Source organism: Pipistrellus kuhlii, unplaced genomic scaffold, assembly GCF_014108245.1.
Source record: "Pipistrellus kuhlii isolate mPipKuh1 unplaced genomic scaffold, mPipKuh1.p scaffold_m20_p_3, whole genome shotgun sequence".
Taxonomy (NCBI): Eukaryota; Metazoa; Chordata; class Mammalia; order Chiroptera; family Vespertilionidae; genus Pipistrellus; species Pipistrellus kuhlii.
Window position 1 is genome coordinate 96493620 of NW_023425529.1, and position 71050 is coordinate 96564669.

General features: G+C 42.1%; 3 protein-coding genes and 1 long non-coding RNA gene across 4 annotated transcripts in view; 3 read left to right on the top strand and 1 right to left on the bottom strand.

Annotated features, from left to right (window-relative positions):
- The first annotated feature begins 20053 nt into the window (after positions 1 to 20053).
- LOC123653242 lies at positions 20054 to 20923 on the top strand. Its single transcript, XR_006742916.1, has 2 exons — positions 20054 to 20332; positions 20886 to 20923. It is a non-coding gene; the product is annotated as an uncharacterized LOC123653242 (long non-coding RNA).
- Positions 20924 to 21090: 167 nt separating this feature from the next.
- On the bottom strand, positions 21091 to 24888 carry CCDC115 (coiled-coil domain containing 115). Its single transcript, XM_036456716.2, has 5 exons — positions 24729 to 24888; positions 24497 to 24600; positions 24327 to 24409; positions 22574 to 22705; positions 21091 to 21632 (listed from the first exon to the last, which is right to left on the bottom strand). Exons 1-5 carry the CDS (start codon positions 24837 to 24839, stop codon positions 21520 to 21522), a joined length of 543 nt encoding a protein of 180 aa, XP_036312609.1. The 5' UTR covers positions 24840 to 24888; the 3' UTR covers positions 21091 to 21519.
- Positions 24889 to 25499: 611 nt separating this feature from the next.
- IMP4 (IMP U3 small nucleolar ribonucleoprotein 4) lies at positions 25500 to 29433 on the top strand. Its single transcript, XM_036456714.2, has 9 exons — positions 25500 to 25634; positions 25768 to 25876; positions 27459 to 27542; positions 28234 to 28343; positions 28421 to 28553; positions 28640 to 28794; positions 28877 to 28971; positions 29092 to 29165; positions 29247 to 29433. Exons 1-9 carry the CDS (start codon positions 25632 to 25634, stop codon positions 29357 to 29359), a joined length of 876 nt encoding a protein of 291 aa, XP_036312607.1. The 5' UTR covers positions 25500 to 25631; the 3' UTR covers positions 29360 to 29433.
- A 28440-nt stretch (positions 29434 to 57873) lies between these two features.
- The window catches only part of PTPN18 (protein tyrosine phosphatase non-receptor type 18), an 18372-nt gene continuing 5195 nt past the window's right edge, over positions 57874 to 71050 (top strand). The window contains 6 exon segments of the mRNA XM_036456718.2: positions 57874 to 57934; positions 58368 to 58486; positions 58647 to 58705; positions 59074 to 59157; positions 59229 to 59307; positions 59372 to 59668. Coding sequence (XP_036312611.2) covers positions 57874 to 57934; positions 58368 to 58486; positions 58647 to 58705; positions 59074 to 59157; positions 59229 to 59307; positions 59372 to 59668 — 699 coding nt within the window.

Here is a 71050-nt window from a genome sequence, read left to right on the forward strand (position 1 = left end):
TGGTACTTTTCCCTACTTTGTCTTCTAGCTCACTGATGTGGTCCTCTGCTGCTTCTACTCTACTGTTGATGCTTTCTATTGAGTTCTTTATAATAGCAAAGCCATTTTTCATTTCTTCTTGTTTCTTCTTCATTTCCTCTTGGTTCTTACACATATTATTGAATTTGTCTTCCATTCTTTAGCCATCTTATGACCATTTCTCTGAATTCTTTCTCTGACAAGTTGCTTGCCTCCATTTTGTTTTACTTACTTTTATGGTGATGCCTGCTTCTCTTTTATATGCAGGCCATTTCTTTTATCTTCATGTTCTCTCTTTTCCATGTAATTCTCTCCCCCCTTTTGCTAGGCAAAATCTGTCCTTTCCATAGGAGGGTGCAGAGCTCCTATGAATACATGTGATTGCACTGCTTGGGACCAGTTTTCCTGGGTTCACAGCTGTCTGCTGGGTATTGTTGTTATACATCTTTATGAAAGTGTTTAAAACACTCAGAACTCAAATGATAGATCTTGCAAAATTTTTTGACTGTGTTTCAAATAGGGACACTTGTTCATAGAGCTTTAATCACTGGGAAATCATGCTCAAAGAGCTGTGAACTGGAAAAACAAGATGAACAACTAATATGCCATCTTGCACAACAATTTCAAAACTACAAGACAAAACGTCTATCACCGAAAACCACGGGAAAATTGGCTGAAAGAGAAAGGAGCTCAAGCACTGAAAAGCTGAAAGGCCTAGGTACAGAGGCACATGAAACGGGCTGGTGGCGGGCAACTGGGTGTGAGGCTTTTTTCAACCAGAAGGGAAACAGGCTCCCAAGCACTTTGAAATCCAGTTTCTGAGGTCATGCATGGGACCCAGATGCCTATGAGACAAAGCTGGTCTATCGGCCATTGGGTCTGAACATGAGGGTGACTTTTTGCAGAGGTGTGAGCAGCAATCATTGTTTATTGCATTGGAATGTGGGAACGTGGAAACTTGGAAAGGCAGAGATGGCTCACAGCAGCCATCACTGTTTGCCATGCCCCAGCCTAGTGACATTCTGAGACCCCGCCCCACCCTGAAGCCCCACCCCGCACATTCTACAAACCCACCCAGGCCCCACACAGCTGTTTTGCATAAGCAGTGAAAATATTGAGAGAAGGAAGAAGACATCAAACAAAAGAAATGGAGGAGAACAAAAGACTGGATATAGAGTTCAAAACCATGGTTATAAGGTTTTTCAAGAATTTCCTAGAAAAGGCTAATAAATTTAATGAGACCCTCGAGGATATGAAAAAGAAATTAAACCAACTACAATTTAAACATACACTGACTGAAATTTAAAAAAAATATTATCCAGGGACCCAACAGCAGACTAGAAGAATGCAAGAATCAAGTCAAAGATTTGGAATACAAAGAGGCAAAGGACACTCTTCCGGAGAACCAAGAAGATAAGAGAATCTAGAAAGTTGAAGATAGTGTAAGAAGCCTTTGGGACAACTTCAAGTGTACCAACATCAGAATTATGAGAGTGCCAGAAAAAGAGAGAGAGCAAGACACTGAAAATCTATTTGAAGAAATAATTACCGAAAACGTCCCCCACCTGTTGAAAGAAATAGACTTACAAGTCCAGGAAGTGCACAGAATCCCAAACAAAAGGAATCCAAAGAGGACCACACCAAGACACATCATAATTAAAATGCCAAGAGCAAAAGACAAACAGAGAATCTTACAAGCAAGAAGAGAAAAACAGTTACCTACAAGGTAGCACCCATATGATTATCAGCTGATTTCTTAACAGAAACTATGCAGGCCAAATGGGGAGTGGCAAGAAATATTCAAAGTGATGAATAGCAAGAACCTACAACCAAGATTACTCTACCCAGCAAAGCTATCATTCAGAATTGAAGGGCAGATAAAGAGCTTCACAGATAAGAAAAAGCTAAAGAACTTCATCACCACCAAACCAGTATTATATGAAATGCTAAAAGATGTTCTTTAAAAAGAGGGAAAAGAAGAAAAAAGTAAAGATAAAAATTATGAACAACAAATACATATCTATCAACAAGTGAATCTAAAAGTCAAGTGAATTAAAAATCTGAGGAACAGAATAAACTGGTGAATATAATAGAATCAGAGGCATAGAATGGAAGGGGATTGATAATTCTCAGGGGGAAGGGGTGTCTGTGTAGGGGGTATGGGAAGAGACTGGACAAAAATCAAATACCTATGGATGAGGACAGCGGGGGGTGGGAGGAAAGTAAGGGCAGAGGGTGGAGTGGGGACCAGGTGGAGTGGAGCTATGGGGCGGGGGGAGAGAAACAACTGTAATAATCTGAACAATAAAGATTTTTTTGTTTTTGTTTTTTATTAAGGTATTATATGTGTACATATCTTTCCATTGCCGCACCCCCACTCAGAGTTTTTTGTTCATTGGTTTTGCTTATATGCATGCATATAAGTCCTTCGGTTAATCTCTTATCTCCCCCATATCTCCCTATCCTCCCTGCTGTAATTTGACAATCTGTTGCTTTACTGTCCCTGTATCTATCATTTTGTTCATCAGTTTATAACATTCTTTATTATCCATAAATGTGTGAGGTCATGTGGTGTTTCTCTTTCATTGACTGTCTTATTTCACTCAGCATGATATTCTCCAGTTCTATCCAGGTTGCTGCAAATGATGAGAATTCCTAATTTTTTATGGTAGCATAGTATTCCATTGTATAGATGTACCATACTTTTTTTTTTTTAAGATATATTTTATTGATTTTTACAGAGAGGGACAGAGAGTTAGAAACATCGCTGAGAGAGAATCATACATCAGCTGCCTCTTGCACACCTCTACTGGTGATGTGCCCGCAACCTGGGTACATGCCCTTGACTGGAATCGAACCTGGGACCCCTCAATCCACAAACCGATGCTCTATCCACTGAGCCAAACCGGTTTCGGCTATACTTTTTCTTGATCTAATCATTTGCTGGTGGACATTTAGACTGTTTCCAAATCCTAGCTATTATAACTTGTGATGCTATGAATGGAGGAGTGCATATTCCTTTCTGATTGGTGTTTCTGGATTCTTAGGATATATTCCTAGGAGTGGGATTATTAGGTCAAATGGCAGTTCCATTGTCAGTTTTTTTGAGGAAACTTCATACTGTTCTCCACAGTGGTTGCACCAGGCTGCATTCCCACCAGCACTGCACGAGGGTTCCTTTTTCTCCACAACCTCGCCAACACTTGTTGTTTGTTAATTTGTTGATGTTAGCCATTCTGACAGGTGTGAGATGGTACCACATTGTTGTTTTGATTTGCATCTCTCAGATAATTAGTGACTTTGAGCATGTTTTCATGTGCCTCTTGGCCTTCCTTCTGTTTTCTTTTAAGAAGATTCTATTTAGGTCCATCGACCACTTTTTAATTGGGTCATTTATCTTCCTTTTATTTAGTTGTATAAGCTGTCTGTAGATGTTGGAGACTAAACCTTTAGCAGTGATAACATTTGCAAATATGTTCTCCCACACAGTGGGCTTTCTTGTTGTTTTGTTGATGGTTTCTTTTGCTGTAAAAAAAACTTTTTATTTTGATGTAGTCCCATTTGTTTATTTTCCCTTTAGCTTCCATTGTTCTAGGGGCAGTATCAGTGAAGGAGTTCTTTTGGCATATGTCAGAGATTTTGTTGCCTTTGGATGCTTCTAGTATTTTTATGGTTTCCCATCTTATGTTTAAGACCTGTATCCATTTTGAGTTTATTTTTGTGTATGGTGTGAGTTGGTGATCTACAATAGTTTCAATTTTTTTTGCAAGTGTCTGTCCAATTATCACAACACCATTTATTGAAGAGACTGTCTTGACTCCATTGTATGTTCATGCCTCCTTTCTGAAATATTAATTGAGTATAGAGCTTTGGGTCAATATCCGGATTCTCTATTCTATTCCATTGATCTATCTGTCTGTTCTTGTGCCAGTACCAGGCTGTTTTGAGAACTGTGGCTTTGTAATACAGCTTGAAGTCTAGTATTGAGATCCCTCCTACTTTATTCTTCTTTCTCAGGATTACTGTAGCTATTTGGGGTCTTTTTTATTCCAGATGAATTTTTGAAGAGTTCTTTCTAGGTCTGTGAAGTATGCCATTGGTATTTTAATGGGGAGTGCATTGAATTTATAAATTTCTTTGGGAAGTTTGGACATTTTGATGATGTTGATTCTACCAATCCATGAACATGGTATGTTCTTCCATCTGTGTATATCTTCCTCTATCTCTTTTTTCAGTGTCCTGTAGTTTTCCGCATATAGGTATTTTACCTCCTTGGTTAAGTTTATTCCCAAGTATTTTAGTTTTTTTGGTGTGATGGTAAATGGGGTTGCTTTTTCAGTCTCTATTTTTGTAACTTCACTTTCGGTGTATAGAAATGCCATAGATTTCTTGGAATTAATTTTCTATCCTGCTAAATTGCCAAATTCGATTATTAAGTCTATTAGTTTTTTAATGCATTCTTTTGTGTTTTTTATGTACAATATCATGTCATCTGAAAATAAGGACAACTTTACTTCTTCTTTTCCAATTTGGATGTTTTTTTATTTCTTCTTGTCTAATTGCAATGGCTAGTACTTCCAGTTCTATGTCAAACAGGAGTGGTGAGAGTGGGCATCCCTGTCTTGCTCCTGTTCTTAGAGGGAATGGTTTTAGTTTTTGCCCATTGAGTATGATGTTAGCTGGGGGTTTATCATATATAGCTTTTATTATGTTGAGGTATGATCCTTCTATTCCCACCTTGTTGAGAGTTTTTACCAGGAAAGGGTGTTGGATTTTATCAAATGCTTTTTTTGTATCAATTGATATGACTTTATGATTTTCATCTCTCAATTTGTTTATGTGGTGTATCACATTTATTGATTTGCAGATATTGTACCATCCTTTCATTCCCGGAATAAATCCTACTTGGTCATGGTGTATGATCTTTCTGTTGTACTCCTGGAGCCGATTTGCTAGAATTTTGTTGAGGATATTGGCATCTATGTTCATGAGGGATATTGGCCAGTAATTCTCTTTCATCGTGTTGTCTTTATCTGGCTTCATAGAAGGAGTTTGGAAGTGTTCCTTCCTCTTGGATTTTTTGGAATAGTCTGAGGAGGATAGGTTTTAGTTCTTCCTTGAATGTTTGGTAAAAGTTTCCTGTGAAGCCATCTGGCCCCAGGCTTTTGTTTGCTAGAAGCTTTATGATGACTGTTTCAATTTCTTTCCAAGTCACTGGTCTACTGAGATTTTTAGATTCTTCCTGATTGAGTTTTGGAAGGTTATATTTTTTTAGGAATATGTCCATTTCCTCCATGTTGCCCAGTTTTTTGGAATAGTGTTGTTTGTAGTATTTTGTAACAATCCTTTGTATTTGGGTGGGGTCTGTTGTTATTTCACCTCTTTCATTTCTGATTTTGTTTATTTGGGTCCTCTCTCTTTGTTTCTTGGTTAGCATGACTAGTGGCTCATCAATCTTGTTTATCCTTTGAAAGAACCAGCTCTTGGTTTTGTTGATCTTTTGTATTGTTTCTTTGGTCTCTATGTCATTTATCTATGCTCTAATTTTTGTTATTTCCTTCCTTCTGCTTACACTGGGATTTTCTTGTTGCTCTTTTTCTAACTCTTTGAGTTGTAGAGTTAGATAATTTGTTACCATTTTTTCTTGTATTTTGCAATAGGCTTGTAGAGATATGAACTTCCCTCTCAAAACTGCTTTTGCTGTGTCCCATAGATGTTGGATTGTTGACTTTTCATTGTCATTTGTTGCCATGATGTTTTTAATTTCTTTCTTAATTTCTCTGGTAACCCAGACCTTGTTCAATAGCATTCTGTTTAGTCACCATGTGTTTGCTTTCTTTGGATTATTTTTATTGTAGTTGATTTTTAGTTTTATGCCACTATGATCTGAGAAGATGCTTGATATGATTTCTATCTTCTTTAATTTGAAGAGACTTTGCCTATGTCCCAAGATGTGGTCTATGTTTGAAAATGACCCATGTGAACTTGAAAAGAATGTATATACTATGGCTTCGGGGTGAAATGTTTGAAGATGTCGATTAATTCCATCTAGTCTAGTGAATCATTTAGGATTGATATTTCTTTGCTGATTTTTTGTTTAGATAATTTGTCCAAAGGTGACTGTGGGGTATTAAAATCTCCTACTATGATTGTATTGCTATTAATCTCTCCCTTAATGTCCTCCAACAGGTTTTTTTAATGTATATTTGTGCTCCTGTATTGGGTGCATGTTTACCAGGGTTATTTCTCCTTGTTGGATTGCTCCCTTTAGTATTATGAAATGGCCTTCATTTTCTCTTATGTCCTTCACTTAAGGTTTAATTTGTCAAATATAAGTATTGCTACCCCACCTTTTTTTTTTTCATTTCTATTCACATGGAAAAATTTTTTTCCATCCCTTCATCCTCAGTCTGTGTGCATCTTTTTTTTTTGAAATAGATTTCTTGTAGACAGCAGATATATGAGTCTTGTTTTCTTATCCAATCTGTTACCCTATATCTTTTGATTTGTGCATTTCATCCATTTACATTTAAAGTTATTATTGATAGGTACCCATTTGATGCCATTTTTATTCTATACCCATGTGTTCCTTCTTTACTTCCTATTTCTTTATTTTTACAGTAGGCCTTTAGCATTTCTTGCATTGCTGGTTTGGTGGAGATAAATTTCCTTAGTCTTTTTTTGTTCGTGAAGCTCCTGATTTCATCTTCAATTCTGATTGATAGCCTTGTTGGGTACATTATTCTTGGATTCAGACCCTTCTTTTCCATGACTTTGTATATTTCATCCCATTCGCTTCTGGCCTGATGAGTTTCTGTGGAGAAATCAGTTGCTAGTCTGATGAGGGTCCCTTATATATAACTTTCTGTCTCTCTGGCTGCTTTTAAGATCTTACTTTGTCATTGTTATTTGCCAATTTAATTATAATGTGCCTTGGCATCGGTCTTTTGGGATTCGTTTTGCTTGGGACTCTGTGAGCTTCTTGAATTTGTGTGGGTTTTTTCCTCTCTACCTCAGGAATGTTTTCTGTCATTATTTCTTGAAATAGGTTTTCCATGTCTTCCTCTGTTTCCTTTCCTTCTGGAACCTCTATATATATATATATATATTGTTTTGTTTTGTATTCTCCCAAAGCTCCCATAGGCTCTCCTCCTCTTTTTAATTTTTTATTTTCTAGAAGCTGCTCTAATTGGGTATATTATTCCATCTTGTCTTCTAGCTCACTGATGCAGTCCTCTGCTTCTTCTAGCCTACTCTTGATGCTTTCTATTGAGTTCTTCATTGTAGCGATATCATTTTTCATTTCTTCTTGGTTCATCTTCATTTCCTCTTGGTTCTTTTTCAGTTCTTCTTAGTTCTTACTCATTTTGTCAAATTTGTCTTCCATTCTTTTTAGCCATCTTATGATCATTACTCTGAATTCTTGCTCTGGTAGGTTGCTTGTCTCTAATTCGTTTACTTACTTTTTGGTGATGCCTGCTTTTCTTTTATGTGTGGGCTATTTCTTTGTCTCCCCATGGTCTCTCTTTTCAGGTGTCTGGTTATGCAGTTTTCTTTCTCCTGTGTTGATTTAAAGGCACAAAATACAATACTACCGGGTACAACAGAAAAGGCACTGAACAGGAATGTATTTGCGATATTAATAACCTCTAATAGCCAGGACCAGTTTGGCTCAATGGATAGAGCATCGGCTTGGGGACTGAAGGGTCCCGGGTTCGATTCCGGTCAAGGGCATGGACCTTGGTTGCGGGCATATCCCCAGTAGGGGGTGTGCAAGAGGCAGCTGATCGATGACTCTCTCTCATTGATGTTTCTAACTCTCTATCTCTCTCCCTTCCTCTCTGTATAAAATCAATGAAATACATTTTTTTAAATAACCTCTAATAAAGGTGACCACTAGAGAAAGGCAAATTGTGGGATAGGAGAGAAAGAAGAAAAGTAAAAAAAAAAAAAAAAGAGGGATAAAGAGATAGAAAAAAGAAAGAAAAGTAGTGTTGAAATGAAATTGCTAAACAGGAGAGAGAGAGAGAGAGAGAGAGAGAGAGAGAGAGAGAGAGAGAGAGAGAGAGAGAAAGAAGAAGAAGAAGAAGAAGAAGAAGAAGAAGAAGAAGAAGACGACGACTCAGAGTGAAAAGGGGAACAAACTATATATATGTGGAGAAAACTCCAATAGAATAACCACTAATCCCAGCAAATGCCAGCAACAATACTTGGAGTTTAATACAAGCTACAATACTCACTAATATCAAGCAAGGCTAGGATAAACAGAAGTAAAAAACAAACAAAAACAAAGCAATTTAAAAATACTAAGCATCAATGACAAAAGCATAAGCATATCAATCTTACTAAAAACCATAAAAATTCAATATATTCAACATTCAAGCAAACAATAACAAAAGGACAGAGAGGAAAACAGTGTTTTTTTGTTGTTTTTTAATAGTTAATATAGTGAAGAGAGTGGTATTTATGCACTAGGTGCAGGGAGTTGGTATATAAATAGGGTGGGAATTTTAGCGGGGTTATACAGAAAGAATAGGGAAAAACTAAAGCAGGAATGGGTTAAGATAAACAGGAGATGAAAAAGGGAAAGGTTAATAAGAGAGTGATGGCGTAAAGGTTGAATTGAGATAGAGTTGAATGATGCTATAGTAGATATGAAAATAGAAAACTAATCCCAATGTAAAATAAAGAGAAAATAAAATGGTACTTTAAAAAAAGAAAGAAAACAGGAAAAGGAAACAAAAAATGCAAAATAGTAGTAGTAATAATGATGACTGAAACTAAAAAATGTAATAATTGTAAAGGTAAAATCAAGTGAGAAAAAAGAAAACAATTTGTTTCTCAATTAAAAGATGTAAAAAATGAAAATAAAATTTAAAAAATAGAAAAATTAGCATAAAAAATATGCAGTAGTGGTCATTCACTTCCTCTGATATTCTATTTGGTACGATTGTTTCTTGGTCTAGACAGTATTTCAGTTCCCTGCGTTCCAGTGCACCTCAGTTTTATAAGCTAGTCCTTAATTTTAAGTGGGTTATTTCTTAGTTATTTGTGTCCATTTATTTTTGATTAAATAAAAGTAATAATAAAAAAAAAGAAAAAGGAAAAAAAAAGTCAGTTTGTAATTCAGCCCCTAGGTGGCAGTGTTTCCGGATTGACTTCCCCATCTTTTTTGCTGCTCTAGCCTTCTTTCTCTATGACACTCTCTATGGTTTGTCCAGGTAGGCTGCCTTGGTGCTGGCTCCCAGATGGTCTTTGTCCACTCTGATCCCGTTTCCAGGAAGGCAATTTCCCTCTGCAATCTCCCAGGATATGCCAAACTGGGCAGTCCTTCCCTAGTACTCAGAAGTAAGGGGGTCTGCGCCAAGGTGTCCAGATGTTCAGCCTTTGGTGGGAGAGTCCTGATTCTTAACAATTTGTCCCGCGTCCCTTGGAATTTTAAAAAAGTCCCAATTTTTGGGAAGATCACGCCAAACCTAGCACTGGACCTTGCAGCGCACAATTCTCTCTGCAGCCACTGCTTCTTTCATAGCCGTTATGGCTGCGCAGCCTCTGCAGCCGCCACAACAGGGACCCAGATCCCTCACGTTATCCCCAGCAAATTCTGACCTTTCCGTGGGTGATTGAAGGAACTGCCTTGAATCTATGTGTTTGCGCCAATTGGGACATCACAGCTGTTCGGTGGTCTCCACTGTTATGGGTTTTGCAGGCCTCAGCTAAGATCCTCTTTTCTTTGCAAGATATAGTAGTTTTCCCTCTGAGCCCGTAGCTCCGGGAGAGGTCTCTACAGCAGTGCGGGCTGCTTGGTCAGGAAAACCTGTTCAGCAGACCTTTACCTTCTCTTAGAGTTCTGCTACACCTTAGTTTGCCAAATAACAATCACCAAGCAACTCTCAGGTGCTCTTTATCTGCTCTGGGACTAGGCTCAGAACAGGTCCATCTGTTCAGCTGCCATTTTGTCTCTCGGTTTTTGTTTTTTTTTAAGTGCTGTGAACTGAGTTGGATACTGGTTACATTTATAATTTTGTTTCAATGAGTTGGAGTTTTTATAAGAAAGCTGGTTAAACCCTACATATTTCATATTCATTGAGCTCAGATAACTGTATGAAAGTGTTTAAAACTCAGAATTCACAATGATAGACCAGGGAAATGTTTAGGAATGTGCTTGAAACACAAGAAATACATGTTCATAGAGCCTTAGTATCTGTAGGGCAATCTTTAATCAATGAGAAATCATGTTCAAAGAGCTGGAAACTGAGTTGGATTCTGGTTACATTTATAATTCAGGCTCAATGAGTTGGCATTTTTGGGGTGGGGGGGGAGTTAAAAATTCATTTTCATAGGCGTCAGATACCTGTATGAAAATGTATAAAACTCTCAGATCTCAAAACGATAGACCAGGGAAATGTTTATGAATGTGTTGGAACCACTAGGAATGCATGTTTGTAAAATCTTAGTATCCTTAGGGCAGGGTTGAAACAATGGGTAATCATATTCAAGGAGCTAAGAACTGAGTGGGATACTGGTTAAATTTATAATTCTGTCTCAATGAGTTGGCGATTTTGGAATAAAATTGGTTAAAGACTTAAAAATTTATTTTCATAGGAGTAATACCTGTGTGAAAATGTTTAAAACTCTCAGATCTCAAGATGACAGACCAGGGAAATGTTTAGGAATGTGCTTGAAACACAAGGAATACATGTTTGTAGAAAATATCTTAATGGCAGTTTTAAACAATGGGAAATCATATTCAAAGAGCTGAGAACTGAGTTGGATACTGGTTAAATTTATAACTGGCTCAATGAGTTGGTGTTTTTGGAAGAAAGTTGGTCCAACCCTTCAGGATTCATGTTTATAGAGCTCAGATAATTATAAGAAAGCATTTAAAACTTGAACTCACAATAATAGACCATGGAAATGTTTATGAATGTGATTAAAACACTAGTAATACATGTTCATAGAGCCTTAATATCTCTAGGGTAGTCTTTAATCACTGGAAAATTGTGTTCAAAGAGCTGAGAACTGAGTTGGATACTGGTCACATTTATAATTCAGTCTCAATGAGTTGGTGTTTTGGGAAGAAAGTTGGTTAAACACTTAAAAATTCATTTTCATATGTGTCAGGTACCAGTATGAAAATGTTAAAAATCTCAGATCTCAAAAATGACAGACCAAAAAAATGTATAGGAATGTGTCAAAAACACTTGAAATACTTTTGCAAAACATTAATATCTCTAGTGCAGTGTTGAAATACTGAGAATTTGTATTCAAAGAGCTGTGAAAGGTAGGATAGTGTTCAAAAGTTGTAATAATTCACAAAGAACTGTTATGTATGTATAAACGCTGTTTAAACACTTGCAATTCACAATGAATGTGCTTGCATCAGTGGAAAAAAAGTGAATGAAACACTGAGAATTCACAATGATAGACTAGGGAAATAATTAAGAATGCACTTGAAACATTAGGTCTATTTGTTCATAGAGCCTTAGTATCTATAGGGCAGTTTTTAATCACCGGGAAATCGTGTTCAAAGAGCAGAGAACTGAATTGGATACTGTTTACATTGATATTTCAGACTGAATTAGCATTTTTGGAAGAAAGTGGGTTAAACACTTGAAAATTCATAGGGCTCTACATAGGGCTCAGAAACCTTTAATAAAAATGTTAAAACACTCCAACTAGGAAAAGGTTTGTAATGTGATTGGAACACTAGGAAAACATATCCATAGAGCCCTAATATTTGTAGGGCAGTGTTGAATCACTGGGAAATCATGTCCAAAGGGGTGTGTACTGAGTAGTATAGTTTTTTCATTTCACCTCAATGAGTTGGTGTTTTTACAAGATAGTTGTTTAAATATTTAAGATTCATATTCATAGAGGTGAGATACCTGTCTGAAAATGTTTAAAACTCTCAGATCTCATAATGAAAGACCAGGGAAATGTTTAGAAATGTGTTTGGAATACAAAGAATACATGTTCATAGAGTCTTAATATTTGTATGGCAGTGTAGAAATACAGGGTATTCGTATTCAAAGAGCTGTGAACTGAGTTGGATACTGGTTATATTTATAATTCAGTCTCAATGAGTTGGCATTTTTGGAAGAAAGTTGGTTAAATCCTGCAGAATTCATGTTCATAGAGCTCAGTTAACTGTATGAAAGTGTTTAAAACTCTAGAACTCACATTGATAGACCATAGAAAATGTTTGGGATTCTTCTTAAAACCTCAGAAATACATGTTAATAGTCTTAATATCTATAGGGCAGTGTATAGTCACTGAGAAATATGTTCAAAGAGTTGAGAACTGAGTTGGATACTGGTTACATTTATAATTCAGTCTCAATGAGTTGCCGTTCTGGGAAGAAAGTTGGTTAAACACTTAAAAATTCATTTCATAGGGCTCAGATACCTGCATGAAAATGTTAAAACTCTCAGATTTCAAAATGACAGACCAGGAAAATGTTTAGGAATGTGTCTAAAACACTTGAAATACTTTTGTAGAACTTTAATATCTCTAGTGCAGTATTGAAATACTGAGAATTTGTATTCAAAGAGCTGTGAAAGGTAGCATAGTGTTCAAAAATAGTAATAATTTAGGTTGAAAGAGCTAGTATGTATGTAAAAAAATACTGTTTAAACACTTGCAATTCACAATGAAGGTGCTTGAAAGACTGGACAAAAGTGAATCAAACACCAAGAATTCACAATGATAGACTAGGGAAATAATTAGGAATGCGCTTGAAACACTAAATCTACATGTTCATAGAGCCTTAATATCTGTAGGGCAGTGTTTCATCACTGGGAAATCGTGTTCAAATAGCTGAGAACTGAGTTGGATACTGGTTACATTGATAATTTAGTCTCTATGAGTTGGTGTTTTGGGGAGAAAATGTTAAAACACTTATATGTTAAAATTCTCAGATTTCAAAATGACAGAGCAGGGAAATGTTTAGGAATGTGCTTGAAACACAAAGAATACATGTTTGCAGACACTTTAATATCTAAAGGGCAGTATTGAAACAATGGGAAATCATATTCTAAGAGCTCAGAACTGAGTTGGATACTAGTTAAATTTAAAATTCTTTCTCAAGGGGTTGGCTTTTTGGTTAAACCCTGCAGAATTCATGTTCACAGAGCTCAGATAACAGTCAGAAAGGGTTTAAAACTTTAAAGCTCACAATAATGGACTATGGAAATGTTTAGGAATGTGCTTAAAACACTAGGAATACACCGAGACTGGTTTGGCTCAGTGGATAGAGCGTCGGTCTGCAGACTGAAAGGTCCCAGGTTTGATTCCGGTCAAGGGCATGTATTAAATACATTGGTTGCAGGCACATCCCCGGCAGGGGGCGTGCAGGAGGCAGCTGGTGGATGTTTCTCTCTCATTGATGTTTCTAGCTCTCTATCTCTCTTCCCTTCCTCTCTGTAAAAAAAAATCAATAAAATATATTAAAAAAAAAAAAACAAACAAGAAACACTTGGAATACATGTTCACAGATACCTAATATCTCTAGGGCAGTGTTTAATCACTGAGAAATCGTATTCAAAGAGCTGAGAACTGACTGTCACTGGTTATATTTATAATTCAATCTCAAGTTGGCGTTTTGGGAAGATAGTTGGTTAAACAGTTAAAAATCCATTTTTAAAAAATATATTTTATTGGTTTATTACAGAGAGGAAGGGAGAGTTAGAAACATCGATGAGAGTCATCAATCAGCTGCCTCCTGCACACCCCCACCAGGGATGTGCCTGCAACCAAGGTACATGCCCTTGACCGGAATCGAACCCGGGACCCTTCAGTCAGCAGACCGACGCTCTATCCACTGAGCCAAACCAGTTTCGGCAAAAATCCATTTTTAGAGGGCTGAGTTACCAGTATGAAAATGTTAAAACTCTCAGATCTCAAAATGACAGACCACAGAAATGTTTAGGAATGTGTCTGAAACATATGGAATATGTTTTTTAGAACCTTAATATCTCTAGTGTAGTATTGAAATACTGAGAATTTGTATTCAAAGAGCTATGAAAGGTAGGCTAGTGTTTAAAATAGTAGTAATTCACATTTAAAGAGCTGCTATATATGTAAAAAAGCTGTTTTAAACACTTGGAATTCCAAAGAAGTTGCTTGAAACACTGGACAAAAGTGAATCAAACACTGAGAATTCACAATGATAGACTAGGAAATACTTATGAATGTGCTTGAAACACTGGGTCTACATATTCATAAAGCCTTAATATTTGTAGGGCAGTGTTTAATAATTGGGAATTGGTGTTCGAAGAGCTGAGATTGATTTGGATACTAGTTACATGGATAATTCAGTCTCTATGAGTTGGTGTTTTGGAAGAAATTAGGTTAATCACTTCAAAGTTCATTTTCATAGGGGTCAGATATCTATATGAATATCTTTAAAACACTCAAACTTCAAAATGACAGACCAGGGAAATATTTAGGAATATGCTTCAAATAGCTGAGAACTGTATTGGATAGTGTTTAAATTTATAATTCTGTCTCAAATAAGTTGGCGTTTTTGAAATTTGGTTAAACACTGCAAATGTACTTTCATAAGGCTCAGATACCTGTATGAAAATACTTAAAACTCTCAGATTTCAAAATGACAGACCTGGGAAATGTTTAGGAATGTGCTTGAAACACAAAGAATACATGTTTGTAGAAACTTAATACCTTAAGTTTGTTGAAACAATGGGAAATCATATTCAAAGAATTGAGAACTGAGTTGGATACTGGTTAAATTTATAATGCTGTCTGAATGAGTTGGCATTTTTGGAAAAAAGTTGGTTAAACCTTGCAGAATTCATGTTCATAGAGCTCAGATAACTGTAGAAAATTGTTTAAAACTCTAAAACTCACAATGGAAATGTTTACAAATGTGATTAAAACACTAGTAATACATGTTCACCAAAACTTTAGGGCAGTGTTTAATCACTGGGAAATCGTGGTCAAAGAGCTGAGAACTATTATAAGTTGGATACTGATTACATTTATAATTCAGTCTCAATGAGTTGGCGTTTTAGAGAGAAAGTTGGTTAAACATTTAAAAATTAATTTTTATAGCGGTCAGATACCTGTGTGAAAATGTTTAAAACCCTCTGATCTCAAAATGGCAGACCACGGAAAAGTTTAGGAATGTGTCTGAAACACTTGAAATACTTTTGAAACTCTCAGCTCTCAAAATGAGACCAGAGAAATGTTTAGGAATGTGATTGAAACACTAAGAATCCATATTAAGAGAGCATTAATACCTGTAGGGCAGTGTTTAATCACAGAGAATGTGTTCAAAGTGCTGTGTACTGAGTAGTATAGTGTTTACATTTTATGTCAATGAGTTGGTGTTTTAGCAAGAAAGTTGTTTAAATACTTAAGAATTCATGTTCATAGATGTCAGATACCTGTATGAAAATGCTTAAAACTTTCAGGTCTCAAAATGAAAAGACCAGAGAAATGTTTAGAACTGTGGTAATACTAGAACACATGGTTGTAGAACCTTAATATTTATCTGACAGTGTGTAATCATTGGGGAATCATGTTCAAAGAGCTGAGAACTGACTTGGATACTGGTTATATTTATAATTCTGTGTCAATGAGTTGGCATTTTAGAAAGAAAGTTGGTTAAACATTCAAAAACTCATTTTCATAAGGGTCTGATACCTGTGTGAAAATGTTTAAAACACTCAGATCTCAAAATGACAGACCAAGGAAATGGTTAAAAATGTGCTTGAAACACTAGGAATACATATTCATAGAAACTTAATTTCTTTAGGGAAGTATTTAATCCCTGGAAAATCATGTTCAAAGAGCTGAGAAAAGAGTTGGATACTGGTTACATTTTTTTTTAATATATTTTATTGATTTTTTACAGAGAGGAAGGGAGAGAGACAGAGAGCTAGAAATGTCGATGAGAAACATCGACCAGCTGCCTCCTGCACACCCCCCACCAGGGATGTGCCTGCAACCAATGTACATGCCCTTGACTGGAATCAAACCCAGGACCTTTCAGTCAGCAGGCCGACACTCTATCCACTGAGCCAAACCGGCTTCGGCGGATACTGGTTACATTTATAATTCAGTCTCAATTAATTGGCATTTTGGGAGGAAAGTTGGTTAAAATCGCAGAATTCATGTTAATGGAGCTCATTTAATTGTATGAAAAAAATTTTTTTAATATATTTTATTGCTTTTTTACGGAGAGGAAGAGAGAAGGATAGAGTTAGAAACATCGATGAGAGAGAAACATCGATCAGCTGCCTCTTGCACACCCCCCACTGGGGATGTGCCTGCAACCAAGGTACATGCATTTGACCGGAATTGAACCCGGGACCTTTCGGTTCACAGGCCAACGCTCTATCCACTGAGCCCAACCGGCTTCGGCTAATTGTTTGAAAATTTGAGAAACCAAGATGGTGGCATAGGTAAACACCTAAACTGCTATCTCACACAACAATTTCAAAGTTACAACTAAAAGACAAAATGGACATCATCCAGAACCACAGGAAGGCTGGCAGAGTGGAAATCCTACAACTAGAAGGAAAGAAAAAAGCACACTGCAACTCACAGAAGCTGAGTTGTAGGAAGGCAGAGGTATGGAGGCACAGGCACGAGCGAGGGACCTGGCAACTGAGTACACAACTGGCTTTCTCAACTGGGAGGGAGACCAAAGCTCCTGACTGCTCTTAACTCCAGTTCCAGGTGAGACTCTGGGGACCCAGACTCATATGGGGAGAAATTGAATTGTCTGGCAGTGGCGAAACTTGAGGACGGCTTTCTCTAAGAGGTGCTTGCAGTGATTACCTTGGGACACTTAGAACCAGGAGCCTCTTAGAGCAGGGCTGACAGGAAGCCATCACTGTTTGCTGCCTTGAGATCCCGCCCCAGGAAGCCATTGCTGATTGCTCCACCCTTGAGACTCAGCCCCATCCAAGCTGAATGCAGAGGCTTTTGCATATGAATGACCTGGTCCTTTGTATTTTAAACTTACCTAACAAACTGCAATTGAGTCAGTGAAACCCAGAATATCCAAAAGAAGGCCCAAGGCTCTACAAATGCTTGCATTGCTTCACAGATGAGCTTCATCTGGGTATCTCCAAAACCCAAACAAAGAAGAGGATTCTCCAGATCTCTCTGAAGCTCCTGCTGGGTGGGCTCAGGCAGAGGCTAAATTAGAACCTCTTTGGAGATCCAAGAGCCAGTATACCCAGGGGTCAGAGTAGGACCATCCAGATTACAACTCCTCAGATCCATAAGGGACATACTCAGGGGCAGACTCAGTGAGCACCAAAGCCCCACTGAAGCAAGTCTTGTCTCATAAGGGTTTTTCCAGCACAGAAGTTCCCCATCGTAGACACAGCTGATCCTCACAGTCACTTGCCCTGGAAGTCAATTCTCCCCAGTGATACCAACAACAATCAAGCACACAACCCACAAAGGGATGCACCAACAGTGTCCACCTCAGGTAACTGGGGAGACTAAGCCACTGGCCCTATAGGACACCTAGCACACAAAGCCACTATATCAACTCAGGGAAGCAGCCAAAATGTGAAGACAAAGAAACAGGTCACAAATGAAAGGAATGGAGAAAAGCAAATGACTGGATATAGAGTTCAAAACCACGATTATAAGGTTTTTCAAGAATTTTCTAGAAAAGGCTGATAAATTTAGTGAGACCCTTGAGGATATGAAAAAGGACCAACTAGAAATTAAACATACAGTGACTAAAATAAAAAATAATTTACAGAGATCCAAGAGCAGACTAGATGATCGTAAGAATCAAGTCAAAGATTTGAAATACAAAGAAGCAAGAAAACACCCAACCAAAGAAGCAAAAAGAAAAAAGAATTCAAAAACATGAAGATAGTGTAAGGAGCCTCTGGGACAACTTCAAGCATACCAACATCAGAATTATGGAGGGTGCCAGAAGAAGAGAGAGAGCAAGACACTGAAAACCTATTTGAAGAAATAATGACTGAAAACTTCCCCCACCTGGTGAAAGAAATAGACTTACAAGTCCAGGAAGCGCACACAACCCCAAACAAAAGCACCATACCAAGACACATCATAATTAAATGCCAAGAGCAAAAGACAAAGAGAGAATATTAAAAGCAGCAAAAGAGCCAAAACCAGTTTGGCTCAGTTGTAGAGCGTCGGTCTGCAGACTGAGGGGTCCCAGATTTGATTCCGGTCAAGGGCATGTACGTTGGTTGCGGGCACATCCCCAGTGGGGGGTGTGCAAGAGGCAGCTGGTCGACGTTTCTCTCTCATCGACATTTCTGGCTCTCTATCTCTCTCTCTTCCTCTCTGTAAAAAAATCAATAAAATATATTAAAAGCAGCAAAAGCTTTTAATATAATATAATATAATAAAAAGAAAAACAGTTAGTTACCTACAAGGGAGCACCCATACAAATGTCAACTGAATTCTCAACAGAAACTATGCAGGCCAGATGGGAGTGACAAGAAATATTCAAAGTGATGAATAGCAAGAATATACAACCAAGATTACTCTACCCAGCAATGCTATCATTCAGTATTTATCGTAAGATCAGATAAAGAGCTTCACAGAGAAGAAAAAGCTAAAGGAGATTATCACCACCAAACCAATATTATATGAAGTGCTGAAAGGTATTCTTTAAGAAGAGGAAATAGGTAAAGATAAAAATTATGAACAACAAATACATACCTATCAAATGAAATTAAAAATCAAGTGAATAAAAAATCTGATAAACAGAATAATTTGGTGAATATAATAAATCAGGAGCATAGAAAGGAAGTGGAATGACAATTCTCAGGGGGAAAGGGATATGGGAGGTACAAGAAGAGACTGGACAAAAATCATATACCTATGAATGAGGACAGTCAGGGGGATAAGGACATGGCATGGGTGGGAACTGGGTGGAGGGGAGTTAAGGGATGGTGGAGAAATGTGGAACAACTGTAACAATCTGAACAATAAAGTTTAATTTAAAAAACAAAGAATCTCTGACCATAATGCTATGAAACTTGAAATCATTCACAAGAAGGAAACTGAAAAACAAAGATATGGAGACTAAATTACATATCACTAAACAATTAATGGCTTAACAATAGATCAAGGAAAAAAATCAAAAGATACCTTGAAACAAATGAAATGAGAACACAACAACCCAAAATCTGTGGGTCATAGAGGAAACAGTCCTAAAAGAGAAATTCATAGCATTACAGGCCAATCTCAAGAAACAAGAAAAAGTGCAAATAAACAATTTAACTTTACACTTAAAGGAACCTGGAGGGAAAAAAATAGCCCAGAGTAGAAGGAAGAAAATAATAAATATCAGAGTAGAAATGAAATAGCAGTAAGATCAATGAAAGCAAGAGCTGGTTCTTTAAAAGATAAACAATATTGCCGAAACCGGTTTGGCTCAGTGGATAGAGTGTCAGCCTGGGGACTGAGAGGTCCCAGGTTCGATTCCGGTCAAGGGCATGTACCTTGGTTGTGGGCACATCCCCAGTAGAGGGTGTGCAAGAGGCAGCTGATCAATTATTCTCTCTCATCTATGTTTCTAACTCTCTATCCCTCTCTCTTCCTCTCTAAAAAATCAATAAAACATATATATTTTAAAAAAAAAAAGATATACAAGATTGACAAACCTTTAACAAGACTCATCAAGGAAAAAATAGAGAAGACTCAAATAAATAAAATCAGAAATGAAAGTAACAACTGACACCACAGAAATACAAACAATTCTAAAAACATACCAACAAATTGGAAATCTGAAAGATATGGATAGATTTCTAGAAACATATAATTTTCCAAAACTAAATCAGGAAGAACCAGGAAATGTGATTAGATCACTATTAGTGAAATTGAAGCTGTGGTTGGGGTGGAGGGTTAAAGGAATTGAGAAAAAAAAAACAAAAAAAAAACTATGGACAGGGATAACAGTGTGGTGATTACAGAAGGGAGGGGGAGGATAAATGGTGATGAAATATAAATGAAAAAATAAAATGTAAAACAAAACAGACTAAAAACACAAGTTAGATATAGCTTTCACCTTAATTATTCATTAAGCTTTTCAATTATTCTGTGTGGCTCTATAATGTAATGTGCTTTATTTTACAATAAAGGTATTTAAAAAAAAATCACCATACAGTTAAAAGACAAACTAGGAAAATCACTCATATTGTGAGCAAATGACCAATTTTCCCCAAGCATAAAAATTAGCTCCTTTGCAACTGCTAAAAATATCAACAACACAGTAGGAAAATGAAATAAAGAGAGTTCCCAGAACAGCAAATATAATTGGCCTTTTAACAAATTACAAAAGGTTCTGTTGTGGGCGACCCGAGAATGACGACTACCAGTCAGCCAAATTGAAATTTAGGAAGCCTTATCACGAATTCGAGTCCGGGCTCACATCTCAACTGACACAGCAGCGAGCAACGAGAGCCTCGACCCAGTCTAAGCATGCTACTTTTATCCCCGTCTTAGGGATGCCTGGCAGATTATGATTGACTAAAAGTTTTAACAAAGAAAGGTCAGTTATAAGTTATAGAAAAATTCCACTAGTACAGTAACATTTAAAGTTTATACAACACCTGTGGTGGAGGTTTATTTTCAGCTTAAGCAGTCTCTGTTTGACCTGGTTTAGTCTGTTTGTTCTGTCTTGCAGCTACTGGAAACAGGATGTGCCTGCCTGGGGGCTGAGCCTTTCAACAGAACTATTTTATAACTAACAGTTATGCTAAAGCGTATATCATGCTACATTCTTTGTTGTGGGTCTGGTTGCTCGTTCCTTCCCTGGCCTGGAGCCCTGCCTCGACAGGGTCTTGCTGGCCATCTGGAGCCCTGACTCAACCTGGTCTTGATGGCCACAACAGTTCAGCCTCACTACTGAAAAGATAGAAGGCAGGTTTTTCAAAACCTAAAAGGTCTCTTCTTATAGTTCATTTGAAAATCTAGGTTAGAGGTTTTTTTTTACTTTTTGGCTTAAAATCTGCCAAGGGCTGCCCATGTATGCAGGTAGTTGTGTTTGCTATCAATGTGAAATTATTCTCCTGATCTGCTAGCCATGTATATTTTTTCCTTTCCATCAAAATCAGTTTTGAGGATCTAGTGAAACTGAAGCATCTATTTCTGCCACTAGCTGTGCACTACTTATCCTGCAGTGATTTATGCATGAGATTGCTCTGTTGCTCCCTAATATAAACTAACCTATCAGCTTTGACCCTCCCCATTTGAGTGTGTCCTAGAACAAAGACAGGAAGTGGTTTCATAGTAGTGACTTTGAACATTACTCAGTTTGCCTCTTTAAACTTTCACATTTAACAAAGTTGGAAACAGCAGACTGAAGAAATTTTAAGTTGTGTTTGTGTGGGGGTTGGTGGGTGGGAATTAGCTGTCTGGGATGGGGTGGTAGTGATAGGGGCCAAGCAAGCTGTGAAGGAAGAAGGCCTGAAATAAAGCAACCATATCGAAGAACAACTGAACTCGGTCTTTTTCTGTGGCCACAGGTTAGGCAGCCCCAAGCCCAAGCTGCTTGAGTTTCTCCTGGAGCCCCCGAAGCTGGCTTTGACCCCAGTTGATTTGGATCTGGAGACTGGCCATATCTACAGCCAGCTGCAGGCCTAGAGGAAGGGGAGAAATTGTCACCAAGTGAGATACATGACTTAAGAGAATCTGGACATTCCCAGGGAATGGAAAGGCGCTAGGCCTCTATTATTCCTAAAACATTCCAGGCACACCCTTGCAATGGCTGCTCCAAACCTCACTGGACCCACACCCTCACTTTCTTCAGTTCTTTGCTAAAATGTCAACCTCCTCAAAATACTTTCTTGAATACCTTCTATCACACAACAGGAACTAATAATCCACAGATCATTACACACTGTCTCATACTCTTATTTTCTTCCTTCTTTTCTCCATTACCACAGTCCCTCACTGCTCTCAACCTCCTTCCATCTGTTTTCTCTGCCTCCAACAGTATTCCAAACCCTGGATCCACCTTTAGGTGGCTTCTGCTTGATGCCTCTGCTGGAATGGCTACAGCCCTCAAATTACTGGCCTAGAGCCCTCTAACCACAGCTCCTGGCTCTCTCTGCTGCACCAACTCTAGTCCACTGGCCTCTTCTCTGCAATGCCCCATGCAATACTACTGCCTTTTCACCCTGGCGGACCCCTCTGCCTAGAACACTGTTCCCCCAGATCACCTTCAAAAAACAGCTCCCCCAGCCCATTCCTGTCCCAATTCATCTACCACACCCTATCTTATTTTTGTATAACAATTCTCACTACTTACTTATTTGCAGGTTGTCTTTCTCCCCTCAATAGTATAATGTTCTATTAGGAATATTTGTCCTTTCATTTCCTGCTATATCCCCAGCACCAATCATGAGCCCAGAACACTGCCAAGATGCTGTAAATGCTTTCAGAAAAAAACAGCAGGCATGCAACAAAAGTAAGCAATGAAGAAAACCTATAAAACCCTTTGTATACTAATCCCAGCTCTGGCATTAGAGGGTCCGATTTTGGCTTAGAGCCACATGGTCAACTGGCAGGGTTCACTCACCCTCCTGGAAGCTGGCTTGGGCCTGCCGTAGACTATGTGGAACCAGGATTCCAAACCAGTTCAGAGGGTTTGGAGAGGCTGAGAAGGGCTCGGGCTCTGGAATCCTAGTAAGGCCCTTGCGCCTTCGCAGAGCTGAAGAAAGAAAGGGTAGAAGTGGGAGTCTTATTACCTGGCCCTTACCTTCTGGGTGACAATGTTGAACTCTGAGCTCATGATCCTGGAAAATAATGATGGCTGCAAAATCTTCCCAACCTTTGAAGAGCCAAAAAACAGCCTACCACAAAAAAGCACCGTTCCCCACTTGTGATTCAAATGTGAGACTGTACATAATTTCTCAAGACTCTCATAAAATCAACCCTTGTTTAGACAAAGTCATACACTGACTGCTTTCAGCTATCCATTGTCTACACCAGTGGTTGGCAAACTGCGGCTTGCGAGCCACATGTGGCTCTTTGACCCCTTAAGTATGGCTCTTCCACAACATACCACATGCAGGCTTACACATACAATGTGATTGAAACATCATGGCCTATGCACAGAAGTCAGTTTTCGGCTCTCAAAAGAAATTTCAATCGTTATACTGTTGATATTTATATAACTAATGAGTTTGCCAACCACTGATCTACACTATCATGAAAGTGCAAACAGGGAACCCAGAAGGCTGATGGACCTTGAGCTTTGGCAAGGGCTAAAAGCTATGCACCAATTGTTCTGTAGAGACAATAGTGGGTTGTTATGCCCAAGTGTCATAAACCCCAAAGACTACCAGGGAGTCGAATCCGAAGCAATTGCAGAAAGCCTGTATTTATTTCAGACTAGTCCGAGCTCAGTCCCACTTACACCAACTAGGGCATGGTGAGAAAGAGGAAGAACTTAACATATCAATGGGTTTTATAGGGAAGGTGGTGCCGCTACCTTGGCTGACCTGATTGGTTGGGTTAGGCCTAGGGTCTGTTTACCGGGAGCTGGACCCACCCCACCCTGCCCTCTCACCCTGCCCTGCCCTCTCACCCCACCTGCTCTCTCGCCCCTCCTGCCCTCTTATCCAGCCCTGCCCCCTCACCCTGCCCTGCCCTCTCAGGGTCAAACAATTTTCTGACCTAACGGTCTCAAAGTATACCTTTACTAATATTTACTGACCTTTAAGATAGTATGTCTGCTACCAGATTGCCTGCCTGCCTAAAAGCAAAATGTGTATTCTAAAATTGAATAAAACCTAACAGGGTCTAGGTCCCAGTGAAGCCTTTAAATTGAATAAAAGCTAACAGGGTCTGGGTCCCAGTGAAGCCTTTCTACTAGAGAAGGGTTCTCTGCCTGGCCCCCCATGATTTCCAAATTCATATTTCTTGTCTAGTCTCTTCATTTGTGCACAGCCCTTCACCAGATCCTGAATCCTAGCCATGCAGGTTGTAGCTTTCACAACTGACCTTTCCCGTTTTGCCTGAACATGCTGAAAGGTCAGAAAGACCCTCCAACACCCTGTTCTTTGTCTCATGAATGACTGACTAGCTGAGATTGAAAGTTTGTCCTTCTGAAAGAGATAGACTGAGACTTCCTGTAACTGTAAAATAATCCCAACTGTAAAAGACTTCATCTATTTCTCCCCTTTAAAAGTCTAAGGCCAAACCTATTCTACTGAGACATTTTGATCTTCTTATTTAGGATGCTCTATCGAAACAACTTGAATAAAATCATCTCAATTGTATTTTGTCTTTGACATCGGGAAGGGTCCCTGACGGGAAGGAGGGCTCACCTGCCTCACAGGGTCCCACCTCCTCTGGAATCTGGGAGCCAGATCTTAACACACGAAACTTCTGGAGTCCATTTTGCGCCTCGCTAAATAAAGAGAAGAGAAGACGGATCTTTGACAGCTCCACTCTGGACATTCCCCACCAACCCGATTCAGCATGCAAGGCTCCTCACTTGGTGCAGACGCAGACTTGGGGCTCCATGCGGGAGGCATATTGCAGGGGCCCTACCGACTTAGCACCCATGGCATAGCGAGCTTTGGAGAGCGAAAGCCAGCCCTGTGGGAAAAGAGAGGATCAGTAAAACTCGGTTTACCTCGAAGTGAACGCCCGCCCGCCCCGCCACCCTCCACCCTCCACCCTCCCACCCCCCAACTCCACCCCCACCCCCCACCCCAGGCTTCCACCTCCTCCACCCGGGCGTTCAGCGCCGCCCGCTTTGACTCCAGCTCTTCCAGGTCCCAGAGCAGCTGCAGGACCAGCGAGTCTAGTTCCGCCCGCAAATCGGCTGCCGCCATGGCCCAAAGCACTCTAATCTGGAGCCAGCCTCCTTCCAGGTCGCCCAATCACCGCTCATCGTGCCGATAGTGTAGCCAATGAACGTTGGAGATCGCCGTCGCTTTGGGCCCCGAGTTCACGTAGTGGAAGCTGCAGTGGAAGCTGTGGGATGGGGTCTCGGCTTCCAAGGGCAAGCGTCTGCAGAGCAGCAGCATTTAGGGACTGAGAAGTCGCTATTTGCACTTAGCATCCGAAGCGGATCAGCCAACCTGAAAGTTGGCGAGAACTGTGGGGTTCCAAGTCGCTTCGGGAAGCGGCTGCATTTTAAAAGTGGCGAAGAAAGGAGGCGTAGCAACCATTTTAAGGGAGAAACGGCTTTAGATTTAATTCCAAAAGGAGCTGTTAAGCGATCTTGCAGCCTACGGTTATGCTGGTTTTACAGCTGCTGCACTATTTCAAGCCGCCAATGGCATGACTAGCGTCACATAATCTTCAATTTAGGCATTCTTCATATCCACGACAAATGGTGAAGCCAAGGGCAGACATCTTTATTAATGGCATCCCCAGGCCGCCTAACAACATCTTAACATTTCCTCTGTCTATTGGTTGCTCCAGTGAGCATGCGCTTGTGGGCTGGCCAATCGCCTTGTGATCCCTATCCACGGTTCGCCATCTTAACTTTGGTCAAACTTGACGGCAGCAGCGTTTAGTGAACCTCTAACCACCTTCTTGGTTGAGGGCGGAAACGAGAGCTGCTTAGTGCCCTCAGCTCTAGCAGATTCTTTGAGACGCACGTGGAAGCCACGCTCAAAATGGTATGGATGTTTGAGCTTCTGTTTTCGAGGTTGGGGGTTTGCAGAGGGCTGGGGATAAGGTCTGTGGGCTCGGGATGGGTGGTCTCCCTGGTGCTAGGAGAAAGAGGGGCTAACCCGATACGCTGTTCCCTAGTTGCGCCGTGAGGCGCGCCTTCGCCGCGAGTACCTCTACCGCAAGGCCCGCGAGGAGGCGCAGCGCGCCGCCTCCGAGAGGAAAGAGAAGGTGCGGCGCGCGCTGGAAGGTATGATCCCCGCTGCTCGGCGGCGTCACCCAGCCTTCAGAGAATCTGCGAGTTTGCATTTTAAAACCCAATGGAAAGACCAACTGACTTAATTAGCATTTCCTTGGTATTACAGTATCTTAAGTATTTACTGGTCACTTTTTTTGTCTGCGGGGTCTTTCTGTTGCTTGCATCCTTCGTGTGATGGTATGAAATACTTGTCATTTATGCTACAGTATTGAGATTTTACAGTTTGCCTATTAATTTTGCTTACAGTGTGTTTAGTTCTTCTCAAATTTAAAATTAACCCTATGGTCCTTGTAGAAGTTTCCCACCTCCACTCGCCGTACTAAAGCATATATTGCTATCTTTTAGTGGTATTATGAGTCCCTTGCATTTTTAAGCTGTTAATCCGTATATAATTTTATTTTATTTGCGTTGTAAATTAGGGCCTAATTTTGTATTGTTTCCCCCACTTTACATTTGCCATACCAAACTAATGAAGAGTACTCAGTTGTGTTAGTTCTTGTGTTTGTGAAGCTTTGTTTCTTATTTGAAGGTACATCAGCTCAGTATCTGATTATTTTAAATTCACTTTGATGTTCCTAGCTGTTAGATATAATGTGTGTGTATGTTTATGTTAAGCATATTAAACAACTGTGAACTATCCACCCATCTTAAGAAATGCAAAATGGTCAGTATACATGGGTTGGCAAAAGTAGGTTTACATTTGTTTGTATGGGAAGACATTCGGGTTATTACAATAGCTTTATTAACTCAAAAAATGTCATGATGCAACTATAAACCTACTTTTGTCCACCGCTGTATTGAAATTCAGGAATATTTTCCACAACTTAGGTAACCACCGTATTGAATATTGTTTAAAAGTAAACTGTTTCCACCGAAACCGGTTTGGCTCGGTGGATAGAGCATCGGCCTGCAGACTGAAAGGTCCGATTCTGGTCAAGGGCATGTAAAAGTAAACTGTTTCCTTGTTTGTGTATGTGCTTATATGGTACTTGTTTGTATCTGTAAATCAATATTGGTTGATTTTTAGTTTTAAAGGTAATATGTATTCTTTGGCAGTTTTATGTTTTCAACATTGTTTCTAAAATACGTTGAGTATAGTATAGTAGAGATTTTCTTCATTGAGTATCTTCCATGTGCAAGAATTCCACCAGGGCCCACTAAGAAGTGCTGATTCCAGGGGCACAGTCATGATCAGCTCTATGCTTCCAAGGTGGATGTTCCCACAGCTCAGTCCCTATGCCAGGTCAAGCTTTAGTTCACAGAGGGAACTTCTGATATAGAGCATCTTGATTAGCAGCTTTGTTATCAGGGTTTCAGGATTTCAGGTCCACCTTTATATGGAAAGAGTAGTCTAAAAACCTTCAAGCCATGAGACTCAGGGACTGTAGGAAAAAACTGTTTCCTATAACTAGCAGGTAGACAAATAGTCTCCACCCTCTCACCCCCCAGTATCATCTCTGCTCAAAAAGGAGTAAGAAAGGTATTTTTCCCATCAGGTTTATAAGTCACAGTGTTGTATTAACTGAGACCTTCATATGCATATCTCACTGATCCCTCTGTCTTTCCCCTGCAGAGAACCACCTGATCCCTACGGAGTTACGTAGGGAGGCTTTGGCCTTACACGGTTCCCTGGAGTTTGACGACGCTGGTGGTGAAGGTGACCTTCCCCAACACTCTGGGCCAACTCCTCTTCATGCACTGGGGCCCACTGGCCTCCATATCTTTCCTCAGACATCTTAAGGAAAGGTTCTGCGACTCCTATTCCTGGAACTGTGCCCCTGAGTCCTCATGTTTCTGCACTGATGGCAACTCAGAGGATCTCATCCTGAGTGCTCCCAATTCCATTTAGAGACACATGTGATACCACCCAATTTACTCTATGCTTTGCTTTGATCCCCGTCACTAGAATGTTAATTCTGCTGGGACAGGACAGTGTCTATTATGTTCACTGCCATTTCCCGAGCTCTCAGCACTTCATTGGCACACAGATGTTTTACTCATTGTGTTATTCAACATATATGAAAGGAATCACAAATGTTGTACATATTTGTTAGGAGAAATAGGAGCCTGTTATCTTTGACTTCATTAGAATCTGTACTTAAGCTAACACAATAGCCACTAGCTCTGTGTGATTAATACAAATTAGATGAGTAAAATTAAAATCAAATTAGAAAATACAGTTCTGCATTAAACTTGTGCTTATAGTCATTAAACTTGGTGCCACCCTATTGCCCAGTGTGGGTGTGGAGCATCCTATCACTGAAGATATTGTCAGATGGTGCAGCTCTGAATGAATTTGCCCACTCCCCAATATAATCTCATGTTCTTGCCCCTCCTGCATCTGACAGGTGTGACCAATCATGTGGATGATGAATATCGATGGGCAGGGGTTGAGGATCCCAAGGTCATGATCACTACTTCCCGAGATCCTAGTTCACGCCTCAAGATGTTTGCAAAGGTATCAAAAGAAGCAGGGAATGGAAGATGCTCAGGTACCTGTGGCCTGAGTCCTAACTAGTGTATGTGCTCGTGCAGGAGCTGAAGTTGGTGTTTCCTGGTGCCCAGCGCATGAACCGTGGCCGACATGAGGTGGGGGCACTGGTGCGAGCCTGCAAAGTTAATGGTGTCACTGACCTGCTAGTTATCCATGAGCATCGAGGCACACCTGGTAAGGCTGGTGGGAGTGAGCAGGGTGTTTGCCGGGTTGGCCATCTAAGAGCAGACAGTCCCTGACAGCCTATCTGGCCCCATCAGTGGGGTTGATTGTCAGCCACCTGCCCTTTGGCCCTACTGCTTACTTCACACTATGCAATGTGCTTATGCGGCATGACATCCCCGACCTGGGCACTGTGTCAGAGGCTAAACCTCACCTCATCATTCATGGCTTCTCCTCCCGTCTGGGCAAGCGGGTGAGTCTGGGGTCATGGGACTAGGGCTGGGGGCAGGCGGTGCCAGGTTGGGCATTCCCCAATCTTCTGCCCTCTGACCCAGGTCTCTGACGTACTTCGTTACCTGTTCCCTGTGCCCAAAGAAGATAGTCATCGGGTCATCACCTTTGCAAACCAGAATGACTACATCTCCTTCCGGTGTGTCCATGGGCTGAACTCTGGGATTATATCCTGACCTTTGTGTCCCTGTACTATTGGTGGTTGACCTATAGCTGCTCCTACCTCCTCTCACTCCTGCCCTGCCTCCCTTTGCCCCAGACACCATGTGTACAGGAAGACCAACCACCGCAATGTGGAGCTGACTGAGGTTGGCCCTCGCTTTGAGCTCAAGTGTGAGTTTGGACTTTATCTCAGGTCTGGTGGTGGGGAATGCTGGCTATATAATTGATAATGTCTCTGTTCCCTTCCACCAGTGTACATGATTCGCCTTGGCACGCTGGAACAGGAGGCCACAGCAGATGTGGAGTGGCGTTGGCATCCTTACACCAACACTGCACACAAGAGGGTCTTTCTAAGTGCTGCGTGATCCCATTCTGTTGTCAGGATAGGCTTGGACCCAGGAGGTGGGAGCAGTCAGAATAAAGTCTGTGCACCACACCACCCTATTTGCCTCTGTTTGGTTTGGACAGACACGATATCAGGGTAAGTGTGAAGGATGATGTCCATAGGGTCTTCTTAGCTGGGGACTTGACAGCTTGGGGATATTCTCAGGCCTGGTGTTGACATTGTGTCTAGGACAAAGCAGATTCAGCATGTTGGCTTCTTGAGTCATTAGGATGATTTGGCATTGCCTCTGGGAAAGTTGGGGCTGCTGTTACTCAGGAGCTCATCATCTGGGAGGAAGGTGGGCATGGGTAGCAGGGCCTGACACATTTGCTCCAAGCAAGCATGAGATTCAGGGAGCTGACAGGATGGGACCTAGTCAATGCTTCCCAGGATTCCTCTGCCTGCGTCAGCACGCAGGTATACTTTTCCATTTCACTTGGGACACAGTGATACTTTAGAGACTACCAACCTTGCAAACCTGCTCTCTTGTTAGGGAAGGGTTTATGTGAGGTCAGGGCTGCTCAGGAGATGCTGGAATTTTTACTTGACCTCTCCACAGTAATTTGCTTTGTACTTCCTCTCTGCCTACTTCTCTATTATGTATCCAGAGTCCTGGTGTCACACAAAATGGATGTCAAGATCCTACATAATGCACACAAGTTGAGATGAAGGGGAATGATAACAGTAAGAAAGAAATCTATCATGCCAGGTGGGAACAGGGCTATGAAGAACAAAGTCAGGCGGGGAGATGGAGAGGGAAAGGCCTCTGCAGGTGACCTGAGATCTACATGATGGTATGAAACAGAAGGGGCCACTTAGATGGCCCATGCAGACTCTTAGGTAGACAGTCCTCATAAGCTTCTCAGGAACAGGAGCAGCCCAGTGAGAGGGGTCTTGAGGGAAAGCAGAGGACCCATAGGACCAAATGGGCCATGGCATTCAGGGAGAGCAGAGGATGGGACATCACTGGATGTCCATAATTCTAATTGAACTCAATAGTTCAGTTCCTCCTTCAGGGCCTTTCTGGAGCCTCACAGCTTGCCACAGGCTCACATCACAAATGAAGAATATGCTGTTAAAATTTTTTTGCAAGTTATGGAGATTTTAAAATACCTGCAAAAAGAGTAGTATGATCTGTATTGGTTTCCTGGGGCTACCATAACAAATTACCATAAACTGAGTGGCTTAAAACACAAACTGAATATTTGTTTATACTTCTGGAAGGTGGATGTAGAAGATGAAGATGTGGACTTTGCCCACAAATCTCCTTTCCTTACCCCTTTCAGCTTCTGATTGCTGCCAACAATTCTTGGTGCTCCTTGGCTTGTAACTACATCATGCTCTGCCTGTGTCTTCATTGCAAGGACACTTCATTATATTTATGGCCCATCATAAATCCAGGATGACCTCTTCATTTCAAGATTCTGAACTTAATCATATGCAAACACCTTCACTCCCTGCCCCACCCCCCCCAATAAGCTCACATTCATAGGCTCCAAGAATTGGGTGGCTGCCCTTACTGACTTGGAGTGTGGTTCCAGTGAGTGTTTTCCCCAGCAAATACTTAGTAACTGGTATTTTGTTTTTTAATAACGTGAGCACAGAAGTTTCACTTATAGCAGGGCTTAGTACTAGAAGCTAGCTGTTGCCAGGAACAGGCAGAAATAAGCACGATACAAGCCATTTATTATTCACTTATGGCCTCCATTGTGTTAAAAGAACCATTTGAGTGTTTCATTCTTTCAAGTTCCTCAGAGAATCCAATGCATCAGGCTCACAGGCAGTGGCGAGTTTCATGAAAGACACTTGTTTCCATTTTGCTTGGCTGTGTTTAGCCACTGGAGTCAGATGGTATTTAATGTGGTGACACCTGAAATGATCCTACTGTGCTGGTGGGAATCTGTGGGTAAAGGCTTGGCAGATGGCAGTCTGATAGGATTTTATTTTTTCATTTTAGTTTAATTTTTTTTTTTAATTTATTGATTCACAAAACCATAAGGTTTCAAATGTACAAAACATCTGCATCCTGCATTGACTGCCTGTTGCACCAAAGTCTCTTTTTGTCCCCATTCTCCCCTTTGTCCATCTTTTCCTTCCCCACTCTTTCTGGCTACACTGTTGTCTGTGTTTTGGGGGATTTTTTTGCAATGCTTTCACCTTTCATTTAGCCCCCAATCACCCTCTCCTCAGACAACTGTCAGTCTGTTCCATGTATTTGTTTTTCAGTTTCTGGCTCCCAACTGCCTGCCTTCCTGATTGCTCCTAACCGCTTCTGCCTGCCAGCCTGATTGATATCTAACTGCACCCCTGCAAGCCTCTTTGCCCCCAACTTCCTTCCTCTGTGGCCTGGCCACCCATAACTGCTCTCCCCTACAGGTTGATCACCTCCAACTGCCCTTCCTTGCAGACCTGGTCTGGTCCCTCTCAACTGCCCTCTCTTGCAGGCCTGGTCCCCCCCAACTGCCCTCCCTTGCTGGCCATCTTGTGGTGGCCATCTTATGTCCACATAGGGGCAGGATCTTGTGTGTTGGAGCGATGATCAATCTGCATATTTTATTAGGATATGCACATTAAAAGGAAACCACTATATGGGAGAACATAATTGCCAATAATACAACTGATTAATTCTCAAAATATAAAATAACTTACACTATTCAACACTAAGAAGATAAACAATCCAATTTAAAAAATGGGCAAAAGACCTGAATAGACACTTCTCTAAAGAGGATATAGATGGCCAATAGACATATGAAAAAATGCTCATTGTCACTCATCATCAGATGCAAATTAAAACCAGAATGAGTAATCACCTCATGCCTTTCAGAATGGCTATCATCAATAAATCAACTAACAAGTGCTGGTGAGAACGTGGAGAAAAGGGAGCCACTGTGTATCATTGGTGGGAATGCAGACTGGTGCAGTTACTGGAAAATAGTATGGAGATTCTTCAAATTAAAAATGGATCTACATTTTGACCCAAAAATCCCACTTCTGGGAATATATCTGAAGAAACTTGAAACATTAAGCCACATGTGTCAAACACAAGGCCCACGGGCCAAATCCGTCCCGCCAGGCCTTGCAATGTGGCCCGCACTGTGCTGTCATCACTGCACTCCGCTGCGTTTCCATCACAATGACAGTTTATGACTGTTCAGTAAACCATTCGGCCCGTGATTTAGGCTGGATTTTAGATTTTGGCCCCTTCTCTGATTGAGTTCGACACCCCTACATTAAGCCAAAAGAATACATGTACTCCATTTTCATTGAGACATTATTTATACTAGGTGCCTAGTGAACAAATTCATGCACCTTGAAAGGAACTATGGGGCTAGGAGGCTGCGGTGGACAAAGGGCGGGAGGGGAAGAGGGGGATTTCAGCCCATCTTCAGTGGATGCAAGCAGCAGCTGCCAGCCCCAGTCCCCCCTCAGGGCTTCACCTCCCCCTGCTCCTCGGGTGATAGGGGCCAATAGCCCCTTCTCACACCCACTGCTGGTGCTCAGTACTGGTGTGAGCAGGGCTGGCACTATCAGCATGTGGGAACAATGGAGGCAGAAGTGGGGCTGCTGGGGTCCACAACTTGAGGGGCCAGGCAAGGGCACAGAGGATGGGCCAAGACTCGCCCCTGTGCCCACTGTAGCCTCACAACCCACAGTTCTTTTCAAGGTTCACAAATTTATGCACTGGGCCCCTAGTCCATAAAAGCTCAGCGACCTGAATGGCAAGAAGGACCAAAACAACTGATGGCTATGATGCACATGGTGGCAGCCAACCAGCCTAATCTGGGCCCCAATCAGCCCCCCCCCCCCCATCCCTGGGTAGGGCCACCATTGGCCCACCTCCAACCCAATGGGGGGTGGGGCTGGCTGACCAACTAACTGTGACCCCTCCCCCCAGCTGGCCCTGTCCCTGATTGGCCCCCAACATCCTGATTGGTCTGGCCAGAACCCATCTATGCAGGAATTCATGCAATGGGCTTCTAGTGTTGAATAAGAGTGATAAAAGCAGACATCCCTCTTACATTCCTGATCTTTAGAGAAACACTTATTTTTTGCCAATTGAGTCTGATGTTGGCTGTGAGTTTGTCAGATATGGCTTTTATTATGTTGAGGTATGATCCTACAATTCCCACTTTGCTGAAAGTTTGTATCATAAATGGTTGCTAGATTTTATCAAATGCTTTATCTGCATCTGTTGGTATGACCATGAGAGTTTTATTCTTTTTGTTTATGTGGCCTATCACATTTATTGACTTGTGGATAATCCAGCAACCTTGCATCCCTGGAATAAATCTCCTAATCATGATATATGATCTTTTTAATGTATTGCTGGATCTGGTTTGCTAATATTTTGTTGAGAATTTTACATCCTGTGTTCATTAGAGATATTGGCCTATAATTTTCTTTGTAGTGACTTTATCTGGTTTTATAATTAGAGTAATGCTGGCTGCATAAGGAAAGCTTGAAAATTTTCTCTCTTCTTGATTTTTTGAAATAGTTTGAAAAGGAGCGGTATTAATTCTTCTTTGAATATTTGGTAAAATTCACCTGAGAAGATATCCATTCCAGGATTTTTGTTTGTGGGAGGTTTATTTTTTTTTTGTGTGTGTGTGTGTGTGTGTGTGTGTGTGTGTTTGTTTTGTTTTGTTTTATTATTATTCACTTTCATTAGTTGTTATTTTTCTATTCAGGTTTTCTAATTCTTCCTGAAATAGTTTTGGAAGATTATATGTTTCTAGGAATTTATCCATTTGTGCAGGGTGTCCACTTTGTTGGCATAGAGGTCTATTTTCTTACAATCCTTTGTATTTTTGTGGTGTCAGTTGTTATTTCTCTTTTCTGATTTTATTTATTTGGGTCATGTTTTGTTTTGTTTTTCTTGATCATTCTGGTTAATGGTTTATCAAACTTGTTTATCTCTTCAAAGAACCAGTTCTTGATTTCATCAATCTTTTGTTTTTTAGTTTTTTAGTCTCTTATGGCATCTCTTTCCCTTCTAATCTTTATTTCCTTCTTTCTACTTATACTGGGTTTTATTATTCCATTTCTAGTTCTTTTAGGAAAAGGGATAGATTTGTTATTTGAGATTTTTCTTGCTTCTTGAAGTAGGTCCTAATGCTACCAATTTATCTTTCGAGATTGCTTTTGCTGTGTCTCATAGATTTTGGGTTGTTGTGTGTTCGTTCTCATTTGTTCCCAGGAAGTTTTTATTTCGTCCTTGATCTCATTGTTAATCCATCAATTATTTAGTAACATATTATTTAGAGTCCATGTGTTGAATGTTTTTCAGATGTTCATTGTAATTGATTTCTAATTTAATACCACTGTATTTAGAGAAGATACTTGATAAGATTTCAGTTGTCTTGAATTTGTTAAGACTCATTTTGTGTCCTAACATCTGGTCTATCTTTGAGAATGTATACTTGAGAAGAATATATATTCTGCTTTGGGATGGAATATTCTGTAAGTATCAATTAAATCTATTTGATCTAGTGTGTCATTTAAGATTGCTGTTTCCTTGTTGAGTTTTTTATCTAGAAGATCTATCCATTGATGTCAGTTGCAGTGTTAAAATCCCTACTATGACTATATTGCTGTTGATTTCTTCTTTAATGTCCACCATTTTCTTTATATATTTACAATAGATGTTCCTGTGTTGGGTACATATATGTTTACAAGAGTTATATATTCTTGTAGGATTGGTCCCTTTAATACTATATAATGATATTCTTTATCTCTTGTTATGGCATTTGAATTCAATTTTGTCTGATATAAGTATTAATACCCTCGCTTTTTTGTTTATTTTAATTTGCATGGAATATTTTTTTCCATCCCTTCATTTTTAATCTGTGTATCTTTTGTTCTGAGGTTGGTCTTGTATGCAGCATATATATATGAGTCGTGATTTTTGTTGTTTTTTTTTTAATATATTTTTATTGATTTTTTTTATAGAGAGGAAGAGAGAGGGATAGAGAGTTAGAAACATCAATGAGAGAGAATCATCGATCAGCTGCCTCTTGCACACCCCTTACTGGATGTGCCCGCAACCAAGGTACATGCCCTTGACCGGAATCGAACCTGGGACCTTTCAGTCCGCAGGCCAACTATCCACTGAGCAAAACCGGTTTTGACTGAGTCATGTTTTTTATCCACTCAATAATCCTATGTCTTTTGATTGAAACATTTAACCTATTTATATTGAAGGTTATTGATAGATATTATTTATTGATATTTTATTCATTATGCCTATGTTCCTCTCTCTATATATATTTCTTTTGTTTTTTACTTAAAGCAAGCCCATTAACATTTCTTGCCATACTGATTTGATGGTAATAAACTCCTTTAGCTTATTTTTTCCAGGAAACCCTCTTTCATCTTCAATTTTAAATGTTAGCCTTGCTGGATGGAGTAGTCTTTTTTGTAGGTTCTTCCTTTTCTCACTTTGAATATTTCATGCCAGCCCCTACTGGCCTGAGATCCCTTTTTGTTGAGAAATCAGCTTATGTCTTATGGGATTTCCCTTGTAGGTAACTAACTGTCTTTCTCTTCCTGCATTTAAGATTCTACTTTTTGTATTTTACCTTTGACATTTTAATTATAATATGATGTGTCTTAGTATGGTTCTCTTTGTGTTCATCTTAATTAGGACTCTCTGGGCTTCCTGAACTTGTATGAATTTTTCCCTTCATTAGGTTAGGGAAGTTTTCAGTCATTATTTATTTTTAACCCTTTTATTTATTTAAAAAAATTTATTCTTTAAAGTAGTACATATATTAATAGTATTACCTACGTCTCTTTTTTCCCCATTGACCTCTCCCCAGCCACTCCCACCCCGCAGCACATGCCCTTACTCCCGAGTGTCTATGTCCAATCCTTATGCTTATATGCATGCATGCAAGTACTTTGATTGATCTCTCCACGCGCCCTGCCCCCCAACTACCCCCCGCCCCCCAATGACCTGCCTTCCCTCTGAGGTTTGACAGTTTGTTCGATGTCTCTGGATCATTTTTTGTTCATCAGTTTATGTTATTCACTATATTCCAAAATGAGTGAGATCATGTGATACTTATCTTTCTCTGACTGGTTTATTTATTTTTTATTAAATCATTATTGTTCAGATTATTACAATTGTTTCTCTCTCCCCCTTCCCCAATAGCTCCCCTCCACCTGGTCCCCACTCCACCCTCTGCCCTTACCTCCCCCACCCTCACTGTCCTCCTCCATAGGTATATGATTTTTGTCCAGTCTCTTCCCATACCTCCCACACAGACACCCCTTTCCCCCTGAGAATTATCAATCCCCTCCCATTCTATGCCTCTGATTCTGTTATATTCACCAGTTTATTCTGTTCCACAGATTTTTAATTCACTTGACTTTTAGATTCACTTGTTGATAGATATGTATTTGTTGTTCATAATTTTTATCTTTACTTTTTTCTTCTTTTCCCTCTTTTTAAAGAACATCTTTTAGCATTTCATATAATACTGGTTTGGTGGTGATGAAGTTCTTTAGCTTTTTCTTATCTGTGAAGCTCTTTATCTGCCCTTCAATTCTGAATGATAGCTTTGCTGGGTAGAGTAATCTTGGTTGTAGGTTCTTGCTATTCATCACTTTGAATATTTCTTGCCACTCCCCATTTGGCCTGCATAGTTTCTGTTAAGAAATCAGCTGATAATCATATGGGTGCTCCCTTGTAGGTAACTGTTTTTCTCTTCCTACTTGTAAGATTCCCTCTTTGTCTTTTGCTCTTGGCATTTTAATTATGATGTGTCTTGGTGTGGTCCTCTTTGGATTCCTTTTGTTTGGGATTCTGTGCACTTCCTGGACTTGTAAGTCTATTTCTTTCAACAGGTGGGGGACGTTTTCGGTAATTATTTCTTCAAATAGATTTTCAGTGTCTTGCTCTCTCTTCTTCAGGCACTCCCATAATTCTGATGTTGTTACACCTGAAGTTGTCCCAGAGGCTTCTTACACTATCTTCAACTTTCTGGATTATCTTCTCTTCTTGCTTCTTCAGAGGAGTGTCCTTTGCTTCTTTGTATTCCAAATCTTTGACTTGATTCTTGCGTTATTCTAGTCTGCTGTTGGGTCTCTGTATAATATTTTTTTTATTTCAGTCAGTGTATGTTTAAATTGTAGTTGGTTTAATTTCTTTTTCGTATCCTCGAGGGTCTCATTAAATTTATCGGTCTTTTCTAAGAAATTCTTGGAAAACCTTATAACCATGGTTTTGAACTCTATATCCAGTCTTTTGTTCTCCTCCATTTCTTTCTTTTTTTTTTTTTTTTTTTTTTTGAGTTACCCTTCATTTTCTTAGCATTTTCGCTGCTTATGCAAAAGCAGCTGTATGGAGCCTGGGCTGGTTTGTAGAATGTGCGGGCGGGGCCTCAAGGTGGGGTGGGGTCACAGGATGTCACGAGGCTGGGGCAAACTGCAATAGCTGCCATAAACCATCTCTGCCTTTCTGAGTTTCCAAGTCCCCACGCTCCAGTGCAGTAAACAATGATTGCTGCGTACACCTCTGCAAAAAGTCACTGTTACGCCCAGACTTCGTGATCCCCAAGGACCACCAGGGAGCTGAGTCTGATGCAATAAACAAAAGAGCCTTCTCCATGCTAGCATGGACTCCTCCCACTCACGCCGGCAGCATGGTGGAAGAGAGAGCGAATTTCGCCCAGTCCAGGGGTTTTACTCTGGTCGGTGGTGATGTCACTGCCTCGGCTAACCCTGATTGGTTGGGTGAGGGCTAGGGATAACTCCGCCCTGCGGGGCGGAGTCGGGAGCTCATCCTCGCCCCGCCCTGCCCTTTCATCACCCTCACGTTTAGACCCAATGGCTGACAGACCAGTTTCTCCCCATAGGCTTCTAGTTCCCCCGAGTAACCCCAGAAACTGGATTTCAAAGTGATCAGGAGCTTGTTTCCCTAGGGTTGAAAAAAAGTCGCATACTCAGTCGCCCGACTCCAGCCAGATTCGCATGCCTCTGTTTTCAGGTTTTTGGTGCTTGTGCTCCTTTCTCTTTCAGCCAGCTTTCCCGTGGTTCTGGGTGATAGACGTGTCTTTTAGTTGTAGTTATGAAATTGTTGTGCGAGGCGACAGATTAGTTGCTCACCTACACCGCCATCTTGGGTTTTTGTTTTTGTTTTCCTGACTGACTTATTTTGCTTAGCATAATGCTCTCCAGGTCCATCCATACTATTGCAGATTATTAGAATTCTTTCTCTTTTACAGCAGCATAGTTTTCCATTATACAGATGTAACACAGGTTTTTAATCCACTTATCGCCTGATGGGCACTTAGGCTGTTTCCAAATCTTAACTATTATAAATTGTGCTGCTATGAGCATAGGGGTGCACATGTCCTTTCTGATTGGTGTATCCTATTTCTTGGGATATATTCCTGGAAGTGGGATTACAGGGTCAAATTGGAGTTCCATTTTTAATTTTTTGAGGAAACTTCATACTGTTTTCCACAGTACGCCATTCAGCAAGGGTTCCTTTATCTGCACATCCTCATCAGCACCTGTCCTTTGTCAATCTGTTGATGATAGCCATTCTGACAGGTGTGAGATGATATTTCATTGTCATTTTGATTTACACCTCTTGGATGGTTAGTGACTTTGAGCATGTTTTCATATCTCTCTTGGCCTTCTGTATGCACACTTTTGAAAATTGACTAAGTCCTTTGCCCATTTTTTTTAAATTGAATTGTTTATCTTCCTTTTGTTAAGATGTATGAGTTCTCTATAAATTTTGGAGATTAGACCCTAATCAGGTATAACATTGGTAAATACGTTCTTCCATGCAGTGGGCTTTCTTGTTGTTATATTAATGGTTTCTTTTGCTGTGCATAAGCTTGTTATTTTGATGTAGTCCCATTTGTGTTTATTTTCTCATTAGTTTCTATTGCTCTAGGAGCAGTATGATTAAAAATATTGCTACAACATATGTCTGATACTTTGCTGCCTGTGTAATCTTCTAAGATTTTTAAGGTTTCCTGTCTTACGTTTAAATCCTTTATCCATTTTGAATTTATTTTTGTGTAATGTGTAAGTTGGTGGTCTAGTTTCATTTTTTTTTTGTATGTATCTGTCCAATTTTCTCAACACATTTATTCAAGAAACTGTATGCTGTTGCTTCCTTTGTCAAATATTGAGCATAATGGCTTGAGTCAATTTCTAGGTTCTCTATTCTGTTCCACTGGTCTGTATGTCTGTTCTTGTGCCAGTACCAGGCTGTTTTGAGAACAGTGGCTTTGTGATATAGTTTGATATCTGGTATTGTACTCCCTTCAACTTTGTTTTTCTTCAGATTGTTGCAGCTATTTGGATTTTTTTTTTAATTCCATATGAAATTTTGGAGTTTATTCTAGGTCTGTGAAATATGCCATTGCTATTTTAATGGGAATTTCATTAAATCTATAGATTGTTTGGGCAGTATGTACATTTTAATGATGTTGATTCTACAAATTCATTAACACAGTATATTCTTCCATTTGTTCATGTCTTCCTCTATCTCTTTTTTCAATGTCCTGTAGTTTTCTAAGCATATTTCTTTCACCTTCTTAGTTGAGTTTATTTGTAGGCTTCTTAATTTTTTTGTGCAATGATAAATGGAATTTTTTTTAGTTTATATTTTTGTGAGTTCATTATTGGTATATAAAAAAGCCATAGATTTCTGGGTGTTAATTTTGTATACTGGTACATTACCAAATTCATTTATTAAGTCTGGTAGTTTTTTGATGGAGTCTTTAGGGTTTTCTATATACAATTTGTGTATAGCAATCCGGGACTGCTGGCTCTTAGCCACTCAACTGCCTGCCTGCTTGATCACCCCTAACCACTTTACCTGCTGGCCTGATTGCCCCCAACTGATCCCCTCTGCCAGCCTGCTCACTCCCCGCTGTCCCCCTGCCAACCTGATCGCCCCTAACTGCCTTCCTCTCCTGGCCTGATCACCCCTAACCACCCCTGCCTCGGCCCCGCCACCATGGCTTTGACTGGAAGGACTTTTGGAAGGTCTCATGGTCTTATTAGCATGTTACCCTTTTATTAATATAGATAGGATATGACATACTGCCATAACTATAACATAGGTACCAGAATTACTCTGAGAGTACATACTTCATGTGATAGGAAGGCATCTAATACATTACATTGTATACGTTGTAAGTAGTAGAAAATACTGTATTCATAGCAATAATATACCCCTGTGACTTCCCTTCCTGATTTGGGAGTGGTTTCCCAGTTCTTTGAACGTTTCCTGGCCCCTAATGTTTTTTTGTTTTGTTTTGTTTTTGTTTTGTCATTCAGTGTAACTTTATTTACTGTTTATTGCACATGATTTGAGGTCTTTAATTTCTAACCACCAAAGATTCAAAGAACTATTTTTTCCATGAAGTTTAATATTAACATCAGTGAATTCATGTATTCATGTTTTTATTGTAAACATCTGAATTATTCACATTGTCATAGATCCTGAATTCATAAGCATGAACCATGCACAGGCTGGCAGCAAGCCAGGAAGCCACTCTGCAAGCAAACAGATAGCTCTGAATAAGGAGAAAAGTCATAGTACAACATTTAATGTCCAACCTGAGTCACCTCAGAATGTTATTGACTTCTTAATTCATATAGTATCAGGAACTCAACCTCTTGGTTGGTACAGGGTTGACCTGGTTTCAGGATTATTCCTGAAATAATTAAGGAAAGGGGCTCAATATTTCTTCTTGGTTGCTTGCTCCTCCCCAGCACCTCATCTTTCTTATCATCCTCAGCTTCTCGGGCATCTTCTCCTTCACTTTCACATCCTCCTTCTTCTTCCTTTGCATCCTTAAATTCTTCCTTGGCACCTTTTTCTTAGCCACTTCCTTCTCCTTCTCTCCTCTTCAGCTTCTTCTTCAGAGGGGGTTTATCCTTAGCTTCCTAATGGTCTCCTCCACCTCGATCTGCTTCTCCTGGATGTTGCTGGTATATTAAGAAGGGAAGGAGCAAGTGGACATCAAGTAGGAGCTAGTCTTTAAACCACCTTAGGCAGATCAGCCAAAGACCTGGGAACTCTGGGTGTAGCCACTGGCTATGCTTCCCACACTGGTGAAACAGCTTGATCTCCTCACCTTCCAAGAGCTTCCTGTAAGCTGCAATGTCAATGTCCAAAGCCACACTGAGGGGGTCCTGGTATTCTTTTAAATATCATGCCATTTTATTCTCTGTAGTTCTCAACTTATTTTCTCATTTGTTGATTGTGTCCTCCATAGCACTAACATCAGGGTTCTGCTTATCCTCCAGCTCTTGTAGCTGCTTTCCCAGAGCTTAGTTCATGCCCGGCATGCTTTGATCTCCAGGGTCTTGGCCTTGAACAGGCGGCGTGCACCCCATAGGTATTCTTGGCAGTGCTCTTGGTCAGCATGGTGAGCAGCTTTTATACCATTCTTCTGAATTCTGCATGTCCTTGGCAGCCAGTTTCTCCTACTGGGTTCCGATGTCCTTGAGTGCTGCAGAGAAGTCGGACTTGGAGAACATGTCCATCTCCATGGAGATCTGAGCGTACTGGATCTACACCTGCAGCTTGGCGATCTCTTTGTGCATCTTCTCTGGAAAGGCAATTTTGTCCATCAGGTTGTTGATGCACTTTTCAAGCTCAGCTCCAGCAAGGGCCAACTCATCTGCACCTCTTCGTGCCTCTATAAGCCAGCCCTCTGTGTCATCATGGTTCAGCTTCTCTTTCTGGTAACATGCCTGCAGGTTGCTCCCAGTCTTTTCCAAGCCCTGGTGCCTGTTAACTGCCCACTGCCCTCTCCTTGCCAGGGACTGGGCACCGTGGGCTTCGGTACAGGCATCCCATTTTCATTAAAATGTTCAACCCCAGCCTGCTCCACCTCCAAAAGCGGCCCGGGGCAGACAGTGATCCCAGGGACCCTGGCCACCCCTGCCTACCTAGGTCCCCGATGGCGGCCTGGACCCCACGGGCAGCATCAGGTGCAGCCTGCCATGCCTGCCCAATCCCGATGGCTGCCTGGACCCCATGGGCGGCGTCCAGTGTCACCTACCAGGCGTGCCAGTTTCCAATGGTGGCCTGGGCCCTGCAGGTGGTGTCAGGCACTCCACAAGGCCTGCCCGGTCCCTGATGGCAGGCTGGACCCTGCAGGTGGCGACAGGCGCTGTCCGCCAGGACTTCCCTGCCCTCAATGGCTGCCTGGACCCCATCAGTGGCATCAGGTGCTGCCCCCCACCCCCAACCCCGCCTGCCCGGTTACTGATGGTGGCCTTAACCCACGTGGTGGTGTCAGGAACTGCCCGCCTGGCCTGCCGGGTCCCCATGGTAGATTGGACTCTGCAGCTTATCAGACACAGCCTGCCCCTCCTGCAAATTTACCCTCCATCTTTGTTGACTTAATTTGCATATCACTCCTGATTGGCTATGGGTGTAGCAAAGGTATGGTCAATTAGCATTTTTCTCTTTTATTAGTGTAGATATCATGTCATCTGCCAATAATGACAGTTTTGCTTCTTTTCCAATTTGGATGCCTTTTATTTTTTCTTGTCTGATCACTATGGCTAGTACTTCCAGTACTATGTTGAACAGAGGTGGTGAGAGTGGGCGTCCTTGTCTTGTTTCTGTTCTCAAGTGAAATGGTTTTAGTTTTTTCCATTGAGTATGATGTTGGCCATAGTTTTGTTACATAAGGTTTTTATAATGTTGAGGTATGATCGCTCTATTCTCACTTTGCTGAGAGTTTTTATCAAGAAAGGGTGTTGGATTCTGTCAAATGCTTTTTCTGTATCGATTGATATTATTAAGTCATATTTATCTCTCAGTTTGTTTATGTAATATATTGTTTTGCACATATTGTACCATCCTTCTATCCCTGGGATAAATCCCACTTTGTCATGGTGTATGAGCTTTCTAATGTGATTCTGGATCCAATTTGCTAGGATTTTTTTGAGCATTTCAGCAGCTATGTTCTTCAGAGGTTTTGGCCTGTAATTCTCTTTCCTTGTAATGTCTTTATCTGGTTTTGAGATTAGGGCAGTGGTCAGCATACTCATTAGTGAACAGAACCAAATATCAACAGTACAACAATTGAAATTTCTTTTGAAAGCCAAATTTTTTAAACTTAACCTGTTAACTGAGCGGGACCTATAAATATGTCAAACGTAAACAATATTGGGAACAGGTAGGATGTATGAATACGTACTTGAAATATATGTTGCGCCCTGAGAGGGACGGTATATATTTTTTGTAATCTTTATAATTGTTTGTAAAACTTATAATTTTTTAATTCGATGTTTCCATATTTTTTTATGGTATTTTCTATTTGTTTGTAATTTTGTATTTTTCTTTGTGCTTTATATATAAATAAATGAAGAAATATATATTTCATTTATTTTAATTAAGTATAAGTAAATAAAATAATAATATAAAATTATGTCCACTGGGCGTGACGTACTGACACGTCCTAGTGAAAGAGTATGCGCCCGTTGTACGTTGCGTAATTAAAAAGGGAACTCCCGGTTAACAGGTTAAACTTCTTCTAACGCCACTTCTTCAAAATAGACTCGCCCAGGCCATGGTATTTTGTGGAAGAGCCACATTCAAGGGGCAAAAGAACCGAATGTGGCTCTCAGTCCGAATTTTGCCAGCCATGGGATTAGGGTAATGGTGGCTCATAGAAAGAGCTTGGAAGTGTTCCTTCCTCTTGCATATTGTGGAATAGTCTGAGGAGAATAGGTGTTAGTTCTTTGAATATGTGGTAAAATTCCTCTGTGAAGGCGTCTGGTCTGGCTCAGGGCTATTATTTGCTGGAAGGTTTTTGATTACTGCTTCAATTTTCTCCATAGTTATCAGCCTGTTCAGATTTTTTTATTCTTCCTGATTGAGTTTTGGAAGGTGATATTTTTCTAGAAACATGCCCATATCTTCTAAATTGACTTGTTTGTTGGAATAGAGTGCTGGAAACCAAATCAGTTTCACTGAAAAAGAGATGTTGACAGGAAGCCAGGAAGGCTGGTCAAAAACCTTAATTGCTCTAACCTTTAGTTGAGATTTTGTTAGCTGAAGCAGAATCTACAAGTTTCTATTTCCTGCCTAAGGGCTACATGTAAATTTCTGTTTATGTTGCTTAAGATGTCTTAATAAAAGGGGATGGCAGGGCCAGAGCAGGAGTAGTTCTCCCACTAGAGTTGGACTACCGCCTGGCCCCCCAAATCGCCAAATTGAATTTCTTCAAGTCTCTTTTCATTTGTGTGTGGCCCTTCTCCAGAACCTGAACCCTGAATTGGAACTCTTTCTACGCGGGGCCGTGAAAGAGAGTCCTATAATAGAGTTGTTCATATTATTTTTTTTACTATCTTTTGTATTTCTGTGGAATTTGTTGTTATTTTGCCTCTTTCATTTCTGATTTTGTTTATTTGGGACCTCTCTGTCTTTTTCCCCATTACTGATTAAGGTATTACAAATGTGTTCTTTTCCCCCATTTGTCCCCCCATACCCTCACTCTCATCCCCTGTTGTCTGCGTCCATGGCTTATGCTTATATGCATGCATACAAGTCCTTTGATTGCTCTTCCCCACTTACCCCCACCTTCCCCTACTTTCCCTCTGAGGTTTGAGCATCTGATCTATGCTTCTCTCTCTCTGGATCTTTTTTTGTTCATTGGTTTGTGTTGTTCGTTATAATCTATAAATGAGTGAGATTATGTGATATTTATCTTTTCTCTGACTCATTTATTTCTCTTAGCATAATATTCTCCAGCTCCATCCATGCTGTTGCAAATAGCATGAGTTTCTTCCTTTTTACAGCAGCATTGTATTCCATTATGTACAATATATGTACCACAGTTTTTTAATCTACTCATCTGCTAATAGGATCTTAGGCAATTTCAAATCTTCGCTATTGTAAATTGTGTTACTGTGAGCATAGGGTGCATATGTATATCAGTGGGGTCGGCTGTTTCTTCACCTCTTTCATTTCTGATTTTGTTTATTTGGGTCCTATCTCTTTGTTTATTGATAAGCCTGGCAAGAGGTTCATCAATCTTGTTTATCTTCTCAAAGAACCAGCTCTTGGTTTTGTTGATCTTTTGAATTGTTTTTGTTTGTTTGTTTGTTTTGTTTTTTTGTCTCTATATCATTTATTTCTGCTCTGATCTTTATTATCTCTTTCATTGAGAAATAATGTGGGCTTTTCTTGTTGCTCTCTTTCTAATTCTTTAAGTTGCAAGGTTAGGTAATTTATTACCAGTTTTTCTTGTTTTTAGAGGTAGGCATGTAGAGCTATGAACTTCCCTCTCAGGACTGCTTTCGTGTCCCATAGATTTTGGATTGTTGTATTTTTATTGTCATTTGTTGCCTAGGTGTTTTTTATTTCTTCTTTGATCTCTTTGGTAACCCAGTCATTTTTTGATAGCATGCTATTTAGCCTCCAAGTATCCTCAGCTTTTTTGTCATTTCTCTTTGCCTGATAAATTTTTGGATCCCTTCATTATCAGTCTGTGTGAGTCCTTTGTTCTGAGGTGGGTCTCTTGAAGACAGCAAATATATGGGCCATGTTTTCTTATCCATTCAGCTACCCTAAGTCTTTTGATTGGAGCATTTAATCCATTTACGTTCAATGTCATTATTGATAAGTACTTGTTTGTTGTCATTTTTATTCTTAATGTTTGTGTTTCTTCTTGCCTTTCAGTTTCTTCTTTTTACAGCAGTCCCTTTAGCATTTATTGCATTGCTGGCTTGGTAGTAATAAACTCTCTTGGCCCTTTTTTATCTGTGAAGCTTCTATTCCACCTTCAATTTTGAATGTTGCTGGGTAATAGTATACTTGGATTCAGTCCTTTGCTTTGCATCAGTTTATATATTTCATTCCATTCCCTTCTGGCCTGGTGTGTTTCTGTTGAGAAATCAGTTGATCTCTCTAGTAAGAAATCCCTTGTAGTTAATTTTCTTTCTGTGGCAGTCTTTAAGATTCTTACTTAGTCGTTGATGTTTGCCAATTTAATTACAATGTGTCTTGGTGTCATTCTTTTGTGGTTCATCTTCTTTGGGATTCTCTGTGATTCTTGGACTTGCATAGTGTTGTTTTTTATTTGTTGTTGCCAATGTCAGAGAGCTTTCTGTCATTATTTCTTCAAAAGTTTTTCTATTCCTTGCTTCTCTTCCTCTCCTTCTAGTACCTCTATTATGTGGATGTTGTTTCATTTTGTGTTGTCCCAAAGCTCCCTTAAGGTCTCCCCTTGCTTTTTAAATTTTCTTTCCAGTTGCTGCTGTGTTTGTGCGTGTTTTCCAACCTTGTCTTCTAGCTCTCTGATGTGGTCCTCACTTTCTTCTAGTCCACTGTTGATACTTTCCATTTTGTTCTTCATTGCAGCTATGTCATTCTTCATTTCTTCCTGATTCTTCTTCATTTTGTCTTGATTCTTACACGTTGAATTTGTATTGCATCCTATTCGTCGTCTTTATGAATTCTTTCTCTGACAGATTATCTGCCTCCATTTAATTTACTTTTCTTTTTTTAAAAAAATATATATTTTATTGGTTTTCTACAGAAAGGAAGGGAGAGAGATAGAGAGCTAGAAACGTCAATGAAAGAGAAATATCAACCAGCTGCCTCTTGCACACCCCCCACTGGGGATGTGCCCGCAACCAAGGTACATGCCCTTGACTGGAATCGAACCCTGGATCTTTCAGTCCGCAGATCGACACTCTACCACTGAGCCAAACCGGTTTTGGCTTAATTTACTTTTCTGGTGAATCCCCCCTTTTCTCTTGTATGGCTGGCTGGTTCTCTGTCTCCCCATTTTTCCTGTTCCTTTCTGGTTGTTTCTGTGTATTAGATCAAACTTGTATGCCACCATATGTTTTTGTTTTTATTTTTATTTTGTCTTACATATTAGATGTTTTGTGGGACCTAGTGGTACAATATTACAAGTTGTCTGGGCTGGGGATTTTAGGGATGCCCCCTACTTGGGATATTTGGGTTCTCTTGGTGTAGTTTATTATTGAGTATTACTGAACCTTTCATGAATGGAGTGTCCATTCAGGGTTTCTGGTTATGAGACTCACTTTCTATCATGTTGACCAAACAGCACAAAATACAATTTGACAAGACACAACACAGAGGGAATAATACTCAAATGTATTCATGACACCAGTTACCTCAATGAAAGTGACCATCGTAGAAAAAAGTATTAGGGGAGAAAAAAGAGAGCAAAAATGATATTGAGAAATGGAAAAAAGACAAGAGAGAAAAGAAAAATAAGAAAAAAGAAGAGGAAAAATATACAGTACATACAAGGGTAGAAAACTCCACAATAAAAACCAAGTAATCCAAAAAATGCAAACAATAAACACCCCGAAAAAAAAGGGGAAGAGGGGATGGAATCTATAGAGCTAGAGCTTGTTTTCATAAAGTAAGGTAAAAGAATTGAATGAGTAGCAGAATATAGAGGAGATAGAAAGAGAATGAGTGGAAAAGGAGAAAAGTAAAAACATAACAAAAAGAAAGAAAGCAAAATTTTTAAATTATCTATACATCTATATTTGGAAAAGGAGAATAGAGGAGAGAGCAGATCGGCTTGAGTTTAGTGAGTGAAACTAAGCAAATAGAAGAAGAGAGGAAAAGAAAAAACAAAAGCATAAAAGAATATGCTAGTAATAAAAGAGAAAAGAGAAGGGTGTATGGACTTGAAGCAGGGTAGAGGAAATTAGATATATGAGTAAGCCAACAGAGATTACAATAATAAGGCAGGTAAAGATCAATTTTTAACAAGGGGTAAAATAAAAACTAGATCAGGGACATGAGAAGAGAAACAGGATGAAAAGGGGAGAAATGAAGAAGAAAAGGGTAGAAAAAACAAAAAAATAAGAGAAAATAAAACAATGAAAAATGTAAAAATAGAATGAAGATAAATAATCAAAAAAAAAAACCAAAAGGTTAAAAAAATAACTTTTTTTAAGTAGATGATAAAAAGTGAAATGTTTGCTTCAGTGGAGAATTAGTGTCACATCGGGGCTGGTTTAAGACCACCTACTGTTTTGTCTGCCACTTCTGTTTCCTGTTAGGTAGCACCATGTTGAAGTTTCCAGCGATTTACTGCTTCTCTGTGTCTTTGTCCTCAGCCTTGGTGGCAGGCAAGCAGGAATAATCTGCCAGCTTTGTCTGCCTGCTTTTAGTCATATTTACACAGGCATGTATTTCTGACATGGACTGTAGGTGGGGGTGTTACTGTATTGTTTCTTGGGCCAAACAACCTTACTACCCAGTTCCTGAGGGCTCCTGAGGCTATTCAGATTCTTCATTTCATCTGCAAAAGTGGAGGCTGCGCTAGTTGCCTGCGGGTGATGGGAGGGGCTGACTCTTTAGGAGAAAAATGGCTGCTTAGGGTTAGACGGACCAGAATGTCTCAGTGCCAGACTTCTCCCTGTCCTGTTCCTCTCTATAGCCTGTCCCCAGCCTCCACAAAATTTCACCTCCACCTGCATCACAGCCTTGGTGAGTGTTTGTAATTGTAAGGTCCTATGAACTGGGTTTAGTGAGTAAAAGCAAGGACAAACATAAAGGCAAAATATCCGCACTGCTTTGTGTTTCTCTCCCTTTATCACCCTCTTGCCAGTTACCGTGTGGCTTTCTGGGTGCAGCCTCTCACAGCTCTGGACTTAGATCTAGATTCTCTGACTGCCAGCATCCCTATGGACCCTCTTCCACCAGCAAGTATTACTCATGTCTCCAAGGGACTCCAACTTGGTGCACTGCAGGTTCCTTCTGACCCTCTTGTCCTTGTAATTGCATGTTTCTGAGTTGTAATCAGCCCAGTTCTCTGATCCTACCATTCTCCAGGCACCCTTTGTCCTTTCCAACCAAGATTGTCTCGCCAACTGTATTTAATTTACCAATTCTAGTTGGATGTTATTTAATTTAGTTGTTTCTTCTATCTACTGTGTTAGAAGGTGCAGGACATGTCCACCTATTTGGCCACTATTTTTTTCTCTCTGTCCTGATTTCTTTAAATAGGTTTTCAATTCCTTGCTTCCTCTCTTCTTATTTTGGTACCGGTGTGATGAAAATGTTGGTATACCTTATGTTGTCCCAGGTGTAGCAACTGTTATCATTTTTTTAACTCTTTTTTTTTTTATGATCTTCTGATTGGGTTTTCAAGATAGTTTCTCAAGTCACTGATTCAGTCCTCTTCTTCTATTCTACTGTTGAGTCTCTCTAATATCATCTTTATTTCATTTATTATATATTTTTTTAGAATCTTTATTGTTCAGATTATTATTGTTGATATTGTAGATATGTATTGTCACTTGGTTATTCATAATTTGTTTTCCTTACCTTTTTCTTCTTCTTCTTCTTCTTAAAGAATACCCTTAGCATTTCATATAATACTGGTTTGGTGGTGATAATCTCCTTTAGCTTTTTCTTGTCTGTGAAGCTCCTTTATCTGACCTTCAATTCTGAATGATAGCTTTGCTGGGTAGAGTAATCTTGGTTGTAGGTTCTTGCTGTTCATCACTTTGAATATTTCTTGCCACTCCCTCTGGCCTGCATAGTTTCTGTTGAGAAATCAGCTGACAGTCCTATGGGTACTTCTTTGTAGGTAACTAACAGTTTTTCTCTTGCTGCTTGTAAGATCCTCTCTTTGTCTTTTTCCCTTTGCATTTTAAATATTTTTATTGATTTTTAGGGAGAGAAGAAGGGAGAGGGATAGAGAGATAGAAACGTTGATGAGAGAGAAACATCAATTGGCTGCCTCCTGCACACCCCACACGGGGGATCGAGTCTACAACCCAGGCATATGCCCTAACTGGGAATCAAACTGTGACCTTCCTGGTTCATAGGTCAATGCTCAACCACTGAACCACGCCAGCCGGGTCCCTTTGCATTTTAATTATGATGTGTCTTGGTGTGTTCTTCTTTGGATTCCTCTTGTTTGAGGTTCTATGTGCTTCCTGGACTTGTAATTTTATTTCTTTCACCAGGTAGGGGAAATTTCCTTTCATTATTTCTTCAAATAGGCTTTCAATATCTTGCTCTATCCTCCTTCTGGCATCCCCATTGTTCTAATGTTGGTACACTTGAAGTTGTCCCAGAGGCTCCTTACACTATCTTCATATTTTTGGATTCTTTTTTCTTTTTGCTCTTCTGTTTGGGTGTTTTTTGTTTTCTCATATTTCAAATCTTTTTTTTTTTTTTTTAATATATTTTATTGATTTTGTACAGAGGAAGGGAGAGAGAGAGAGAGTTAGAAACATCGATGAGAGAGAGTCATCGATCAGCTGCCTCTTGCACACCCCCTTACTGGGGATATGCCCGCAACCAAGGAACATGCCCTTGACCGGAATCGAACCCGGGACCTTTCAGTCCCCAAGCCAACGCTCTATCCATTGAGCCAAACTGGTCTTGGCTCATATTTCAAATCTTTGACTTGATTCTTGGGATCCTCAAGTATACTGTTGAATCTCTATATATTATTCTTTGTTTCAGTTGGTATATACTTAATTTCTGTTTAGTCCTTTTCAATTTTTTTGGCATTCTTACAAAGATCCTTGAAAGTCTCACTAAGTTCCTCTGAGGTTTCTAGAAGATTCTTGAATAACCTTATAACTGGTTTTGAACTCTATATCCAGTATTTTGCTTTCTTCCACTTCTTTCATTTGTGACATGTTTCTTTGTCTCTGCATTTTGGCTGCTTCCCTATGTTTGTTTCTATGTATTGGATAGCAGCTAATTCTTCTCCAGTTAATAGAGTGGCCTTGTGTGCTAGGTGTCCTATAGGGCCAGGTGGCTTGGCCTCAATCACCTGAGGTGGAAACTCTTCATGCACCCCTTTTGGCTGTGTGCAGGACTTGCTTCAGTGGGGTTTTGGTGCTCACTGAGTCTGCCCCTTGAGTGTGTCATTTATGGATATGAAGAGTTGTAATCTGGTATGGTCTCACACTGACCACTAAGTACACTAGCTCTTGGATCTCCAGGGAGGTGCAAATTCAGCCTCTGCCTGAAGCCACCCAGAATGAGATACAGAGAGATCTGCAGATTACCCTCCTTTGTATTGGGTTTGGAAGTGCCCAGATGTGGCCCAGATATAAGCAAAGTGGGCTGCTGCTGCTGGCCTTGAGCTTTCTTTTAATAGCTTTGGTGCTCCCTGACCCAGCTGTCTGCTGTTTGACAGGTTTTAGGTTGAAAAAGGACAGGCTATTCGTATGCAAAAGTCACTGCACACAGCTTCAGAGGGGTTGTAAATTGGATGGGGTGCCATTTTAGGGAATCACCAGGGTGGAGCAAACAGCAATGGCTCTAGTCAGCCCTGCACCCAAGAGGTCCCAGCGTAGGAACAATGACCGCTGTAAGCACCTCTGTCAGTATCAATGCGCTTTCTTCACTTCTCTGGATGTAGTACTTCCACTCAGCCAGCTTTCCCGTGGTTCTGGATGATAGTTGTAATTTTGATATGGTTGTGAGAGGCTGCAAGTATAGTTATTTACCTATACTGCCATCTTTGTTCTCCCCCATTTATTGTATTCTTCATTTCTGATTGGTTCTTGTTTGTTTTCTATCTCCTTTTTTAAACCTTTATTATTGAGAGTATTACAGATGTCCCCATTGTCCCCCTCCACCTGGTTCCCACTGTGCCCCAGGGCTTCACCACTCTATTATCTGTTTTCATATGTAATGCATATCTCTATCTATCTATCTATCTATCTATCTATCTATCTATCTATCTTATCTATCATCACCCTAAGTGACTGAATGACCAGTCAACTGGTCATTATAACATGCACTGACCAGGGGAATGACACTCAGCACACATGATCGGGCTCTTTCCTGTCTGGTCAGGCCTGTGGGGATAGGGCTGAAGCCAGCTATCCAACATCCCCCAAGGGGTCCTGGATTGTGAGAGGGGTCAGGCCAGGCCAAGGGATCCCACCAGTGTATGAATCTGTGCACCAGGTCTCTAGTTTATAATAATAAAAGTGTAATATGCAAATCGACTGAACAGCCAGACAGTGGAATGACGGTCCAGACGACCTTCCAGAGGAAGCCAGGGCTGTGAAGGTCTATTCTTGCAATTTTGTGCATCGGGTCTTTAGTATGTATAATATATAAGTTCTTTGGTTAATATCTTCCTGGCCCCACTTCACCTTTCTCTCTGAGATTTGTCAGTCTGTTCCATTTTTTCATGCCACTCCCTCTGGCATGCAACGTTTCTGTTGAGAAATCAGCTGACAGTCACATAGGCACTTCCTTGTAGGTAACTATAATACATGCTTTTCTCTTGTTGCTTTTAAGATTCTTTGTCTTTAGTCTTTGGCATTTTAATTATGATGTATCTTGGTTTCTTTGGGTTCATCTTGTTTGGGACTCTCTATGCTTCCGGAACTTGTATGTCTATTTCTTTCACCAGGTATGGGAAGTTTTCTGTCATTTTTTCAAATAGGTTTTTGCTCCCTCTCTTCTCCTTCCAGTATCCTCAGGATGTGAATGTTGGTACACTTGAAGTTGTCCCAGAGGCTCCTTATACTATGTTCATATTTTTGGATTATTTTTCTTTTTTCTAATTTTTTTGTTTCTATCTCATATTCCAAATCTTTTATTTGGTTCTCAGCATCCCCTATTCTACTTTTGATCTTCTTTAAGTTGTTCTTTAGTTCAGTTAGTTTACACTTCATTTTTGATTGGTCCTTTCTTATATTGTTGATATTCTCATTAAGTTCCTTAAAATTCCTTTTAAGCATTGTTTTGAATTCTGTATCTGGAAGTTTTCTTGCTTCCATTTCTCTGGAGATTTATGCTGTTCTTTCATTTGTGACATGTTTCTTTGTCTCTGCATTTTGGCTGCATCCTTGTGTTTGTTTTTATGTATAGGTATATCTATTTATTTTTTTTTAAATCAATCTTTATTGTTCATATTGTTACAAAGGTTTCTCATTTCTTCCCCCCTCCACCAGGTTCCCACCCCCTGCCTCCACCCCCTCCCCATCCCCCATTGTCCTCATTTATAGGTGCAGTTTATGTTCAGTCTCTTCCTCCCTCCCTTTCCCCGATAGTAAATCCCTTTTCAGATAGTAAATCAGTTACTTAGCATTTTCTCATATCAATAATACCACCACATGCCCAATGATACATTTCACACAAAAGACATTTCCAAATACAATAGGTCAACCAGCCTCATCCAGGCCCCACCCAAGGCACTCACAGATCAACACCCCAGCCCTATACTAACTCAACACATCCAGATCTAAGCCTTCCTCACTTGATTCAGCAGACCCTCAAGTTCCCACAAAAGTTTCCAGCCATGTCTGAGAGGCAGCCGTGGGGCAGGGGCAGGCGAGAAGCGAGCTGTTCCGGGCCTGGCTGCTCCGGGCCTGGCCTCTGTTGTTCTGGTTCATTCCACAACCAGCTGCTCCGGGTCTGGTCACCGTCGCTCCCGACCCGGCTGCTCTGGGCCCGGCTGCTCCAGGCCTGGCCGCTCCCAGCCTGGCAGTTGCTGCTCCGGGCCTGGCCGCAGCAGACCCGGCTGCTCTGGGCCTGGCCGCTCCCAGCCTGGCAGCCACTGCTCCGGGCCCGGCCGCTCCCAGCCTGGCAGCCGCTGCTCCGGGCCTGGCCGCACCAGACCCGGCTGCTCCGGGCATGGCTGCTCCCAGCCTGGCAGCCACTGCTCTGAGCCTGGCCGCTCCCAGCCTGGCAGCCGCTGCTCCGGGCCTGGCCGCACCAGACCCGGCTGCTCCGGGCCTGGCCGCTCCCAGCCTGGCAGCCGCTGCTCCGGGCCTGGCCGCACCAGACCCGGCTGCTCCGGGCCTGGCCGCTCCCAGCCTGGCAGCCGCTGCTCCGGGCCTGGCCGCTCCCAGCCTGGCAGCTGCTGCTCCAGGCCTGGCCACACCCGACCCAGCTGCTCCAGACCCGGCCACTCTAGGCCTGGCCGCTCCCAGCCTGGCTGCTGCTGCTCCGGGCCTGGCCACACCAGACCCGGCTGCTCCAGGCCTGGCCGCTCCCAGCCTGGCAACCGCTGCTCCGGGCCTGGCCGCACCAGACCCGGCTGCTCCGGGCCTGGCCGCTCCCAGCCTGGCAGCCGCTGCTCCGGGCCTGGCCGCACCAGACCCGGCTTCTCCGGGCCTGGCCGCTCCCAGCCTGGCAGCCGCTGCTCCGGGCCTGGCCACACCAGACCCGGCTGCTCCGGGCATGGCTGCTCCCAGCCTGGCAGCCGCTGCTCCAAGCCTGGCCGCTCCCAGCCTGGCAATCGCTGCTTTGGGCCTGGCCGCACTAGACCCGGCTACTCCAGGCATGGCCGCTCCCACCCTGGCAGCCGCTGCTCCGGGCCTGGCCGCACAAGACCCGGCTGCTCTGGGCCCGGCTGCCCCGGGCCCGGCCGCTCCGAGTCTGGCCGCTCCCAGCCTGGATGCTCCGGGCTTGGCTACTGCTGTTCTGGGCCTGGCTGCTCCCAACCCGGCTGCTCTGGGCCCGGCTTCTCCGGGTCTGGCCACTCCGGGTCTGGTTATTCCTGGACTGGCCACCCTGGGCTTGGCTGCCTCTGCCTCAGGCCTGGCTGCCACTGCCCCAGGTCTGGCTGCTCCAGTGCTGGCTGTTGTTGCTCTGGTTCTGGCTGCTGCTGCTCTGGGGCCTGGCCGTTGCTGCTCCGGGCCCGGTTTCCATTGCTTTGTGCCTGGGCACTCTAGGCCTGGCCGCCGCTGTTCCAACATTCTGTCCTTTTTTTTTTAAAACGCATTTATGTTGCAATGTTGGCTGGTGAGTTGAGTTCTGACTTAGTCTTTGATTTTTCAAGATCTTCTTTGTATTCTTAAGTAATTTTACTATCTTTTGCTCTCACTTGATTTTTTCACATTGAGAACTTTGGTTTCTTCCTCCTTGTCCTGGGAGCTCAGCAGGTTGGCCTGTGGCACCCCTTTGTTCTCCGCGGGCTCACATGCTGCTCCAGCCTGCTGCCGGGGTCGGCGCCGCCCAAGAAGCAGCCCCTGGCCTTGGCTCCGTTGCCTGTGCTCAGAGGTCGATGGCTTGGGGGCACCCCCCAGCCCGCCCTGGTGCCCGGCAGCGGCTCCTGCTCCCTGTCGCATTCCTCCAGTCTGGAGCTTTTTTTTTTTCTCCTTCCCGCTAGGGGAGTCTAGGATCAGAGTCAACAGACTGTCCTCTGTGCACAGTGTGCGCGACTCTGGGGGCTCCGCTTTTCGCCACTCCCCTGGGATTCTGCCTCACAGCCCCGTCTCCCCCTGCCCGAGCCTGGGTCCCCAGGGTCTAGTCCAGGACTGGGGTTCAGAGCAGTCCGGACTGAGGCTCAGCTCCGCCGGAGGCTTTGTTTCTTCCGGCTAGGGTAATCCATCAGAGTCAACATTCAGTCCTCTGCGCACAAAGGGCGCGCGACTCCGGGGGCCTTGCTTTTCGCTGTTCGCTTGGGATTCCGCCTCACAGCCCCATCTCCCCCACCGGAGCCTGGGTCCCCAGGGTCTGGCTCATAACTGGGGCTCAGCACTGCCGGTTCGGGGGTTTAGCCCAGGCTGGGGGTTTTATTTCCTTCCTGCTAGGGAACGCCAGGCAGCACCCAGCCCTCTCCTTCTCTCCGGCTGCGACCTCTCCTCGCGTGCAGCATGTCTCCGTACCTTAGGCTTTTTTTCAGCTCCTCTGATTTTCCTTCTGGTTTTCTCTTTCCTTCTTGTTGTAGAATTTTTAGTCAGTCGACTACCTGTAGCTCTGGGCGATGTCCACTCTACATTTTAGTTGTATTCCATTGAAATTGTTGTGTGCTGCTGCGGTTAGGTGTCTACCTGAGCAGCCATCTTGGGTCCTCCCAAGTTGTCTCTTTCCTTGACTTGACAGTTAAATTTTTCAACGTCTTTCTTACTTGCTTCAAGGTCAATTCTGGAGCGTTCTAGTCACAGCCATCTTCCTGACTGTGTCATTTTAATTATGATATGTTTTGGTGTGGGCCTCTTTGGGTTCATCTCATTCATTATAGTAGAGGAGCTGATCCCATGGAACAGGATTCACTTTAACAGGGCTCTGGTGGCATCTGAGTCTCTACCCTTTGGTGGTGTCATTTGTGAAGATGGTGCTCTACTGTTGTTTGAATCAGGCCACTGAGTATGTTCATTCTGGGGCTTCTTGGGAGGAACCAAAAATCATCCATTGCCATTGCTCTGCCTGGGGCCACTTGGTATGACCTACAAAGAGATTTATATGTTGTTGCCACTTGTGCTGGGCTTAAAGGTGTCTGGGAGAGCCTAAGCTGCAAGCCAAGGTTAGCTGCCACTAGTGCTGAGCTTGGAGCAAGAGGAGGGATAAGGTGACTACATCAATGGTAACTTTTTTTCCTTCAGAAGATTCCTTTATTAAAACTGAGTGACAGTCGGGACCAGTTTGGTTCAGTGGATAGAGCATCGGCCTGTGGACTGAAAGGTCCCGGGTTCGATTCTGGTCAAGGGCATGTACCTTGGTTGCAGGCACATCCCCAGTAGGGGGTGTGCAAGAGGCAGCTGGTCGATGTTTCTCTTTATCGACATTTCTAACTCTCTGTCCCTCTCAATTCCTCTCTGTGTAAAATCAATAAAATATATTAAAAAAAACAAAAAAAAACTCAGTGACAATGATAAGGGGACAGTGCAAAAAAATTTGTCCAGGAAAAACATAATCCTTATATAACAAAAGCCCAATGTGCAAATTGTTCAACTGGGAGTTTGACTGCTTGCTATGACATGTGCTGACCACCAGGGGGTGGTGCAGAAATGGCAGGTATCAGCAGTCGGCACTGGTAGTCTGCTGGCCCCAGTGGGCCCTGATGAGAGCAGGACCATGTTGAGATGGTGGAGCAGGTGAGTGGGCAGCACCAGGCCCAGGCAGGTGCAAGCAGGCACCCAATCACATCAGTCAGTGACCTGCGGTAGTGGCAGGGGGGCAGGACCATTGCCTGGCTCACAGGTGCTGAGGGAGCTGGGAGGGGGGCCCAACCTCGACTGATGGACTGATCGTACAGCAACGAGCAGCTAGTAGGCTCTAATCAGAGCCGGGCCCCAGGCTGTGATGGGGAACTGAAGGTGGGTGGCAGTGACCAACCTCCTGCAGTGCCTGGGTCGGGGGCTGCAACCTCTTGCCAACTACCTGGGAAGGGAGGTTTGGTGAGAATGCAGGGTGTCTGCTGAGCTTGCTCTCACTCCCCCTGCTATCCTCCCCCAGGATGCCAGGGCTTGTGCACTGGGAAAGCCACCCGCACACAGGTGCCGGGGCACCCGCAAGGAGCCAGGCCACAGCTGCCAGGACTGCAAGGGCCCATCTGGCTCCCCATGGGTACGCACAAGAGCTGATCTGTGAAGCCGGACAGGAGAGAGAGTTCTGCCTGCTCAGCTCTGTGTGGTGCTGCTGGACAGCCCAGAGGCCCATGCTTTGCCCCAACCCTTGGCGGCCAGTCACTAACCACATCTCCGTGTTGTTTTCTGTAAATGTGTCTTTTGGCACACATGATCTTTGGTCTCCTCCCTCTTTCCACCTGCCCACATCCTCAGATGAGAGAGACGTGGCTGAATGTAGCTATGTTCAGGACCCTCCAGATCACCTTCCAGAAGGTACTAAAAGGGGAGGAAGAGGCTCCCACATGGGGAGAGTTGTTTCCTGTCTATTTTCTCATCTGTAAAATGGGCATTAACAGTAATATGCATCTCTTAAGTTGTTATCTGTAGGGTTTAAATGGAAGCAACTGGCTTTGACATGTAGTAGGTGCCCAATAAATGCTTTCTTTTTAAAATTATTTGCCCTGCCCTAGCTGGTTTGGCTCAGTGGATAGAGCGTTAGCCTGCGAACTGAAAGGTCCCAGGTCTATTCTGATCAAGGACACATGCCCAGGTTGTGGGCTTGATCCCCAGTGGGGGACTTGCAGGAGACAACCAATTCATGATTCTCATTATGGATATTTCTCTCTCTGTCTCCCTCTTCCTTCCTCTCTGAAATCAATAAAAAAATATATTTTAAAAAATTCTTTGCCCCACTTTTCTGTTTTAAATATCTCATTCTGTATACCAGCTGCAGTATGTGTCCTGGCCAGACAGAGGGGTCCACAGCTATCCAGACTACATTTTTGCCATGGTAGAGGATCCTGTTACCTCCAGGGATCTGGCCCCAGTCCCCTGTGTCCACTGAAGGTTAAGGAAATTGGGATATGGTGGGACATAGGGGACTGGGAATGGGAAAAGGAGGCTTGGAGAGAGTCTTGCAGTTTGAATGCCTATTTTGAGTAACCTGAGACCACAGTTGTCCATATTGTATCAACTGAAATTATTAGCATTTATTGAAGGTCAACTGCTTACTGGGCAGTAAACTCACAGTTGATGCTCAACTAATGTAAGCAATTAAAAGTTGTCATATAAAAATAAAAAAAAGAGGGGGAAAAGTAAAAAATAAAAAGTTGTCTTATTTTTAAATATATTTTTATTTCAGAGAGGAAGGGAGAGGGAGAGAGAAACATTAATGATGAGAGAGAATCATTGGGGATCGAGCCTACAATCTGGGCATGTGCCCTGACTGGGAATCAAACCGTGATCTCCTGGTTGATAGGTCAACACTCAATGAGCCACACCAGCAAGGCAAACATTTTCTTCTCTTAAACTAAAATCTGGGGATTCTTGGAATCAAAAGGCCCCCAATTCCAAATGCCTACTTAAAAAGGGTTGTGGGAATGCCTTAACTGAGCTCTGATTCTCATATTTTAGCATGTGCTGTGGATTAACAGGTGTCCTGTGTACCATGGATTATGTGAAACAGTTGCTTCTGACCCAGGTATAAAGAGGGCACATGTATATGCCTGTACAGTGCACTCTCCTGCCCCTGAGAGCCTGCTTTTGGGTCTCATCTCTCTGGCCCTGAGGCTCCCACCTAACTTCAGCCTCTTAGACCTAGTCCTCCCAGTGTGGTAGCAGCAGCCTGTAGTTGTGCAGACAGGGTAGGTGCAAGCTCAGGCTTTTCCTTCTCATCTTCCTTTCTCAATGATTCATCTTCCTCTGTCAGGAGCAATATAGTTTCCTGTATCATGCAGTGGCTCAGATGGTCTTCTCAGAACTCCAAAACTTGAGTCCCCATCCCCGGAACCTAAAGGCAGTACCAAGGCCCCATTTCCATCCACCAACACCCTCAGACCAAGACCCAGAGCACACGTGTTTTACCACCACCATCATACCTCCAGCTCCTGGCCTCCTAGGAGCAGGGATTGACTCACTATGTCATCTACCTTTGTCCTCCTACTTGATCCCTTATCAGACTATCCCCTCTTCCACTTACCCCACAGAGCCCACATTGATTCCTTTAGGAGTCTAGCCAGATTCCTTGAAGCCTCATAGCCTTCCCTCCTGTCTTTCCCCAGAATTGTGGCCCACTCTTTGATGATGCCATCTTCCTCCAGAGTTTTCTGGCCCTTTCTGCCATGCCTGCCTGACCTACCTGGTGTTTTCCTCATGTACCTAGCTCCAGTCCCCCATTCTTCCTTTTCTGATTTCTCATGCTGGGAGACTAATCCTTTCGTCATCCTTGAAACACCAGACTTTCTTACTGTTCAGTTCACCAAATTCATTCACCCTTTCTTTGAATTGATCTCTGGGAATCCATGCCAATATGACTCCTTAACCCAGAGATCCCATTGCCCCTGTTTTATAAAGCTTGCCATATGATCCCATGTTAACCCTGTGAAAGAAAAGAGCCACATGCTAACCTGACAAGTTCAGGGAATGCCTGCGTGGCAGTCTTGCATACCCAGAGACCTAAGATAACCACAAAAGATGGTTTGAAAACTAAATATCTAACAGGTTGTAGTACCCTGTTTCCCCGAAAATAAGACAGTGTCTTATATTTGCTCCCAAAGATGTGCTAGGTCTTATTTTCAGGGGATGTCTTATTTTTCCATGAAGAAGAATATGGTAAACATTTACTGTTAAATGAAAATAAAGGAAATTTATTACCTGTATACAATACGGTAGTACGGTAGTTGTCAACACAAACCAGACAAACTGTGAATCCTACAGTATCAAGAATTTACTCATTTATTCAATGACAATCATGTCATCATTGTTGTGGAGTCGAACTCTGGGTTCAAAATAAGACCACCAGAGGCTGATTAATTAATTAAAAAAAAAAAAGCAGGCAAGAATTTATTGAAATATCTGGCCAGGACAGCTGCGAGAGCACCACACGCAGGTGGTCTCACACAACTGCAGACTGCACCGTTTGAAGGGTAGGCAATTCCTTTTAAAGGTTTAAACTGCAAGGATTTTCTTTTTGTTCCTAAATCCTAAAAAACTAAATTCTAAAGATGGGGACAGCCCGCAGGGTTGGTTCCTAGTCACATCCTGCTGGACATTGGGATGTGGCCCTATCTTGTGATAGCAATAACAAAGAAGCAGAGCTCAGCAGTTAGTCTCTAAAGGTTATCTACAGTTTCTATCCCTGAAGCTACTGAGTCAGTGGGAATCAATCTCCTGTGGTCCTGGTCCCAGGCAAGGGAAAATTGCCTTAGCCTCCAGGTCTCCACCTGGAAGCTCAGGTAAGTATTTCGTGTTTAATTAGGCAGGAGCCAGACTTAGCAGGGTTAAAATTCAAACAGCAGTTTTTACCAAAGTATGGTTGCCACTATATTTCAATCATCTTCTGGAACATCATCATAACAATCCAATTCCTAAATTTCCTGGTGAATTTCTTGTGACTCCATTTCTTTCAGAATCAGTGGACCAAATCTCTCATGTTTAGCCTAGGGGGGGCCTTATTTTTGGGGGGATGCCTTATATTTCACTCAGAAGGAAACCTGTAAGTAGGTCTTATTTTCGGAGGATGTCTTATTTTCGGGGAAACACAGTAGGTAATCATGTCCCAGATATTTCACCTGACAAAGATCAACTTTGATCTACCTTTACTGACCCCTTTTGCCTTCCTGCATCTAAGATAACATATCTGAGAAATGTCTGGGTAACTTGTAACTTCCTTTTTACCCCAGACCCCCTCAGGGCACAACAAATGGCCTGGAGACATTCCCTCATTGTTATTGTTATCAAGTTAATTGTCAACTGTTATTTACTTTAAAGTATCCTGTATCCATCTCTGTAAAAGAAGCTCAAGTCCATCATTTCACCTTTTACCCTATCACAGAGGTTTCCCCACTTTGCTCTGTCCCACCTCCCTAATCTATCACCAATTAATTTCATGTAACTCACCTATGTCCCTTTCCTTTGATTGCAATGTATAAATATAGAAACGTAACCCGCCATTCTCCAGAGCATTATCTCAATCCGCTGAGGTTCTGCTTCCTGGCATATGTCCACAGTTTGGCTCAAATAAACTCACAAAAATTCTTTACAGGTTTCAATGGTTTTTTGTTTGTTTTTTCGTTAACACCCTTTCCTAGGTCTCCCAGTCATTAATCAGCACCTATTTCTTGATGCTGCTCACTTGCTGGGCTTCCTGTCCCGTGCTGCAGACATGAAGTTGACTCTTCCTTGCAGCAGAAATTGCCACCCTTGACCTTGAGACTGCTGTCCATTTTTTTTTTCCCCAGGGGATTGATCATTTTTATTGTTATGATCCCATTACAATAGGCAAAAAAGTTGCTGAGTTTGCCTAGGTGAGCCACAACAATAGGAAATATTTGCAAAACTGTTTGAACTACAGAGTGTTAGTTATTATGCAGTAGGCAATATGATCTCCAGTTCATTTGTGAGAAAAAGTTCTCCAACTTTTCTGACTTGCTTACTAATATACTTTGCCTTTGGGAGTTCTGTGATGATTGTGTGATTAAATAGAAAAATCATCCTTAGCATTCAAGTATGCCTATAGCAATTTCACCCAGTCTACAAAGGCCTCCCAAGGAGCCTGACAATGGGGTATTAAGATTCTGCTTGCTTTTTTTTTTTTTTTTTAATATTTTTTATTGATTTCCCCCCCCTCTTTCCCTCCCATACATACCCTCCCTCCCCAGAGTTTTATGTCCATTGGTTGTGAGACTGCTGTCCATTTTGAAGCTATCCCTTCCTCCTCTTTATCTTATTTAGTTTTATTAATCCTCACCCCAGGATATTTTTTTTCATTGATTTTTAGAGAGAAAGGGAGGGGTGAAAGTGTGGGACTAGAGAAACATCAATGTGAGACACATTGCCTCCTGTTAACAAAAAACAAACAAACATTGAAACCTGTAAAAAAAATTTTGTGAGTTTATTTGAGCCTTACTGTCGACATATGCTGGGAAGGAGAACCTCAACGGATTGAGATAATGCTCCAAAGAATGGCAGGTTACATTCCTCTATTTATACATTGAAATCAAAGGTGGGTTACATGAAATTCATTGGTGATGGAGTAAGGAGGCGGGAGAAAGCAAAGCGGTGGGAAACTCTTAGGATTGGATAAAAAGTAAAATGATGAACATGTACTCAGGTGAGTGCAGGAACAATTAACATGATAAGGAAGAAACTTCAGGCATCTGTCCTGGCGCTCACCACATTTGGTTGTGCCCCAGGAGCTCCGAAAAAAGGGAAGTTACAAGTTACCCAGACATCTCATAGATATGTTATCTTAGAGGCAAAAAGGCAAATGGGCTCAGTAAAAAGATAAAAGTTGATTTGTCTGGGAAAATATCTGGGACATGACTACCTACTATAACCTGTTAGATATTTAATTTTCAAACCATCTTTTGTGGTTATCTTTGTTACGCCCAGATTTCGTGATCCCCAAGGACCACCAGGGAGCCGAGTCCGATGCAATAAACAAAAGAGCCTGTACCATGCTAGCATGGGCTCCTCCCACCCATGCTGGCAGCATGGCGGAAGAGAGTGAACTTCTCCCAGTCCAGGGGTTTTACTCCGGTCGGTGGTGATGTCACTGCCTCTGCTAACCCTGATTGGTTGGGTGAGGGCTAGGGATAACTCCGCCCTGTAGGGCGGAGTTGGGAGCTCATCCTCGCCCCGCCCTGCCCTCTCAATCTTAGGTCTCTGGATTTGCAAGACTGCCAGGCAGGCTTTTCCTGAGCTTGTCAGGTTAGCATGTGGCTCATTTCTTTCACACTCCTGAACACACCTCGACCAGGGTGGTGAAACGGAATTTTTGGACTGGAACCCTGATTCTTTGTCCGTTGGAGTCAAGGAATTAATTCACAAACAGAGAGTAATATAGCAAAGATGGAGATTTATTGAAGAACAGGTACAGACTCCCATATGGGGAGAGGGAAAGAGTCCCATGGACTACCTGTTTCCAAGGTTTATAAAGTTCCTGTGTTCTGATATCCCCTCTGGTCAATATCCCCTTTCAAACTGGTTACTATAAAAACTCCTGAGGCTCTCCTCCCTCATTGTCCTCCTATTCCCTCCAGGATTTCTTCCTCTATTTTGTAAATATATTCCTTTTGGGCTATTCCAGTTCCCTTGACTTATGGAAATGTATTTGTTGCTACTCCCTTATGTTATGGAAATTAACTGCACCTGGCTTCCTTATGTTATGGAGATATAGCTTCTCTCAGTCTGTAGTTGTGTTTCTCCATGGACCCCAATTCTAAAAATTCCCTAAGTCTGCCTATATTCACCTAAAATTCCTGTTTCAGTCCCCCCTCTGATTAGGAAACTCCAACTGCTGATGGGGACAGGGAATGCCGAGTCTTTCTGGCTGCTGCTTGCTGGCAAAGGGGTCGTAGTTTGGGGCAGCAGTCAGGGTACCCTTCAGAAGTGGGTGATATAAGGGTCCACAGAAGATGGATATAGCCGCTTCCATTTGCTTTTCCATGTGGAGGACCAGTTGTAGCTTTAGGGCTTCTAAATGGGAGGATATGAAACATACCAAATGTTAAACAGGCAATGGTTAAAGATGAGTAATTTAAAAAAACACACAGTATAAACCAAGGTCTGAGAAAGAGAGCCAGCTAATAGGGATGACATATCTTTAACTAGAGGCCTGGTGCATGAATTTGTGCACAGGTGAGGTCCCTCAGTTTGGCCAGTAATCTGGACCAATTGGGGCTGTCTCCCACCCTGATTGGGACCTGGGGCCAATTGGGGCAGGTCGGCCAGGGGGAGGGACCATGGAAGGGTGACTGGATAGCCCTCCCCGATTGGTCCAGATTGGGAGGGCTGGCCAAGGGGAGGAGCTGCCTCATCAGGGCCGATTGGGACAGGCAGGCCTGGGGAAGGGGCTGTGGTACATTGGCCAGCCAGCCCACCCACCCCAGTTGGTACCTATGGAGGCAAATTTCGGAGGGGGGGGCGGTGCTGCATGAGGGGCCTTGAGAGTCTGTGGCTCAGCCAGGGGGCAGGGCTGCAGGAGGTTGTCCAGCCGCAGGAGGTTGGCTGTGGGGGGTAGCTCCTGCATTGAGCCTCTGCCCCCTGGTCAGCATTGCGTGTCATAGGTACTGGCTAGTTGTCCATTCATAATGGTTACATATGTAGATTGGTGCCCAGACTTCTGGGGCAAGAGGCTATGAGGCCTTCCTTTAGATAAGCTGTTTTTAGCAAAGAGTGTGTTATTCATGGCACAGACTTTGCCCTGCTCAGTTGAGGGTTCCTCTGTGAATAAAAATCTGTCAGGATTACCCAGGGCTCCTAGAAGGAGGTGGCAGTCCTCTGAGGAGCCAGATTGAGAGACTCCAAGCCATCAGTCCGTTAGACCAACTGATCCAGGCTTGTGAGAGATATATGTTTAATTGAGATTTGACCTTGAATTGGGCTGCTTATAACATACTTAAGTAGTTAGGGATTTGAGGAGCCAGTATGGCTGAAAAATTTGCCACGTTAGGGATACAAAAAAAAAAGGAGCTATAAGTGGGAGCATCTCATGGGGTTTCTGAGTCCCAGCAAGGGCAGATAAGGACTCCTCTAGGTACCAGCCTAGGAATCAGGTGACACTTATAAAAAGAATAATTACTTTAAAAATGAAAACATTGTTTATCTAGAAATACCAGAGTATGTTACTTATCTGGCACTCACTGACTTCCCAGGATCCCTTCAAAAGAGAAGTTTCAGATCCTTTAGAGGCTGTCATGAGTAGAAATTTGGTGATCTGATTAATGGCAATGCAGATTCCTCCTCCTCCTGTGCTGGCATTCAAGGCTCACTGGAGACAAACAGATCTAGGAGTCAATGCTGCCCACCTGTTGTGAGACTTAAAGCTGGTGCTTGTAAAATGGCTTTTAGAGCTGTTTAAAGGCTTGCCTAAATAAATAAGGGCTATTCCCCAAAATCCTGGGGCAGTACTGACCATATTAGCTGGTTGCCTTCAGCTAATTTTTTTTTCCATTTATTATTTATTTATTTATTTATTATGGTCTCACATAATTGTCCTTATTCCCCCATTCCCATCCCAAACCTCTCCCTAGATATGCCCCCCCATCTTCCTCCCCCCCACCCCCCCCATTGTCCATGGCCACTGGCTAGGCCCATATGTATGCACACAAGTCCTTTGGTTGATCTCTTCCCCTTACCCCCATCCTCCCTTATTTTCCCTCTGTGGTTTGAGAGTCTGATCGCTGGTTCTCTTTCTCTGGGTCTGTTTGTGTTGTTCATTATTTCCTCTAGATGTGTGAGATCATGTGATCCAAAAAATACCCTTGTAAGAACCTAACCTACAACAAGCCATAATTTTTTTAAGGCAAATAGGAACTGTGAGTTAGGAGGCAAATGTATACAGAAAAAGGCATCTTTGAGATTTAGTACTATGCTAGTAAACCACTTTGTGTTTTCTGGAATCTTGGCAAGTAAAGCATAAGGGTTAGGGACATTTGGCTGGATAGGCATCACTACCTTATTTATTAGTTATAAATCCTAAACTAGTCCTCCCCCTCTATTAGGCTCTTGTACTTCTAAAATGGTGTATTATAAGGATTATGACAAGGTTTCAATAATCCTTGGGCTTCTAAAACAGATGGCCTGTTAGAATATTGAATCCTTCTAAAGCCTCTGGGTTAAGAGGACATTATTTCTGATGTGACTATGCTTTCTGCAGGATCAGGAAGGCATGGGAAAGGAACAGCTTACCCAGCTACACGCTTAAAGGCTGAGAAAAAGATCTCATTCTTGGCTTCCCAGCCTCTGAGGATGATTTACCAGGGTTTGGGAGGAGTACACAGAAGGTGGCTCCAGCATCAGGGAGGAAATTAATTTCCTTACCCATCCCCACCCCCAAGGCCACCCCACTATCTGGCTTACCTGGGGCTCCGGGAGGAGGTGGCAGTCCACTGAGGAGCCAGATTGAGAAACCTCAAGCCCCATCAGTCCTGTTGGGCCAGCTGGTTGCCAGCCCTATCCCAAGGGACCTCAGTCTCCAGGGGCAGTCTGATTTCCAGTGGTTTCCTTCACAAGCAGGACAGGGCTTCAGGAGTCCACCACGTCCTTTGGGGCAATTCCAGTGCATAAGTCCGACCTGTCTACAGTTGTAGCAGGTAACTGGGACTGACCTTTCATCTTTGGGCTTTGATTGGGGGCTCTTGCCTTGCTGAAGCATCGCACAAAGAACCTTGGTTCTGGCCTGGTTTCCCCTGTTTCTCCTTTTTTCTTATTTTGGTCTCTATTATAGAACACAGAGGTGGTAACTTTCAGGAGATTTTCTTGGGATCAATAGCCAATCTTGCAACCTCCTGATGTCTGGGATAGCCTGAGTGATAAATTTGTCCTTTAAAATTAGTTGCCCCAATTCTGAATCTAGAGTAATGTTGATAGACTTAACCAAAAGCCTCTTGAGCCTTCCAAAAAGGTTTTTGTTATCCCCTTGATTAATGGTGGTTAATTTAGAGTGGTTGACAGGCTTTGTTTTACTACATTTGAGGCGTTCTATAATATAGAACTGGCAGTGCTTTATTTTCTAATATATTTTGCTTTTCACGAAACCAGTTTGGCTCAGTGGTAGAGCATCAGTCTGTGGACTAAAAGGTCCCGGGTTTGATTCTGGTCAAGGGCATGTACCTCAGTTGTGGGCACATCCCCAGTAGGGGGTGTGCAAGAGGCAGCTGATCGATGATTCTCTCTCATTGATGTTTCTAACTCTCTATCTCTCTAACTCTCCCTTCCTCTCTTAAAAAACCAACAAAGTATATTTTAAAAAAAGAAGAAGACATATTTTGCTTTTCAGTGGCTTAGAGGGTTAAGTGTAATATGAGCATGATATCTCTCTAAGAGAGATCAAATACTTGAATGAAGTTTTGGAAGACCTCAATATATTTGTCAGGATATTCTGAGAACTTTCTTAGATCACTTTTAATTTGTTTCATGGGACTCAGGCCAAGAGGCCACCCAAAATCAGTTGGGGCACCACCCCTTGAACTAGCCTTTCCCTCTACACAGGTATAGAAAGTCCCAGAAACATCCCTAATTTGTGAGAAATGGCTCACCTACCCAAATTTCAAATGATGGACTGGGAAATAAAAACATAGTGAAAATGTCAGTCCACTCCCCTCCCTTATCTCTGATTCTATTATATTCAATAGTTAATATTGTTCATCAGTTTTTTTAATTTATTGTTTGTTTGTTTTTTTGTGGGTTTTTTTAAATTAATAAACTTTTATATTTCCAAGAACAAACCCTGAAATCTAACAATTTTAAACCTTGTTTTTTTCTGCCCTGGGAACTGAGGAGCAAACTTGTTTACATGTAAACTTGCCCTTAGGCTATCAAAAGGCATAGCCATTCAAATGTAAATGAACACATTGTTTAAAGATACCTGCTGGCTAGAATTGGATTACCTGTTCTGGGTGGGAAGGGCTTGTCCTCCCCTTTCTCCATTAAAATTAAGGTGTTAGCTTTAAAACCTCTTTTTGGCAAGAGATCTTAAACTTTCAGAACTTTAAATTTTTCAGGTAGTAAATCCATTACTTAGCATTTTCTCAAATCAATAATACCTCCACATGCCCAAGGATACACTAAGATCCAAATAGATCAACCAACCTCATCCAGACCCCACACAAGGCACTCACAGATTAACACCCCAGTGCTACACCAACTCAACACATCCAGATCCAAGCCTTCATCACTTGATTCAGCAGACCCTCCAGTTCCCCCAAAAGATTCCAGCCATGTTTGAGAAGCAGCCCTGGGGCATGGGCAGGCGAGGAGCGAGCTGTTTAGGGCCTGGCTGCTCCGGGTCTGGCCGCTGCTGCTCTGGGCCTGGATGCTACTGCTCCAGGCCTGGCTGCTCCCGACCCGGCTGCTCTGGGCCCAGCTGCTCCTGGCCTAGCCGCTCATGGCCTGGCTGCTCTGGGCCTGGCTGCTGTTGCTCCATGCTTGGCTGCTCCCGACCCGGCTGCTCTGGGCCCGGCTGATCCAGGCCCAGCTGTTGCTGTTCCCGGCCTGCCTGCTGCTGCTCCGGGCCTGGCCGCTCCCGACTCGGCTGCTCTGGGCTTGGCTGCTGCTGCTCTGCACCTGGCTGTTCCTGACCTGCCTGCTCTGGGCCCGAGATTTTATCTCATTTTAAAAAGGGCAACCAACTTGGTTGCTCCCTCCCAAAAAAAGCCTGGGAAAGGGACATGCTAGTTGACTTTGCTGGGAACAGTTTACGTAAAAGGCACATCTTAGTTTTTATTAGTGGTAAATATTGGTGGAAAAGATTTTTATTTCCCCCTTTTGAAACTTAAATTTATCCCTGAATATTTAGTGTTCATTTGTATATTTTATTCAGCATGTTAGAAAGGGGTTACTACCTTCTATATAACTCATTAATAATTCTCTGAAATTGTACAAATCCTTATTTAATTTAAAGATATGACCTGCTTAGCTGAAACCGGTTTGGCTCAGTGGATAGAGCGTTGGCCTGCGGACTGAAGGATCCCGGGTTCGATTCCGGTCAAGGGCTTGTACCTTGGTTGTGGGCACATCCCCAGTAGGGGGTGTGCAAGAGGCAGCTGATCGATGACTCTCTCTCATCGATGTTTCTAACTCTATCTCTCTCCCTTCCTCTCTGTAAAAAATCAATTAAAAAAATAAAAAAATGTGTGACACATGCTTATTGCAGATGGTATATTAAGCATTGAAACCAATTTATAAATCCCAATAAGTGAAATATAAAATACCCAGAATGTCATTGGCAGATGCAGAGAATTATTACACTTGTCCTTTTACCCTGACTGAAATTCCCAGTTTGAACTTGGCTTTAAATCTTTGTAAGTTCTTTTCTGAAGTTGACTGAAACCTTTATGATATTCAACATAAATGTATTTAAATAGAATATTGCTATTAATTTTTATTTGACCGAGTTTCCTCATGTAATTTCAAGTATATTGTATTGGTCCAATTTAGTTCAAAAATAATTTATTTTTAGGGAGAGAGAATACATCTTTGCATTACCCCAGGGTCTTTGGGATGTCACAAAGCTGTCCGTCAGTTAAATTCTTGAAATTTTACACTTGGAAAAGCTGTCAAATATACCCATTTAAATATTATTAAAACCAAAAACTGGCTTTAACATTAAAGATTTGGTCCTGACCACTGAATTAATTCTTTTTAATCTGGCTAATAAATTGTTATATTTTAACTAGAGGCCCAGTGCACGAAATTTGTGCACAGGGTGGTGGTGGTGGGGGGGGGTGTCCCCTCAGCCCAGCCTGCACCCTCTCCAATCTATGACCCCTCAAAGGATGTCTGACATCCCTCTCACAATCCAGGACTGTTGGCTCCCAACTGCTTGCCTGCCTTCCTTCCTGATTGCCCCTAAGCAATTCTGCCTGCCAGCCTGATCACCCCCTAACCACTCCCATGCCAGCCTGATTGATGTCTAACTGCTCCCTTGCCAGCCTGTTTGCCCTAAACTTTCCTCCTCTGCCGGCCTGGTCATGCCTAACTGCCCTCCCCTGCAGGGTTGATCACCCCCAACTGCCCTCTTTTGCACGCCTAGTGCCTTCCAAATGCACTTCCCTACTGGCCATCTTGTGATGGCCATGTTGTGTCCACTTGGGGGCAGGATCTTTGACCACATGGAGGCAGCCATCTTGTGTGTTGGAATGATGGTCAATCTGCATATTACTCGCTTATTAGATAGGATAGAGGCCTGGTGCACGGGTGGGGTCCAACTGGTTTGACATGAAGAGTGACCCAGATCAGGGTGGGGTTCCTTTGGGGCATGGGGTGGCCTGAGTGAGATGCCTGTAGTGGTTTGCAGGCCAGCCACGCCCCCTGGCGACCCAAGTGGAGGCCCTGGTATCTGGAATTTATTTACCTTCTATAATTGAAACTTTGTAGCCTGGAGCAGAGCCAATCCTCCTGCTTGCTCCGTGGCAGTAGCCATTTCTGTTTGAATTTGTTTACCTTCTATAATTGAAACTTTGTATCCTTGAGTGGAGGACTGGGCCTGCAAGGGCAGGCGGAAAGCTTGGCTTTCTCCATTGCCAGGGAAACGCCTCCCTCCTGTTCTAGGTGGCTATAACCATCTTGGTTGGTTTATTTGCATATTTGCTCTGATTGGCTGGTGGGTGTGGCTGGTGGGCATGGCTTGTGAGGGTAGCGGAAAGATGGTTAATTTGCATATTACTCTTTTATTAAGTAGGGTAATTCCACAGTATACTTTGAATTGTAGAGAAAATGCTGGAATGACATGCCTATTCTCTTACTGCCATGGCCCCAAGGGCACAGAAGTGGCTGCCCCTTAACCAGCCTCAGTTTAGTTTAGGCCAGCCTGGGCAGGATTGTGGTGTCACAGGCAGGAGTGGATCACTTGGTCCCCATTAATACCTATGCTTCCTACCAGATGTTT

What these genes read in the sequence shown, in the direction of transcription:
- CCDC115 (XM_036456716.2), bottom strand. Translation starts at nt 24,839, where the DNA reads ATGGCGGCAGCCGATTTGCGGGCGGAACTAGACTCGCTGGTCCTGCAG. An exon ending in CAAGTCTGCGTCTGCACCAA is followed by an intron (nt 24,410 to 24,496) that starts GTGAGGAGCCTT and finishes CTCTTTATTTAG; the next exon opens with CGAGGCGCAAAATGGACTCC. An exon ending in CCAAGCCAGCTTCCAGGAGG is followed by an intron (nt 21,633 to 22,573) that starts GTGAGTGAACCC and finishes CCCTTCCTCTAG; the next exon opens with GCCTGCAGCTGGCTGTAGAT.
- IMP4 (XM_036456714.2), top strand. An exon ending in GGTGCGGCGCGCGCTGGAAG is followed by an intron (nt 25,877 to 27,458) that starts GTATGATCCCCG and finishes TTTCCCCTGCAG; the next exon opens with AGAACCACCTGATCCCTACG. An exon ending in GCCTCAAGATGTTTGCAAAG is followed by an intron (nt 28,344 to 28,420) that starts GTATCAAAAGAA and finishes GTGCTCGTGCAG; the next exon opens with GAGCTGAAGTTGGTGTTTCC.